The 72,089-nt window shown below is 36.6% G+C and overlaps 3 protein-coding genes and 1 pseudogene across 3 annotated transcripts; 1 reads left to right on the top strand and 3 right to left on the bottom strand.

Moving 5' to 3' along the window:
* Positions 1-17,614: 17,614 nt before the first annotated feature.
* On the bottom strand, positions 17,615-18,553 carry LOC133066864 (olfactory receptor 4K15-like; annotated as a pseudogene).
* Positions 18,554-31,406: 12,853 nt separating this feature from the next.
* LOC133067280 (olfactory receptor 4K15-like) lies at positions 31,407-32,318 on the bottom strand. The gene has a single exon (XM_061158431.1). The coding sequence runs from the start codon at positions 32,316-32,318 to the stop codon at positions 31,407-31,409; it is 912 nt and encodes a 303-aa protein (XP_061014414.1).
* Positions 32,319-40,543: 8,225 nt separating this feature from the next.
* LOC133066865 (olfactory receptor 4F21-like) lies at positions 40,544-41,476 on the bottom strand. Its single transcript, XM_061158261.1, has one exon. It carries the CDS (start codon positions 41,474-41,476, stop codon positions 40,544-40,546), a length of 933 nt encoding a protein of 310 aa, XP_061014244.1.
* Positions 41,477-67,586: 26,110 nt separating this feature from the next.
* On the top strand, positions 67,587-68,534 carry LOC133067281 (olfactory receptor 4F6-like). The gene has a single exon (XM_061158432.1). The coding sequence runs from the start codon at positions 67,596-67,598 to the stop codon at positions 68,532-68,534; it is 939 nt and encodes a 312-aa protein (XP_061014415.1). The 5' UTR covers positions 67,587-67,595.
* The last annotated feature ends 3,555 nt before the right edge of the window (positions 68,535-72,089 follow it).

Below are 72,089 nucleotides of genomic sequence, written 5' to 3' on the forward strand. Positions count from 1 at the left end.
TCTTCCCAACCCAGGGATCGAACCCAGGTCTCCTGCATTGTAGACAGACGCTTTACCATCTGAGCCACCAGTTTTTATGGTTATGCAAAATTAATATTCTGATACAAGTGCCTGTAGTAATGCATTTCGTAAACAGTTTTTCCAAGACTTGAACCTGCATTTTATACAGAGAAAATGCACGTGTAATATATATTTGGAAGTTCTTCATTTTTCAGGCTCCATTCAGGGCAGTACTCTAATACTACATTTCTCACACAAAACTTGCTTCTCAGAAGCAAAACTATTTCTAAGTAGCTGTGTGTGAACAGACTTAATTGAACCAGTCCTGAAACTGTGAGAAAGAATAGTTTATCAAGAGAAGAGGTTCATGTTACAAAAGAAACCCCAGATGCTGGTTGCACTTTTCTAGTGCTAATATTTATTTCCACACATTTTGAATCTCTCTGTGATAGGATATATTCATAAAATTATATATTTCCGAGCCTCAGTAACTCCAATTATTAGCATATAGTGACTGCTCTTTGACCCTCACTTGAAGCAAATTTCTCTTTTGAGAGTAGCTTAAATAATAAAATACTGAGAGCTATGTTTACTCCTGACTCTCCTTAGAACATATGCATTATAATATCACTTGTATTATCAAAGTGTTCACTTATATTATATAAATTTATCTCTGTAAAAATATATGTATATATGTTTTTCTATATTATGTAAGCCAAACAGCAAGGTCTTCTTTCCTTCCTTCCTTCGGTCAGTCAGTCAGTTCAGTCTCTTAGTCGTGTCTGACTCTTTGCAATCCCATGGACTGCAGAACGCCAGGCCTCCCTGTCCATCACCAACTCCCGGAGTTTACTCAAACACATGTCCGTTAAGTCAGTGATGCCATCCAACCATCTCATCCTCTGTCGTCCCCTTCTGCTCCTGCCTTCCATCGTTCCCAGCATCAGGGTCTTTTCAAATGAGTCAGCTCTTCGCATCAGGTGCCCGAAGTATTGGAGCTTCAGCTTCAGCATCAGTTTTTCCAAAGAATATTCAGTGTTTATTTCCTTTAGGACTTGATCTCCTTGCAGTCCAAGGGACTCTCAAGAGTCTTCTTCAATACCACTGTTCAAAAGCATCAATTCTTCGGTGCTCAGCTTTCTTTATGGTCCAATTCTCACATCCATACATGACTACTGGAAAAACCATAGCCTTGACTAAATGGACCTTTGTTGGCAAAGTAATGTCTCTGCTTTTTAATGTGCTGTCTATGGTCATAACTTTCCTTCCAAGAAGCAAGCATCTTTTAATTTCATGGCTGCAGTCACCATCTGCAGTGATTTTGGAGTCCCAAAAAATAAAGTCTGCCACTGTTTCCATTGTTTCCCCATCTATTTGCTATGAAGTGATGGGACCAGATGCCATGATCTCAGTTTTCTGAATGTTGAGTTTTAAGCCAACTTTTTCACTCTCCTCTTTCAATTTCACCAAGAGGCTCTTTAGTTCTTCTTCGCTTTCTGCCATAAGGGTGGTGTCATCTGCATATCTGAAGTTATTGATATTTCTGCTGGCAATCTTGATTCTAGCTTGTGCTTCATCCAGCCCAGCATTTCTCATGATGTACTCTGCATATAAGTTAAATAAGCAGGGTGACAATATACAGGCTTGAGGTACTCCTTTTCCTATTTGGAACCAGTCTGTTGTTCCATGTCCAGTTCTAACTATTGCTTCTAACTGTTCCTTCCTTCTCTCCTTCTTTATTTCTATTCTTTCCTCTTTAGTCTCTTTTCATATCTCTAATTCTTACTATCCTTGTTTTTAGACAATATAGATTATGAAGCTGAATATCTAGCCCTTATTAAGTATCAAGTCTATGTTCAGAACTTTAGAAGTATTTATTTGCTAGATATTCCTTCCATAGGGCTCAAAGCATTTTGTGTTTTCAATTGCAATGTGCAAATTGCCTCATCTTTTACAGCATTGATAATACAATATGTTGCCATTATGATGATAAGAAGTGGAATTGGAATATAATTTTAATTGTCTTTATTGCAAGATTAATAAATGATTTTCTTCTATTTTTGCAGCTAAATAGTTGCAATAAGGTAAATACCTTATTTTCTTTGACTATCCTGCTCTCCCTTTGTTGTATGTATATATATTTTTCCCATTGGGTTTTGCTCTTTTCAGGTTTACACTATTTTTTAAAATGAAAAATCAACATGTTTTATGTCCATGTGACTATTATCTCAGTACTGAATTTCAACTTCTTTATCTTTGAAATGAAGTGAAGTGAAGGGAAAGTGAAAGTCTCTCAGTCGTATCTGACTCTTTGTTACCGCATGGACTATACAATCCATGGAATTCTCTAGGCCAGAATACTGGAGTGGGTAGCCTTCCCCTTCTCCAGGGGATCTTCCCAACCCAGGGATCAAACTCAGATCTCCCACATTGCAGGTCAATTCTTTACCAGCGGTGCCACCAGGGAAGCCCCAAAATACTGGAGTGGGTAGCCTATCCCTTCTTCAGTGAATCTTCCTGAACCAGGAATTGAACCCGTGTCTACTGCATTGCAGGTGGATTCTTTACCAACTGAGCTATCAAATTTTGGTAATTTTACAGCATAATATCTGATCAGCTATATACACACACATCATCTATTTTAATAATCACATTTCTTGCTATTTTGTAGGAGAAAAACTCGATTTTTTCCAAGTATTAATTTAGAAAGTATTAGAACTGGAAAATAAACTGAGGTTTGTCTGACCCCAGTGCTTCCAGGATTGCTTCCCTACTAAAAATGGCTTGTGGTAGGAACCTTGATTTTGAGAAAACTAAGAAAGTAAAAAAAAATTTTTTTGAAATAGGACATTTTGTTCTATAAACAGGTGACTGAGAAAAGAAGGAAATGTAAATAACCAATAACAATAGGGAAAGAGATTTAAGTTTACATTAAAATCAATTCATTTTCATTTTTGTCTTTAAATTGTATGGTGCTTTGCTTTGTTAATATTTGACTGCATCAAATATTTACTCCATTCACTAACTTTGATCAATGACAGTACTGGAAATAGAGTTATTGAATGGTCCTACAGTCCACTCCTGGGCGTATACCCCAAGAAAACTCTAATTTGAAAAGATACATGCATCCTAGTGTTCATAGTTGCACTAGTTACAATAGCCAAGACATGGAAGCAACCCAAGTGTCCATCACCAGAGGATTGGATAAAGAAGATGTGATTATTGTATATACAATGGAATACTGCTACTCAGTCAGAAGAGAGAATGAAATATTGCCAATTGCAGTAACATTGGTGTACCTAGGGGTTATCCTATTAAGGGAATTAAAGTCAACAGGGAGACGCAAATATCATATGATTTAACTTATGTGTGAAATCTAAAAGGAATGTGGATATAAATGAACTTATTTACCAAAGAGAAACAGAGTCGCAGATATAAGACACAAATTTATGTTTACCAAAGGGGATGGGGAAGAGGAGGGAGAGAAATGAGGAGTTTGAGATTAACGTATACACACTACTATATATAAAACAGATAGCCAACAAGGACTTACTGTATGGTACAGGGAACTATATTTAATATCTTTAAAAAACTAATAAAAATATACATATGCATATATTTATATATGCACTGAATCACTTTGTTGTATACCTGAAGCTAACACAACATTGTAAATTAACTATATTTCAATTAAAAATGAAATTTGAGGCATAGTTTATGACTATTACTGTCACTACAAACATTCAGCACAAGTGCTATAAACATTGGTGGCAATGAGTTGAATCAATCAGAAAAGAGAGCCTGTCTACTTTACAAGGGAGGGGTCACCTTACTTCCCCAAATCACCCCATCTCTCTCAGATTGAATAGGTTTTAAGCAGAAAGATGGGTTACTGGTCAGTGGTTAAGAGGAAAGGGGTGCCCCCAAAAGACCTGGTTTTCTTCTTAAACAGTGAAAAAAAGTTAAAAAAAAAATACTGAAACAGCATAAGAATTTGCCAAGGTGACTTTGGTCCAGTTTAGCTTTGCTTCAACCCCCAGTTACTGTACTGCTATTTTAAAATTTCCACGATCTCTTAACAATTAGGGACGGTCAAGAGAAGAACAAGAGGTTTCAGTATAAAAATAAGTATTTTATAAAAAAGAGATTTTTTGCGGGGGAGGGGAAGGGTAAATGATTGTTTCCTTTTTCTCTATGTCCTAGAATTGCATCAGCAAAGCCCAGAATCCACCAAGAACATTAAAGCAGTTATTCAATCTAGAGAAATAATTAAGGCTATTCATGTTTGACACTTTAATATTATATTATATTAAATATATAAATTGCAAATTTAAAAATGTATAAAAAACTGAGAAATTAAGAAAAAAGCTTTTTTGAATGTTTATAAATACAATTCCTTTCTCCAGAATTTGGCATATATCCTTCCTAGATTTTTATTGAGAATTTATATTCAAAAACATATTCTTGAAAAAAGGATTTTAGATTTTTTCTGTGTCAAATTGTGTGTATTTTGTAATTTCATTTTGTATCTATCAATATGATTTGACAGTGTGTCTATATTAGTATATGGACTTCCCTGGAGTATATAGATCAGCCTCTTTTCTTTAAGCTATGCAATATTCTAAAGACGAATAAACCACAATTTTTTAATCTTTTTAAAAATGGTGGAACATATAAAATCCAAAAAGAATTAGAAGATGTCAGGATAAATGGAAGGGTCTTTAAGAACTGATCTCACCCAATGTGAGCATATGAGAACTTCTTAGATTGTAGAAAGGCAGTGTTGGTGAACACATCCACAAACCTGGAGATGATGCATCCCAAGGTGACAGGCACAGTAGCTGCTGCATTCAGAACCATCTCAATCTTTGCCTATGTATCTCTTCATCTGGACATTTATCTAGATTCTTTATTATATTTTTAAAATAATCTAGTAAGTTTAAATAAATAGATCCCTAAGTTCTGCGAGCCACTCTAGCAAGTTAATTGCAGTGAAGGAGGAGACCCTGGGAGCCTCTGATTTATAGACAAATCAGACAGAAGTTGTCTATAATCTGGGGACCTGCTACCTCAGATTGGCATCTGAAGAAAAAGAGTCTTGTGGGACTGAGCCCATTACCTATGAGCTGTAGCATTAGCTTCAAGTACACAGTGCTGAACTGAGTTAGATTGTGGGACACCCAGAATTGAGTTAAGTTGTTGCAGATAATTGCTTCGTATGGGACAAAACCTCCACATGTGATCAGAAGTGTCAGAGATGGAGTGTTTGATGTGAATAGCAAAGGGCATTCACAGGGAAGAAACAAGCAAGAGGCAGACGGAACTGAGTTTCTCCTTTCTAATGTTATATGGTGTTTTTTCTAAACCAGTTACTATAATCTAATTTTTCTTAGTCATTGAGTGTTGTTGGGTGGGTATGTAGTCCAGAATTATTCAATGAAATATAAACCAAAGTCAGTTTTGGGGATCTGTCTTTCCCAAACAAAAGGACAAATCTTCATGTGCAGATGGATTTTCCTGATCTTTTTTTTTTTGTTTATTTGCTGCTAATGTTATGCCAAAAGTGAGGCCTTATAGAGCCCATATACAAAGAATAATAGTGAAAAGTTTAGAAAGAAACTGGATCCAAGATGCGTGTTGAGTCACTTAATCAGAGCCCATAATGGTCTTCCATCTTTGCCTTCTAGTACATGGTCATGTCTGTATCTGTAGCTTTATCACTGGTCTCCAGAGAAATCCATCCAGAGCTCTATATGATATACACAAAGGGAAGTCCCACTTCCACCTTCAAGTTAACATGTCAAAACTGAACTTATATTATAATCTACCCCAATGCCTTGATAAGTATCATTACCATTCCCCCAGATGCCCAGAATAGACATCTATGTGGCATTCTTGTCCATACTTCAATTTTTATCTCTAGTTATACAATTTTTACTCTCAAATATGTCTTAATTCGCATCTCTTCTCTTTACTTCTGTTGTCATTTTTTGCTTCTAGTGTAAATATTTTCCCATGTTGACAATTTAAAAGACTATTGATGCTTTTCTCTTCTCCATTCTTCCCCAATTCCAGCTCATTGTGTAGTCTGTTTCCAGCTATGTGCATCAAAAGTCAAATATGATCACATGGTTTTGTATTTATATTCTTATTCAGTCAATCAAGAAAAAATTCCTGAAATCCCACAGCATATCACATAAGACTGTGAGAAGTAGTGAACAATATTTGTTTTCAGAGGAATTTGCATAAACATTTTAGAAAGTGAACATGTCAGAACGTTACTGAATACATTTCAAAATCAATTCCTGATTAAAAGAAAAGCTCCTGATAAAATAAGAAGCATTAATAAACATACAAATAAATAAAAATATAATTATTGATGTATGGCTGACATAGACTATTATCTTAGTTTCAGGTGTACAACATAGTTATGTGAAAAACACATTATGAAATAATCACCTTTATAATAAGTCCAGTTAACTTCTATCATTTTAGAAGTTGTTACAGTATTACTGACTATATTTCCTATATGTACGTAACATCCAATGAATTATTCATTTCATAGCTGGAAGTTTGTCCCTCTAATACCCTTCACTTATTTAATTCATTCTCCAACACCCAGTCTATCTGGCAACCATCAGTTTGTTCCCTTTTTTAAGAGTCTGTTTCTGTTTTGCCTTATGTTTGTTTTATTTTTTAGATTCCACACATAAATAAAATCATGTGGTGTTTGTCTTTCTCTGTCTGACTCAGCATAATACCTTCAAGTTGCTGCGATGGCAAGGTTTTCTTTTCTCTTTTTTCCCCTTTTAAAAAATTTTTAATTGGAGCATAATTGCTTTACAATATTGTTTTTTTCAGTACAACAATGTGAATCAGGCATAAATATACATATATCCCCTCCTTCTTGAGACTTCCTCCCACCATCCCCATCCCACCCCTCTTTGTCAACACAGAGCACCCACCTGAGCTCCCTGTTATGTATAGCAACTTCCAAGAGCTATTTTACACACAGTAGTTTTACAAATGTCAAACAAAGCTACTCTCTCAATTCTCCCTATACTTTCCTTCCTCCACTGTGTCCACAAGTCCATTCTCTATGTCTGCATCTCTATTCCTGCCCTGCAAATAGGTTCACGTATAAAATTTTTATGTATTATATATATCATATGCATTAATATATGTTATTTGTTTTTCTCTTTCTGAACTTACTTCACACTGTATGACAGATGCTAGGTCCATCCACATCTCTACAAATGACCCATGTTGTTCCTTTTTATGGGCTTCCTTCATACCTCAGCTGGTAAAGAATTCACCTGCAATGCAGGAGACCCCAGTTTGATTCCTGGGTCAGGAAGATCCCCTGGAGAAAGGATGGGCTACTCACTCCAGTATTCCCTGGTGGCTCAGATTGTAAAGAATCCACCTGAAATGTGGGAGACGTGGGTTTGATCCCTGGGTCAGGAAGATCCCCTGGAGAAGGGAACGACTACCTTGTTTTTATCTTTCTGAACTTACTTCACTCTTTATGACAGATGCTAGGTCCATCCACATCTCTACAGATGACCCATGTTGTTTGTGTTTATGACTGAGCAATATTCCATTGTATGTATGTACCACATCTTCTTTATCTATTCATCTGTCAGTGGATATTTAGATTGCTTCCATATACTGGCTATTGTAAATAGTGCTGCAATGAACACTGAGGTACATGTCTGTGAATTATAGTTTTCTCAGGGTATATGCCCAGGAGTGGGATTGCTGGGTCATACAGTAGTCCTATTTTTTGTTTTTAAAGGAAGCTCTATACTGTTCTCCATAGTGGTTGCATTGATATACATTCCCACTATCAGTGCAGAGAGGGTTCCTTTTCCTCTGCTGATACTCTAGCAATTGTTTGTAGAATTTTTGCTGATGGCCATTCTGAATGGTGTGAGTGGATATCTCTTGGCAGTAAGAAATTCCAAGTGGGCCTTAGGAAGCATTACTGTGAACAAAGCTAGTGGAGGTGATGAAATTCCAGCTGAGATATTTAAAATCATAACTTGATGCTGTGAAAATGCTGCACTCAATATGCCAGCAAATTTGGAAAACCCAGCAGTGGCCACAGGACTGGAAAAGGTCAGTTTTCATTCCAATCCCAAAGAAGGTCAGTACCAAAGAATGTACAAACTACTGTATAGTTGGACTCATTTCACATGCTAGTAAGATTATGCTCAAAATCCTTCAAGGTAGGCTTCAGCAGTTTATGTGAACCGAGAACATCCGGATATACAAGCTAGGTTTAGAAAAGGCAGAGGAATCAGAGATCAAGTTGCCAACATCCATTGGATCAGACAGAAAGGGAATGCCAGAAAAACATCCAGTTCTGCTTCATTGACTATAGTAAAGCCTTTGACTAGGAGGGTCACAACAATTTTTAAGAAATGGGAATACCAGACCACCTTGCTTGCCTCCTGAGAAACCTGTATGCAGGTCAAGAAGAAATTGTTAGAACCTTACATGGAACAACGGACTGGTTCAAAATTAGAAAAGGAGTATTTCAAGGCTGTATATTGTCACACAGTTTATTTAATTTATATGCAGAGTACATCATATGAAATGCTGAGTTAGATGGTCACAATCTGGAATCAAGATTGACAGGAGAAATATCAATAATCTCAGATATGCAGATGGTAACACTCTAAGGGCAGAAAGTAAAGAGGAACTAGAGAGCCTCTTGATGAGGGAGAAAGAGAAGAGTGAAAAAACTGGCTTAAAACTCAATATTCAAAAACCTAAGATCATGGCATCCAGTTCCATCACTTCCTGGCAAATAGATGGGGAAAAGTGGAAACAGTGAGTTTCTTTTCTTGAGCTCCAAAATCACTGTGGTTGATGACTGCAGCTGTGAACTTGAAAGACACTTGCTCCTTGGAAGAAAAGCTATGACAAACTTAGTATATTAAAGAGCAAAGACTTCACTTTGCTGACAAAGCTCGTATAGTTAAAGCTATGGTTTTTCCAGTAGTCATGTATGGATGTGAAAGTTGGACCGTAAAGAAGGCTGAGTGCCAAAGAATTGATGCTTTCAAGCTGTGGTGCTGGAGAAGACTCTTGAGAGTCCCTTGAACAGCAAGGAGATCAAACCAGTCAATCCTAAAGGAAATCAGTCCTGAATATTCATTGGAAGGACTGATGCTGAAGCTGAAGTTCCAATACTTCGGTCACCTGATGCGAAGAACTGACTCATTTGAAAAGACCCTGATGCTGGGAAAGAATGACAGCAAGAGGAAAAAGGGACGGCAGAGGATGAGATGGTTGGATCACATCACTGACTAAATGCACATGAGTTTGAATAAACTTAGGGAAATAATGAAGGATAGGGAAGTCTGGAATGCTGCAGTTTGTGGGGTTACAAAGAGTCATACATAACTTAGTGCCTGAACAACAAAAAGCAATGTGTTGTTTGATTCTGTTTGAAGAATTTTGTTGAGGATTTTTGCATTCATGTTCATCAGTGGTATTGACCTATAATTTTGTGTGTGTGTGACATCTTTGTCTGGTTTTGATATCAGTTGGTGGTGGCCTTGTAGGATGAATTTGCGAGTGTTCCTCCCTCTGCAATGTTTTGGAGGAGTTTTAGTAGGATAGGTGTTAGCTCTTTCTCTAAATTTTGATAGAATTCTCTTTTGAAGACATCTGGCCCTGCCTTTTGTATGTTGAAAGATTTTTAATCATAATGCTTGTGATTAATCTGTTCATATTTTCTACTTCTTCCAGGTTCAGTCTTGGAAGATTGTATTTTTCTAAGATTTTTGTTGGTTTCTTCCAGGTTGTCCATTTTGTTGGTATATAGTTGCTTACAGCTATCTCTTATGTCTTTTGTATTTCTGCATTGTCAGTCCTCATTTTTCATTTCTAGGTTTGTTGATTTCTCTTCTTGTTCTTTCTTGATGAGTCTGGCTAATGGTTTATCAATTTTGTTTATCTTCTCAAAGAACCAGCTTTTAGTTTTATTGATTTTTACTATTATTTTCTTCAATTCTTTTTCATTTATTTCTGCTCTGATATTTATGACTTCTTTACTTCTACTAATTTTGGATTTTTTAAATTCTTTTTTCTCTAATTGCTTTCAGTGTAAGATTTGTTGTTGTTCAATTGCTAAGTTGTGTCTGACTCTTTGCAGCATGCCAGGCTTCCCTGTCCTTCACACTCTCCCAGAGATTGCTCAAATTTATGTCCATTGAGTCAGCCATCTCATCCTCTGTCTCCTTATCCTCCTTTTGCCTTCAGCCTTTTCCAGCATCAGAGTCTTTTCCAAAGAATTGGCTCTTCACATCAAGTGGCCAAATAGTGGAGCTTCAGCTTCAACAGCAGTTCTTCCAATAAATATTCAGCATTGGTTTCCTTTAGGATTGAATGACATTCTTGCAGTCCAAGGGACTCTCAAGAGTGTTCTCCAGCACCACAATTCAAAAGCATCAGTTCTTCAGCACTAAGGCTTCCTAAGTGGCACTAGTTGTAAAGAATCCACTTGCCAACACAGAAGATCGCTGGGTCAGGAAGATCCCCTGGAGTAGGAAATGGCAACCTGCTTCAATATTCTTGTTTGGAAAATTCCATGGACAAAGGAGCCTACATAAGGTTAGATTTTACTTGTTTCTTGAGGTAGAACTGCTTCTGCTTCATCTCATAAATTATGGATCATTATGCTTTGATTTTCACGTGTCTCTGGGTGTTTTTTTATTTCCTCTTTTATTTCTTCAGTGATCTCTTGGTTATTTAGTGGCGTGTTGTTTAGCCTCCGTCCCTTTGTGTTTCTTATATAATTCTCCCTCAGGAAACAAGTGGAGCTTCAGCTTCAACAGCAGTTATTCCAATGAATATTCAGTGTTGATTTCCTTTAGGATTGATTTATATTCTTGCAGTCCTAGGGATTCTCAAGAGTCTTCTCCAGCACCACAATTCAAAAGCATCCTGTAATTGATAACTAAAACATAGCACTGTGATCAGAAAAGATGCTTGTTATGCTTTCAATGCTTGATATGCTTACCAAGGTTTGATTTGTTATCCAAGATGTGATCTGTCCTGGAGAATGTTCTCTGTGCACTTGAGAAGAAAGTTTATTCTGCTGCTTTTGGATGGAATGTCCTATAAATTTAAATGTATCCAGTCTAATGTTTCACTTAAGACTTGCATTTCCTTATTAATTTTCTGTCTGGTATAAGTGGGGTGTTAAAGTTCTCCATTATTTTTGTATTCCTATCATTTTCACCTTTTATGACTATTAGCATTTGCCTTATGTATTGAGGTGCTCCTATGTTGGGTGCATAAATATTTATAATTGTTACATTTTCTTTTTGAACTGATCCCTTGATCATTATGTAATGTTTTCCCTTATCCTTTGTAACAGTCTTTATTTTAAAGTCTATTTTCTCTAATATGAATATTGCTACTCCAGCTTTATTTTGATCTTCATTTGCATAGAATATCTTTTATCATTCCTTCACTTTCAGGCTTCACATGTCCATAGGTCTGAAGTGGATCTATTGAAGGCAGCATATATATGAGTGTCGTTTTGTATCCATTTATCTAGTCTTTGCCTTTTGGTTAGGGCATTTAATCCATTTACATTTAAGGCAATTATTGATATGTATGTTCCTATTACCCTTTTAAAAAATTGTTTTGAGTTTGTTTTTGTAGCTCTCTCTCTCTCTCTTTTTTCATCTTGTATTTCCCACCTAGAGAAGTTTCCATAGCATTTGTTGTAAAGCTAATTTGATGGTGCTGAATTCTCTTCACTTTTGCTTGTCTATAAAGCTTTTGTTTTCTCCATCAAATCTGCATGAGCTTCTTGCTGGGTAGAGTAATCGTTGTGGGTTTTTTTTCTTTCATCACTTTAAGTATATCCAGCCAACCCTTCTGGCCTGCACAGTTTCTGCTGAAAGTCAGTTGATAACCTTACAGGGATTCCCTTCTATGTTATTTGTTGTTTTTTCCTTGTTTCTTGTAATCATTTTTCTTTGAGTTTAATTTTTGTTAGCTTTATTAGTATGTGACTTGCCATGTTTCTCCTTGGGTTTATCCTTTATGGGACTCTCTATGCTTCCTGGATTTGTGTGACTATTTCCTTTCCCATATTAGGGAGGTTTTCAACTATCATATTCTAAAATATTTTCTCTGACTCTTTCTCTTTCCCCTCTTCTTCTGGTGCCCCTGTAATTCAATGTTTGTGTGTTTAACATTGTCCCAAATATCTCTGAGACTGTTCTATTTCTTTAAATTCTTTTTTCTTTACTCTACTCCTTGGCAGTTATTTCTACCATTCTATCCTCCAGCTCACTTATTTGTTCTTCTGCTTCAGTTATTCTGCTATTGATGCCTTCTAGTTTATTTTTCATTTCAGTTTTTGTGTTGTTTATGACTATTTATTTGTTCTTTATTTCTTCTAGTTCCTTATTAAGCTTTTCTTATATTATTTTCTCAATCTGTGCCTCCATTCTACTTCTGAGATTTTGAATCATTGTTATTGTCAATTCTTTTTCAGATAGGTTGCCTATTCTCTATTTATTTATTTGGTATTTTAGATTTTTACCTTGCTCCTTTGTCTGTAATATATTCTTTTGTCTTCTTATTTTTAAATTTCTTTTATGGGCAGGTCTATGTTCCTGTTTTGCTGGTTTTTTGGTCTGAGGCATCCAGCACAGGATCTTGCAGGCAGTCGGTTGGAGCCAGGTTTTGGTGCTGAGATGAGGACCTTGGAGAGAATTCATGGCTATTAATATTCCCTGTGGTTTGAGGTTCTCTGTTAGTCCAGTGGTTTGGACTCAGTGCTCCCACCATAGGAGCTAGGCCTCAGTCAGTGAACCAAGGGACCATGCAAATTGCATGCCATGGTGAAAAAAACAAAAGCAACAATCAAAGAAGCAGAATAACAAATTATAAAATAAAATTATAAAAAATAAAAATAAACATGAAATAACAACAAAGCAAAACAGAACCATGATGAAAAAAAAAAAAAAAAAAAAAAAGAAAGCCAGGAAAGCCTTGGTGGGAGATAGGAGGCTCAGCCCCTCTATCTTCCTGACTGGAAGAGTGCCCTGGGGAAACTTAGGTCCAAATCCCTCATGGCTAGAAAAGGCCATGAAGAGGGGGCTTAGGCTCAGGACCTTATGGCACAAGAGGGTCCCAGAGGACTGAGGTTTGGGCCCAGGATCCCAGCAGACTCACCAGAGCCCTCGAGAGCATGGGAAACACTGGCCGTGTTCCCATCCCTTAATCTCCTGAAGGTCTCTTTCTGTCCTGCTGATCTCCTCACTGTGAATGGGCCCCTCCAAGTTTTGGAACTCTTTCCCTCCCCCAGCCACCCCGTCAGTGGGTGCTGGTCCCATTCTGTCTTCTCTATTCATCTTTTTCTCTGTCCTCCTCACTTCTTACCCAGTCTTGTAGGGATTCATCCAGTTCCCTCAGGTGTTCCAGGCCCTCCACCAGTGCCTGGTAGGTGCCCGTGTTGTGAGGAGCCATGAGTTTCCATCTTCCTACTCCACCACCTGGACTCCATCCTTCATATCTTCTTTACCTGTTTACAAATGGGCATGTAAGTTGCTTCCATAACTTGGCCATAGTAAATATGCAGTGAACACAAGGATACTTGTATCTTTTCAAATTAGTGTTTTCAGTTATTTTCAGAGATATAACTAGAAGTGAAATTGCTATAACATATCGTAGTTCTATTTTTTAATTGTGGGGGAAAGATCCATACTGTTTTCCACACTGACTGCACCAACTTACATCCAAGCAACAATACACAAAGATTCCCTTTTCTCCAAATCTTCACTGACACTTGTTATTTGTTGTTGTTTTTATAAATAAGAGCTGTTCTGGCAGGTGTTAGATCTCTCATTGTGGTTTTGGTTTGCATTACCCTGATGATTATTGATGCTGAAAATTCTTTCATGGGTCTGTTGGACCCATCTGGGTGTCTTCATTGGAAAAATGTCTATTCAGATCCTCTGCCTTTGTAAATCCAACCTTTTATTTTCTGCTATCATGTTTTAAAAGCTCTTTGTATATTTTGAATTATAAGCCCTTATCAGATATATGATTTACAAATATTAATATTTTCACCCATTCAGTAGACTGAAAAACTATTAAATCTATATTTATCTTTACTCTCCAACAATCCTATGCTTATCAAGCTTGCCATCTACTGAGAAAAGTAAATGAAACAGGCATATTATGTGTTGAGCTATTATAATTAAGTACACTGCCATCGAGTGAGGAAACCATAGAAGTAACATTTATGTAACATTTGAACAAAAATATTATCTGTGAACAATAATAGTTTATATCTTTTTACTCATTTTATTTAGATCTCTTTTCTTATTCAACTGGACAAGACTTCCAATAAAATGCCAAACGTTGGTGTTGAGAGGAAGCATTTTCTCTCATTCCCAACTTTAGTGACGTGGGAGAAGGGTTTTCAATATTTCAACATTAACTATAAGTTATGCTGGAGATATCTTACATTAATCACTTATCAGAATGACTGATTTTAATTCTAAATCTACAACTGTAACTGCATTCTCTATGCTCTTATGTAGATGTTGTATTTTTTATTGTTGCTGTTTAATTGCTAACTCATGTCTGACTCTGCAACCCCATAGACTATATAACCTGTCAGGCTCCTCTGCCCATGGCATTTCCCAGGCAAAAATACTGGAGTGGGTTGCCATTTCCTTCTCCAGGGGATCTTCTTGACCCAGGAATCGAACCTGTGTCTCCTGCATTGGCAGGCAGATTCTTTGAATTTCTATTATGATTTTTTTTTGAAATATGGATTTTAGAATCAAATTGTATTAAATTAATAATGAATTACATGAAATTTGTGAGCTTTGAAAACTAGGTGGATAGCAGTATCTCATTTTGTAAGTTTATCAGAACCAATTATACAATTTAGCAAGGACTCAATCAGGGTGCAGTGCTGTTATTATGCTCCTTTCCAAGAGGGATGTGACAGGAAATTACACTCAGGCTTCAAATCACTTATAAATGAATGGTGGCTTCTAGAATTAAAGATTTATATCAGTGAGCACAGCTAAGACATTTTCATTTAAAAAATATTTCAAGAAGCCATTATAAGTCCCCAACTGTGTCTGTACACTGATCTAAGTGATGCTTTCATGATCATCTGGTATGACCCAATGTAAATTTATGCAATTATTCCTTGGTATAGTTTGTACTTCTTGTTTTTTTTTTATATTTTAGAAAATTAATAGCAATAATTGTATACCTTTTTATTTATTTATTTATATTTATTTATTATTTTTTAAAATTTATTATTAGTAGTGTTTTAACTTTTTGGCATAAAGATTGATATGTCACGATTAAGTTGATAGTTATTGGTTTAGGGATCTGACCCAAGAAATCAATTTTTTTTCTTCAGTTCATGGGAATAAAGTAACAATGAATATACTGTAAAGATTTTGTTAATATAATTTTATTTGCAAGTGACACATATCAACTATGGCTATGAAACATGCACTATTACACAGGCAGATTCATTTAAAAAGTTTGTAAGATGCAGACATAACTAGTATACCTCAGCTTACAGTAACACCAAACTGCATTCATTTTCCTTCCACATATATTTTACTGAGTATGATATATTTGTCTAGGAACATATATATTTTTGGGGAGGTTATTGAGTGAAACCTTCCCTAGAAGGCTTATTCCCTAGAAGGCTTTTCCCTTAGAATAACAGTTATTGGTTAGGTATACAGCCCAGAACCACATGGACTTTCTGAAAGCTGCACTGAATGAATCAGCAGTTGTATTCTGGGTTTTGTGTGTGTGTGTGTGTGTGTGTTTGTAGAAGGCCAAAGAGAAAGGCTTTTGTTTATTGTTTTGTTAACTTTGCATTATATAATATTTTAATTGTAACAAACCAAATAAATATGTCATGAAGAACAATGCACAAATGAAGATGGTATAATGGTAAATAGAACATTACTAATAAGCTTTCAAGTTATCTGATCTTCTTCTGGAGTCCATCCATCTCCTGGCTGGAGCATTGTCTCTGTTCTTCTCAACTTGGGGCATCTATTACTGACTACAAGGTATCTTTGCCAGGTGTTTTATATCTCAGTCATTGGGACAGGGAAAGGAATCCTGAGCTTATGTCTTTAAAATAATGGTTTGAAAGATGCACAGATCACTTCTCACATCTTATTTACAGAACTTGGTCATTCAGATACAACTGTCTATAGGGATTAGGAAATCTACTGTATAGCTGGGGAGTCATGTAGCCAGCTAAAATTTGAGAGATTTACTATTAGTAATAATAAGAATAGGCACTCGGCCACAGGGAAGAGTTAGCATACAATTGTTGAGATGTAGTTTATACACATGTTCAGCTTTACAATACAAATTATTATTCAGAGTGCTTAAATCAATTTACACCCACTCACAAGGCATAGCATTTCCTTGAATACACATTATGAACAATAATTGTTTTTGTTTGGTGTCTTTTTTAATAAACCCATTTCACAGATGTATAATACCATTTTATCATGATCATTTCCCTGATTAATTATGAGATAGTCTTCAGTGAAATAAATACCTATACACATTTTGCCCATTATCTCTCCTGTTGAGATGTTTATCTTTTTCATTCATGTGTAGGAGGTATTATGATTTCTGTATAAAGTTGTTTCTTTGATTGTTCCCTTTTACTTTCCTCTTATTACTAAATTTCTTTTGTTTTGAAGCAACATATCCTTATTATTTCCTGAATGTAAGTAAAAAAATAATGTTTCAAGCATTTTCAAATCCTTATGCTTGTGTGTTTAAGAAAAAAATTTTCAAGGAAACTGTACCTTTAAATCAATAGTTAAGACTTGAAACCTTGAATTACAGAGATTACACTGTTAAGTACCAGTATTGTGGTTTGATTCATTTAGATTTTGTTTTTCAAGTAGAAGCAGAGCAGTGAAATATATCTCTTAAGCTCTCTAGCTAATTTAGAGTTAGGGTAGATAAATTATGTATTTCTAGAAGTGAGAGTAATGATATTTAACTCAAAATGATTTATTAGGTAATACATAGATTAGGAAAAATACTCAGCATGAGATTTGGAATACAGGTAGTGTTTTTTAAATTAGGCATGCTTCAGTCATGTCCAACTCTTTGTGACCCTATGGACTGTAGCCTGCCAGGCTGCTCTGTCCATGGGATTCTCCAGGAAAGAATACTGGAGTGGGTTGACATGCCCTTCTCCAGGGAATCTTCCTGACCCAGGGATTGAACCCACACCTCTTGTCTCCTGCATTGGCAGGTGAGTTCTCTACCATTAGCACCATCCATAGAAATAAATTATTTTATAATTCTTATTATCATCACCAGGAATTTTTTTTTACAATACACAAGATGATTTAGACAAATTTTTATTTTCTCCAAGTGGTAAGAATATATGTATTAGCTCTTTGAACATATTTTCTTAATGGAATAAACACAAAAAATATATCTGAGACTACTTATAACTTACAGATATGAACATTTATAGTTTAGTTAACATGTCAAAATATGTCCAAAATAGGGAGTAAACAGTAGAATTACTGATTACCTGAAAGCTTTAAAAATTGCACTTTGTATTCTTATGCTGACTTACCAGTCGCTTTATTGCATTTTTAATTTCTTTATTTCTCAGTGTGTAAATGGCTGGATTCAAGAGAGGCGTGATTACTGTATAAAACACAGAAAGTACCTTGTCCACCCAAGTGATGCTAAGTGGCTAGAAATAGATGAAAATGCAGGGTCCAAAGAACAGCACCACCACTGTGATATGGGAAGTACAGGTAGAGAGTGCCTTTGATGCTCCATCCTTGGAATGAAGGCAAATAGTTACCAGGATGTAGGTGTAGGAGATCAGCAAGAGAATGAAGCAAGCTATAGCCAAGACACCACTGTCAGCATTTATCAACAGTCTCAGAGTATGTGTATCCATGCAGGCTAATTTGATCACTTTGGGAATATCACAGAAAAAGCTGTCCACTATTCTGGGTCCACAGAAAGGAAGATCTAAAATCATAGCTAGTTGACTTATGGCATGCACAAAGCCAATGATCCGTGATATCAGAGCTAGCCAGATGCACTTCTGTCTATCCATAATTCTGGAGTAATGGAGTGGCTTGCAGATGGCTATGCAACGGTCATAGGCCATTGTCACAAGCAGTACCATCTCACCTCCTGCAAGAAAATGTATAAAGAGGATCTGACTCATGCAGCCCCCAAAGGAGATGGTTTTATTATCTTTTAGGAAGTCTGTGGTCAGTTTAGGAGTGGTCACTGAGGAAAGGCAGAAGTCAACAAATGAGAGATTGGCTAAGAGAAAGTACATTGGGGAATGGAGATGAGAGTCAGTGATGATTAAGAGCACAACGAAAAGGTTTCCCAGGACGGTCATCAGGTAGAGTGCAGAAAATGGCAGTAAGAGGAATTTCTGGAGCTCCCTTGAACCACAGAATCCACGAAAAATGAACTCAGATACCACAGACTGGTTTGCTTCCTCCATTTAGTTCATTTCTAATATGACCAGAAGAGATGAACTAAGAGCTTATAGAATGGAAAGAAGAACTTATGTTTCAGTGCTTGAGAGCAGAATTTAAATGTGCAAAATTTAAATCCTAGGAAATGTGCTAAATTCCAAATTGAAAATAAAGATTTATTGAATCAATCTCAGCTCTCAGGAGCTAATAATGTGTAGAAAGGTAGGTTAAAAACTTCACCCATCAGAGAGAGTTTTCTGGTTATGCAAAATGAATATTCTCATAAAATTAACAGTAGTAATGTATTTTATAAACAATTTCTCCACTGCGTGAATCTCCCTTTTTGGCAGTAAAAGTGCAAAAGTCTATAATATATTTGTAGGTTCCTTATTTTTAACTCTGTCTAGGGCAATAATCTAAAGCTACATTTCTCACACAAAACTTGACTCTTAGAAGCAAATTTATTGCCAAAGTTGATATGTGTGAGCAAACTGAATTGAATCAAATTCTTTTACAAACTGTGAGAAAAAGTTGTTTATCAAATGACTTGAAGAAAGCCAGTCTCCTTCCAAAGGAGACCCCAGATGCTGATGGCACGTTTCTAATGCTGAGTATTTTCACTCATTTTGAATCTCTATATAAAATTATATATTTCATAGGCTGAGTAACTCCACTTATTAACATTATAGACTGGTTCTAGTCCCTCACTTGTAACAGATTTCTTTTTTGAGAGTAGCTTAAATGATAAAGAAATGAAAACTACATTTATTTCTGACTGTTCTCAGAAGAGAATATATAAATTTTAACTTCATTTGTCCTTAGACTGTTCACATATACTATATAAATTGAGCTCTGCTAAAATATATATCTTTTCTATATTCCGTAAGCCAAACAGCAAGTTCTTTTTTCATTATTTCCTTTCTTTCATTTGCCCTAATTCTTTATTTATATTTTTTCTTTAGTCTTCCTTCTTGTCTGATTTTCCTTATTACCCTATTCTTTTAGAAAATATAGTTTAGATTATCAAGTAGAATAACTAGCACTTATGAACTACCAAGTCCTTGATAAGCATTTTAAAAACATATATTTTGTTAGGTATTCCCACTATAGGACTCAAAACATTTTGCATTTCCAACTACAATGTACAAATCTCCTTTCTTAAAATATAGCCTTGTCAATACAATATGTTATATTTATGATGATGAGAGATGGTACTGGGATGTAATTTTAATTACTTTCATTACAAGGTTAATTATTTTTTCCATTTATTAGTATTATTTGCCATTTTTCTTTGAATATCTGCTCCCTTCTTCTTCTACTTTTTTCCTCCTGAGCTTTGCTCTTCATTCTATTCAGCCTTTTTTCCGCAGCAAATATGAGACTTTTTAAAATGGACATCCGCATCTTTTATGTCTTGTGACTATTGTCTTACTACTGAATTCTAACTTCATTATCCTTAAATTGTTGTAAAAATACACCATGAGATCTAATCAAGTATATCTATGTATGTACGTATTACCTATTTTAAGAATCACATTTCTTGTGATTTTGCAGAAGAGAAATTTGATTTTTCCCAAATCTTAAGTTCAAAAATACTAGAACAACAAAATACACGAAAGTTTGCCTGACTTTAAAACTTCCAGAATAGCTTCCCTGCTAAAAATGACTTCTGCTAAGCATCTTGATTTTGAGATGTCTATAAAAGTGAAAAAAAAATTTCTGAAAGAAGACATTTTGTTCTATAAAGAGGTGACTCAGACACAAACTATGTAAATAACTAATGAAATAGTAAAGAGGTACAGGTTTACATTAAAATCAATTCACTTTCATTGTTTGTCTTTAAATTGTATGGTGCTTTGCATATTAATATTTGACTGAAGCTTTTTTCCATTTACTTACTTTTGTCAATGTTAGAACTGAATAATAGAGTTACCGTATGATCCCGCTATTCCACTTTTGGGTCTATATTCAGAGAAAACTGTAATTTGAAAACATATATGTACCCTGATGTTCACAGCAGCACTTTCTACAATAGCCAAGACATGGAAGCAACATGGAATGGATAAAGAAGATGTGGTATATATATATATACACAATGGAATACTATTACTCAGCTATAAAAAAAGAATAAAATAATGCCATTTTCAGCAACATCAATGTACTTAGAGATTATCATATTCAGTGAAGTTAGTCAACAGAGAAAGACAAATATCATACAATATCATTATATGTGGAAAATTTTTAAAATGGTGATATAAATTAGCTTATTTACAGAGCAGAAACAAACTCTCAGATATTAAAAACAATCTTATGGTTACCAAATGGAGTGGAGGGGAGGGAGATAAATTATTAGTTTGGAATTAACATATGCCCACTACTATATATAATAGATAAACAACAAAAAACTACTTTGTAGCACAGAGAGCTATATTCAAGGTCTGATAATAACCCATAATGAAAAAGAATATATATAATTATATATATATATATTGTGTATATATATATATATATTTTTTGTAAAACCAAATCACTTGCTGTATACCTAATGTAAACAACATTGTAAATTAACCTATATTTCAATTAAAAATGAAATTCGAGCTGTATTTTATGACTATTACTGTCACTACAACCATTCAGCACAAGTGTTGTTATAAACAGTGGTGGAAATCACAGAGGGAAACAGCCAGTCCGTTTTACAAGGGAGAGGTCACCTTCCTTCCCCAGTCACCACATCTCTCTCAGTTGAATAGATTTCAAACAGAAAGATCGTTTCCTGGCCAGTGGCTGAGAGAGAGTGCCCTCCCTCAAAATCCAGTTTTCTTCCCAGTGTCCAAACAGGATTTTTAGATTCCTTTTTTATTTACTGCCTCACTTAAAATTGGTGGATATTAAAGTTGAAAGAAAAAAAAAAAAACCAGCATGACAATTTGCCAAGGTAACTTTGGTCCAATTTAGCTTTGCATTAACCCACAGTCATTGTACTTAAAATTTCCATGATTTTTTAAGGGTTAAAGAAGGTGAACAGGAGAATTAGAGGTATCAGTATAAAAAGAAATATTTTATAATAATAATGTTATTTTTGAGAAGAGGGTAAATGATCGTTTCTTCTTTTTTGGTGTTCTAGAATTGTGTCAGCAAAGCACAGAATCCCCTAGGACATTAAAGCAGTTGTCAAAGCTGTATAAATAAGGATCTTCATATTAGTCACTTTAATATAATATTATTTTAAAATACATAAATTGCAAGTTTAAAAATGTCTGAAAAGCCTGAACAATTACATAAAAAAGTTCCTTTGAATATCCATAAATACTATATTTTGTTCCCCCAGAATTTGGCATGTATCCTTCCTAAATTTTATTGATAATTCATATTTATAAACAAATCCTTAAAAACAATATTAATTTTTTTCTGTAAGTTTGAAACTATGTGTTTTGCCACTTTATTTCATATCTATCAGTATGATTTGATAATGTCTCTAGTAGTATATGTGTGTGTGTGTGTGTGTGTGTGTGTGTTAGTTGCTCAGTCGTGTCTGACTCTTTGCGACCCCATGGACTGTAGTCCAACAGGCTTCTCTGTCCATGGGGTTCTCCAGGTAAGAATACTGGAGTGGGTTGCCATTCCCTTCTCCAGGGGATCTTCCTGACTGAGTGATCAAATCCAGGCCTCTTACATTGCAGACAGGTTCTTTACCAACTGAGCCACCAGGGAAGCCCCTATTATATAGAGATCAACCTAATTTCTCTAAACTATGTAATATTCAAAAAATGAATAAAACACAATTTATTAACCCTCCTAAAAATGGTAGAACAAATAAAATCCAAAAGGAATTAGAGTTATCAGGATAAATGAGAGGGCCTGTGAGAACTGCTCTCACCCAACGTGGGCAGCTGAAAACTTCTTAGATTGTAGAAAGGCAGTGTTGGTGAACACATCTACTAACCTGGAGGGTGATACACCCTGACTCCAGAGGCACAGAAGCTGCTGGACTTGAGACCATCTCAGTCTTTGCCTGTGTATTTCTTCATCTGGATATTTATCTAGCTCCTTTATTATTTTTTTAAAGAAGCAAGTAAATGTAGGTAAATATTTCCTAAGATCTGTGAGCCACTCTAACAAACTAATTGAAGCTGAGGAGGAGATCCTGGGAACCTCTGATTTGTAGCCAAATCGGACAAAAATTGTCTATAATCTGGGGACCTATTACTGAGATTGGCGACTGAAATAAAAGATTCTAGTGGGACTGAGCCCTTAACCATGCTCTAACACTAGCTTCAAATGCATAGTGTTGTTAGAATTAAGTTAGGTTGTGGGATACCCACGTGGCAGTACTAGTGGTAAAGAACCTGCCTGCCAATGCAGGAGAAGCAAGTCTGATCCCTGGGTAGGAAAGATCCCCTGGAGCGGGGCATGGTAACTCACTTCAGCACTGTTGCCTGGAGAATCCCTTAGACGAGGCACCTGGTGGTTACAGTCCATAGGGTTGCAAAGAATCGAATATGCCTGAAGCAACTTAGGACATAGGACACCCAGAACTGAGTTAAGTTGTTTAGGTAATAGCTTGGTATGGGGAGAAACCTCTACATCTGGTGATCAGAAGTGTCAGAGGTAGAGTGTTTTATGTGAATAAGAAAGGACACTTATAGGAAAGAAACACACATGAGGTAGACTGAACTGAGTTTTCCCTTTCCAATGTTATATAATCTTATTTTTCCCTAAATCAGTTATTATAATCTCATTTTCCTTAGTTATGGAGTGTTGCAAGGGAGGCATGTAGTCCAGAATTATTCAATGAGATATAAACCAAAGTCAGTTTCTGAGGTCTGCCTTTCTCAAACCAAAGGACACATCTTCATGTGCAGATGGATTTTCCAGATCCTTTCCCCCTGCATTTGATGCTAATGTCATATCAAAGTTAAAAACTTTTAAAGTCTATATACAATGAGAGCAAATGGTTAGAAAGAACCTAGGATGCAAACGGTTTGTTGAATCACTTAACTAGCACCCATAATGGTCTCCCTTCTTGTGCCTTCTAGTACCAACTTGGTCACATCTGTATCTGCAGCTTTATCACTGGTCTTCAGAGAAATCTCTCCAGAGTTATAGGTGATATACATAAATGAATGTCCCACCTTCACCTTCAAGATAACATGTCAGACTGAATTTAGAATATAATAATCTACCTCAATGCCCTGATAAGTACCATTACCATTCCCCCAGATGCCCAAGATAGATACCTATGTGGTCGTCTTGTCCACACTTCACTTTCTATCTCTAGTTGTACAGTTTTTAGTCTCAAACATGTCTCAATTCACTTCCCTCCTCTTTACTTCTGTTGTCAATATTTTTTGCTTCTAGGCTACGTATTTTCCCATGTTAACAGTTTAAAAGACTATTAATGGATTTCTCTGCTCCATTCTTCCCCAATTCCAACTCATTCTGTAGTCTGATTCCAGCTATTTGTATTGAAAGTCAAATATGATCTACATGGTTTCCTATTAAATTTTTAATGTGTCTATGAAGAGAAAATTTCTTGAAATCCCACAGAATATCACATAATACTAAGAGAAGTAATGAACAATATTTGGATTTAGGGAAAGTTACATAAACATTTTAGAAAATGAATATACCAGAAAGTTCCTGAGTAAATTTTAAAACTGACTCCTCCTTTAAAAAAAACTCTTGGGAAAATAAGAAGTATTAAAAAAAATAAATGGGCTTCCCTGGTGGCTCAGACAGTAAAGAATCTGCCTGTAATGTAGGAGATCCAGGTTCAATCCCTGGGTCGGGAGGATCCCCTGGAGAAGAGAATGGCAACCTACTCCAGTATTCTTGCCTGGAAAATTTTGTGGACAGAAGAGCCTGGCGGGCTACAGTCTATGGGGTTGCAAAGAGTCGCAAATAGTTAGACTGAGTGACTAACACTTTCACTTTCAAATAAATAAGTAAACAAGCATAATTAGTGATAATCAGCTGATATAGAATATTATATTAGTTTGAGGTATACAACTTAGTTATCTGGCAATCAGATACATTATGCAATAATCACCCTTGAAATTCCTGTTATCGTCTATCACCATACAAAGTTGTTACAATATTATTGACTACATTCCCTATGTATACATTGTTGTTATTGTTGTTCAGTCATTCAGTCATGTCTGACTCTCTGTAACCCTGTGGGCTCATCAACTCCCACGAATTACTCCTTTCATAGCTGGAAGTTTTTTCCTCTAATCTCCTTTACTTATTACATTCATCCCCTTAGCACCCACTCTATCTGGCAACCACCAGTTTGTTCTAAGAGTCTGCTTTTATTTGTTTATTTTGCTTTTTAGATTCCATGTATAAGTAAAATAACATGGTATTTGTCTTTCTGTGTCTTGACATTTCACTTAGCATGATAGCATCAAGTTCTTGCAATGGCAAACTTTCTTTTTTTATGGCAGGATAGTGTTCCTACATATATAATCACATCTTTTTAAATTTATTTTATCAATGGACACTTAGGTTGCTTCCATAACTTGGCTATCATACGTAGTCCTGCAATGAACATAAGGATGCATGTATCTTTTCAAATTAGTGTTTTCAATTTTTTTTTTTTTCAGATAAATCCTAGGTATTTATTTCACTTTTGGAACTTGAAATTGCTAGGTCACATGGTAGTCTTTTTTTTTTTTTAATTTTTTGGGGAAGATCCAATGTTTTCCACAGTGGTTTCACCAGTTAGATCATACTAATATTGCATGAAGTTTCCCTTTTCTCTAATCCACACTGATGCTTGTTATTTGCTGTCTTTTTGATAATAGTCATTCGATGGGTGTAAGGTGGGTTTTGGTTTGCATTTTCCTGATGATTAGTGATGTTGAACATATTTTTGTGTTGTCCATCTGTATGTCTTCATTGGAAAAATGTCTATTCAGATTTGACCTTTTTCAACCCAATTGTATTTTGTTTTGTTTTGTGCTGTTGTGTTGTAGAGTGCTTTATTTGTTTTGAATTATAAGCCCTTATCAGATAGATTTACAAATATATTTGCCCATTCAGCAGGTTGTCTAAAACACTATTAAGTCTATATTCATCTTTACTTTCTAACAGTCCTGTGCTCATCAAACTTGCCATCTACTGAGATAAACAAATGAAACAGGCAATATTATGTGTTAAGCTGTTATAATTAAGTAAACTGCTGTAGAGTGAGGAAACTATAGAAATATCTGTAATTTTTAAACAAAAATATTGTCTGTGAAGAATAATAATTTATTTACATCTTTTTGCTCATTTTATTTAGTTTTCTTCTCTTATTCAGCTGGACAAGACTTCCAATAAAACACCATAAACATTAATGTTGACAAGAAGCATTTTTTGTCATTTCCAACCTTAGGGACGTGGTAGAGGGATTCCCAGTATTTCAGCATCAACTATAAATTATGCTGGAGATGTTTTGCATTAATCACTTATCAGAATAAGTAATTTTATTTCTAAATATACAGCTAGGAGTTTTATTATGAAAGTGTATTTGATTTAATGAAATGCTTTTTCTCTATTTATGGAGATATTTGTATGATTTTTCCTTTCTTAGCCTGGTGATTGATTTCCAATTGTTAAATCAACCTTGCACCTCAGGTATAAAATTAAAATTTGTTGTCATATATTATTCATGTCAAATTTATACCTGCTTCATAGATCAATTGGGAAATAGGGTTAGCATCTGGTCTGAAACCCCTACTCTGTTCTTTGTGAACCTCTTAGAAGAAGAGAAAATACAGAAAGAAATATAGAAATGACCTGATAAGTCCCCTTGAAAGCATGATAATTGGACCCCTTGATGATATTTCTATTGAAAAGATAATGGGGTGCTTCATCTATGGAATCCTTTTAGGCAAGATACACTTGACCTGTCTAGGTTGCTAGTGACAAATCAGCCTATAAATTTATTAGCTAGAATCGAGCTGAAAAATGTCAATGAGCTATGCAATTATCAAATTAAAAGTTGAAGGTGTTTCATGACCAAAATAAGCTCCCTTTGTAAATCATGTTATATATGTGTTATTGTTTGATTCTTCATTTGTTATATCTGCTTCAAGGTGCAGCTTACAATAGTATGAAAAACCCTGGGGACTTATGGTCTCGGAATTCTCCATGCATGACCTTTGACTATAGCTGCCAGCATCTTTTGAATTATTAATTTTGACAGTATTTTGGCAGTATCAAAATTAATAATTGTGATAGTACTTCAGACAATCTTATTTTGTTATTTTACAGGGAAATAAGTGTTCCTTCTCTTTCTCATCTCAGGAGAAGTTTATGTAAAAAATGTTTCCTTTTTCATTCTTAAATGCTTTGCAATGTTCATCAGGAAAGTCACTTAGGCTGTACGTTTCTGTGTGGATCACGTTTCTGTCAGGGATCAGCTGGCAAAGAGGAAACATGTTACTTGAACAGATTTTAATATAAAAAGTAAGCAGGTATAATATTGCCAACTAGATGTCTGAGAGAGTGAAAAAGAAAATTTTATTACCATGAAGGTAACAATTGTAGGCAGCAGCTACTGCTCTTGGGGTGGGGAACAAAGTTTACAGCCACTATGGAGAACAGTGTGGAGATTCCTTTAAAAACTGGAAATAGAACTGCCATATGACCCAGCAATCCCACTTCTGGGCATACACACCGAGGAAACCAGATCTGAAAGAGACGTGCACCCCAGTGTTCATCGCAGCACTGTTTATAATTGCCAGGACATGGAAGAAACCTAGATGCCCATCAGCAGACGAATGGATAAGAAAGCTGTGGTACATATACACTATGGAATATTACTCAGCCATTAAAAAGAATTCATTTGAATCAGTTCTAATGAGATGGATGAAACTGGAGCCCATTATACAGAGTGAAGTAAGCCAGAAAGATAAAGACCAATACAGTATACTAATGAATATATATGGAATTTAGAAAGATGGTAACGATAACCCTATATGCAAAACAGAAAAAGAGACACAGATGTACAGAACAGACTTTTGGACTCTGTGGGAGAAGGTGAGGGTGGGATGTTCTGAGAGAACAGCATTGAAGCAAGTATACTATCAAGGGTGAAACAGATCACCAGCCCAGGTTGGATGCATGAGACAAGTGCTCAGGGCTGGTGCACTGGGAAGACCCAGAGGGATGGGGTGGGGAGGGAGGCGGGAGGGGGGATTGGGATGGGGAATACATGTAAATCCATGGCTGATTCATGTCAATGTATGGCAAAAACCACTACAATATTGTAAAGTAATTAGCCTCCAATGAATACAAATAAATGGAAAAAAAAAATAAAATGATAGAAATTTAGTGATGTAGGAAGGGATTCCTATGGAGTGAAACTCCCTTTTTGGAGGGAGTGTACTTGCCTTCTACTTTTTCTCTGAACTCAGAAGTGTGGCATGATAGATTCTGAGACTCAGATATTTGAAGATAGGGTGCCGGCTTGCTGGTGAATGAGACTAGATCTGAACCTGTAGGAGAAGCTGCACCCTGGGTTCAGCTCATGCTATAGGAAGGAGCTATTGCTATAGCGACTATGGTAATGCTCGCAAGCAGAGGGAAAGCCCAGAATAGCAAACAGGAAGGAGTCCTTTTTTCCTTCTCTAACTTTGCTGTCTTTCTCTCCCATGCTCTGTCTTCAGAGGGTGAAATGGAGCCAGATGTGAAAATAGAAGTGTCATATGCAGAATCCCAGGAGCAGAAAGCAGAGTATAGAAGTAGAAAGCAGAGTTGGGAGGCAATAACAAATGAGAAGAAAAATGGTTTAATTGTGGGTTCAGTTTGCTTAATATTAATAGAGTCCCTGCAAGCATGGCTGTAGCTGCATTCCATATGTTCTTATGTAGGTATTATATTTTTTATTAGCATTCAGTTCAAAATTAGGGTTATGATTTGGGCAAGGGTTAGTGCAAAGAGTTAAGATTAAGGTATGGTATATCACTGTTTAGTTTTTAGGTATTGTTATAAGGATCTTACTCAGGAAATTATGACTTTCTGCTGTTTACAGGAATGAGGTAGAAGTTAACATTATGATGGTATGTCAGCTAATTTATTCAGCAAATTACATACATCATGGGGGGGGGGGTGAAATATGTACCATTGTACGTGCAATTTCATTTAAAAAGATCGTTTGATGTTGATTTAACTGGGCTTGCCCCATTTTAACCCTACTAAGCATAACACCAAACATGATTTAAAAAAAAAAAGTTTTTACTATCTATGTATGAGTACAATACATGTGTCCATATATGTATAGATTTTACAGGGGCTGCCATGTAAAACCTTCTCTAGAAACCTACAGTGAATGAATGAGTAGTTGTATTGTGTGTGTGTTTTGTTATAGTTTGTTGTAAAAGGCTGTAGAGATTTTCCTTTAGTTTTTCCCCTAACTTTGCATTATATGATATTAGAAGTGTAGTTATCAAAATAAGTAAGTTATGAAAAAAAATGCACAAATGAGCAGTGATACAATGCTGAATAGAACATTACCAATACCATTCAAGTTGTCCGGTCTTCTTCTGGAGTCCATCCATCTCCTGGCTGGAGCATTTGGCTCTGCTTCTCTCAACTTGTAGCTTCCATGCTGATGGCAAGGCATCTGCTCCAGGTGTTCTGTGTCTCAGCCACTGGGTCAGAGAAATGAATCCTGAGCTGATAGCTTTACAGCGATGGCTTAAAAGGTGCATAAATCACTTCTCATATTCTGAAGTCAGAGAAATTTCAAAATCTGCTGTGTAGATGGATGGTCATGTTGCCCAACTAAAACTTGGATGGTGTACTGTTAGTAATAGGAAGAATAGGCATATGGACATTGGGGAACGCTTAGCAGCCCATTACTGACAAATTGTTTATTCACATGTTCAGCTTTACAGGACAGTGACAGACTATTATTCAAAGTGATTAAATGAATTTACACTTACTAGCAGGACTAACATTTTCTTTTTTGTGAATACATATTCTTGACAATAATTGTTTTTACTAAACAAACAGGAAACTAACATGTGATACAGTAATATTAACTAAAGTACAGATTTTGTTTATATTTCACATAATTTTATGCTAGTATCCATTATTTGTTTGCACACCTTATTTAAGATTCCATCTTGTATTTAGTTGCATTGAGTAGCTCACCTGCATGCAACAAATTCTGATAAATTCTCTTTTCATTTTTATTCTAGTAAATATTTTCTAATTGTACTTGTTATGGTGTCTTAGCTATACCCATCATTAAAAGTGGACATTTAACTTCCAAATACATGGAGTTTTTAAAGATCTTTAATATTAATTTCTCATTTTGATATTAATCTCTCATTTAAATGCTTTCTTCTCTGCAATCATCCTCTGGGTTTCTTCAGTCTTTTAACTTAATTGAGGTTTTCAATGGCTAAGTCAAAGATCTTAGTAAATGTCACATTACACTTGAAAATATATGGGTTATTTTCAAATATCTTTCGATATTGATTTCTAACATAATTCCACAGTAATAAGAGAACAGACTCAGTATTATTTTAATACCTTTAGACTATGAAATTTTTGCACCTTGTTTTATCTTCCTGGATATGTTACTGTAGTTCCTGGTTTATAGTCTATGGGAAATTGAATAGAATTTTTATCCTGCTGTTGTGTGAAAACTGTACAAATCTTAATTATGATAAATTGTCTTATGTGCTTTTCAGGTCTACTATATCATTCTACTTTCTATTTATTCTGTGAATTTTTGAGAGTTTTATATTGAAACTCCAACTAAAAATCTTAATTTATCTACTTAAAAATAACTGTAACATATAGTAGAACTATATGTAACTTTGTCCTCTATTTTCCAAGTCTCCTATAAATGTGTTATCATACTTTTATAATTTAAAAAATAAAAGCTTCAGTGGAAGCTAAGAAAAAGATTGTTTTTACTGTTATCATTAGATATCTTGCCCATTTAATAGAGAAAGATGGTATTTCATAATGATCTTAATTTGCATTTCTCAGCTTACTAAGGACGTTGAGTGTGTAGTCAGTGAAATAAATATTTGTTAAAATTGTTTGCCTATTCTCTAAGCCCCATTGGCTTGTTTATCATTTTTATTCATGTATAGGAGGTTTTCATATTTTTTTATAAATTTATTTTTTGGGCATTTTCCTCATCATCTTACTAATCTTTGATTTGAAGCAATGGATTATTAGTTCTTTAATGTAAGGAAAAACAATAATCATAAAAGTCATTTATTAACATAAGAAATAATGTTTTGTAAACACTTCTCCATGTATAATTTAAGAGGAAAATTTTGAGGGAAACTTCTACCTTTAAATCAAGATTTAACACTTGAAGATTGAAACTTTAAGGATTATGCTGTGGAATGCAAGTGTAATGTATTATGGTTTGAATAATTTATTTATTTTTCTAACTGGAAGCAGACCACTCAAATATCTTTAGTATATTCTGTAGCTAAGTAAGAGTGGATAAATCATGTGTTTTTAGAAATGAGAATGATAAACTACTGAAAGTGATTTAGTAATATACAAAGTGCTTAGAATGGTTTGGGGAACTTAGGTGATATTTAGTAAATTCTGGAAATTATTATTATTTTAAAACTGTCATTATCAGTATTGTTATCACTGGGTAAGTTTTTATCCTATACAAATAATTATTTATGAAAAATTTTATTTCCTCCAAATGGTAAGAATTTTAGTGTTGCATTTTAATATATTTTCTTAGTGGGATAAATCACTGCATACATTTGGGAATATGTACAGCTTATGGATACAACATATTTCCAGTTCAGTTTATAGGTCAGAATATGTCCAAACTGGGGAGCACATGGTGGAATTGCTGATTAAGTGAAAGATCTAAAAATTACACCTTGAATCCATGTGCTAATGTATCAGTCTCTTTAAGGCATTCTTAATCTCTTTATTTCTCAGTGTATAAATGGCTGGATTCAAGAGAGGTGTGATTACTGTGTAAAACACAGCAAGAAACTTGTCCACCCAAGAGATGCTAGGTGGCCACAGATAGGTGAAGATGCAGGGTACAAAGAACAGCACCACCACTGTGATGTGGGAAGTGCAGGTGGAGAGTGCCTTCGATGCCCCGTCCTTGGAGCGAAGACAGACAGTCACCAGGATGTAGGTGTAAGAGATCAGCAAGAGAACGAAGCAAGTTGTAGCCAAGACTGCACTGTCAGCATTTATCAACAGTCTCAGAGTATGAGTATCCATGCAGGCTAGTTTGATCACCAGAGGAATATCACAGAAAAAACTGTCCACTATTCTGGGTCCACAGAAGGGAAGATCTAAAATTATAGCTAGTTGACTTGTGGCATGCACAAAGCCAGTGATCCATGATGTCAGTACTAGCCCGATGCACTTCTGTCTGTTCATGATGCTGGAGTAATGGAGTGGCTTGCAGATGGCTACATAACGGTCATAGGCCATTGTCACAAGCAGTACCATCTCACCCCCTCCAAAGAAATGTACGCAGAGGATCTGGCTCATGCAGCCCCCAAAGGAGATGGTTTTATTATCCTTTAGGAAGTCTGTGGTCAGTTTAGGAGTGGTCACTGAGGAAAGGCAGAAGTCAACAAATGAGAGATTGGCTAAGAGGAAGTACATTGGGGAATGGAGATGAGAGTCAGTGATGATTAAGAGCACGACGAAAAGGTTTCCCAGGACGGTCACCAGGTAGAGTGCAGAAAATGGCAGTAAGAGGAATTTCTGGAGCTCCCTTGAATCACAGAGTCCAAGAAAAATGAACTCAGATACCATGGACTGGTTTGCTTCCTCCATTTAGTTCATTTCTAATGTGACCAGAAGAAGAAATGAATAAGAACTTCTAGAAAGAAGAACTTAAGGTTTAGGTGTAAGAGAGCAGATAAATTCTTCTCAGGTGCAGTGTTGAAGTCTTAACATTATACTGAGCTCAAAATTGAAAATAACATTTTATGAATTTATGGATGGGCACAGTCCTCTGACTAAATAAAGAAGCTAATTAAATGTAGAAGAACAGGTCAAAAACTTTATCCATTAGAAGTACAGTTCTTAGGGGTTATTAAAAACAAATATTCTGATTAAAAGTTTAGTATTAATGTATTTTATGAAAAGTTTCTCCAGGGCTTGAATATACCTTTTCTTCAGGGAGAATGCATCATTCTAAAATCTATTTAGAGGCTTTTTATTTTTCAGAATCTACCTAGGGTAATAATCTAATGTTATATTTCTCATTATAGTATATGGTTTTTATAAACAAATCAATTTCTAAGTTGATATGTATAACAGATTGAATTAAACCAAGGTCTTCTACATACTCAGGGAGAAACTGTTCATCAAATGACTTCAGAAAAGATGTTTGTGTTTCAAAAGAAACCCTAGATGCTGACTACACACTTATAGTGCAAAATATTTTCATGCATTTTGATCTCTCCATGAGAGGAGATATCCATACTATTACATATTCCTTAGCCTAACTCCACTTATTAATGCACACTGCCTGGTCCTTTGCCTTCACTGGCAACAGAAATTTCTTATTTCAGAGTAGCCTAAAGGACAGGCAAATTTAAACTACTTTTACTCCTGCCTTCCCTTATGTGGGAAAATATATTAATAAATTCTAACTTCATTTGTACTTACACTATTCCTTTGTGTTATTTAAATTGACCTCTGTGAACTGTGGACACATATATTTCCTATTTTCTATAAGTCAGAAAGCAAAGTCTTTATTTCCTTTCTTCTCTCCCTCTCTGTATCCATCTGTCTCTCCCCACTTCCTTCCTTCCCTCCTTCTTTATTTCTATTTTTCCCTCTTTAATGTCTCTTCATTTCTCTCTATATATTGTCCTGTTATTATCTTCAGTCTAGCTACTAATGTTTTTAAGTTGACTCACTAACACTTACTATTTACCAAGTAAGCACTTTAAAAACCTGTCTGTTTTGTTAGTTATTCCTTCTATAGGACTTGAAACATTTTATATTTCAACTAGCTGTGTACAAAATTGCCTGTTTTTTTCACTTGTTGCCAATAGAATGTTTTCTCAATGATAATGAGAAATGACATCTAAATGTAGATTTCATTTCTTACTGTGAGATTAAGCACCCTCTTCTCCCCATCAACACACACCATTTTAAAGGACTATTCGCCTTTCCTTTTGTTTGAACTGCCTGCTACTCTTCTGGGCACAATTTTACTTTGGATTTTGCTGTTATTTTCTTTCCTCAGAAAAAGTATGACTATTTTTTAAAATGAAAATCAGCATAAGGATTATGAACTGTCACCATCTCAGTATTGAGTTTAAAATGATTTTACTTTGTTATTTTGGTAAGAACACAACTTAAGACCTATGTTATTTTGTTGGGAACACAACATGAGGTCTAATAAACTATGTATGTACATGCATGCTCAGTTGCTCGATCATGTCAGATTCTTTGTGACCCCCATGGAATGTAGTTACTAGGCTCCTCTGTCCAGAGGATTTTCCAGGCAAAAAAACTGAAGTGGGTTGCCATTTCCTACTCCATGGAATCTTCTGGACCCAGATATTGAAACCAGGTCTCTTGCATTTCCTGAATTGGCAGGCAGATTTTATACCGCTGTGCCACCTGGGAAGCCCCAATAAACTATGTACACACACATTATTTTAGCGATCGTGTTTCTTGCCCTTTTGCAGATGTGAAATTTGATTTTCCCACCTTAAGTTTGAAAGTACTAAAACTGGAAAATAAACAGGTTTGTCTGACTCCAAAGCTTCTAGGATAGCTTCCCTACCAAAAATGGTTTCTATAGGAATCTTGAATTTCAGAAGACTAAGGAAAGTAAAAAAGATTTCTGAAATAAGATATTTAGTTCTTTAAAGAACTGACTGAGACACCAGCAAATGTACATAGACAATAACAATAGGAAAAGAGGTAAAAGTTTGCATTAATATAAATTCAGTTCTGTTTGTCTTTAAATTGTAGAGTACTTTGCCCTATTGATATTTGACTGAGGCTTTTTTCCATTTACTACTTTGATCAGTGGTAGAGCAGGTAAAACATAAAAGGAATTAGAAAATGTTAATATAAGTTGGGGGCTTCCCTGGTAGCTCAGATGTTAAATAACCTGCCTGCAATGCGGGAGACCTGGGTTCAATTCCTGAGTTGGGAAGTTGGATAATCTGTGAGAACTGATCTCACTAACTTGGGCCTCTAGGAACTTTTAAGATTGTAGAAAGGCAGTGTTTTTTGTTAGTTTGTGAAAGTGTTGTTAGGAATCCCAGAGTCCCAGGGATTGATTGAGAGAGAAAGCCCGTAATCTTCCCTATAAGCATCTTTAGAACAGTAAGCTTCACAGATAGGTATGAAAAAATGCTAAAGGGGTGGGGGACATCAAGTCAAAATAGAGGAGAAATATTGAACCTGAAAGTTCAAAAATCAGATAGATTGGGATATACTTACCCTGTACAGATCACCTCTGAAACCAGATCCTTTTCCTGACTGAGAAGGCTTACTCTAGATTTTTCTTTTAGTTTGACATGAAATGCAAGTAATTTTCTGCCATTTCCCACAGTGTTGGTGAGAGTGCATCCTCAATGTGGCAAATGTACACTTGAAAGAGTAGCCTCTGAGTTTGAAAACTTTCCATATCTGTGTTTTAATAAAGCCATATATTTGAAAAGTCTCTCCCTGTCATGCTCCTTGGGGATCCTAAGTCTTCAACTTTCCCTGAGGAAAAGTTGGGCTTTGTGTGCATAATAAAATAATGCACCCTTGTAAAAGCTAAAGTTAGTTCAGTTAATTACACCTAAAATTGTAAAAGAAGGAAGTTTAACACATTCAAATATTCTGAATTTAGGAGGATATAATATTTTTCCTTTCGTTCTGCATCTACCATGTCTTGAAGAGAACTAACATGCCAGAATCAGCCAGTCCCAGCAGAAGTTAGATGACTTACGTGAATGGGCAGGTGACAGGCAGCTCACCCTCACCTCATCATTTTGCAACTATGCCCATGACTTAGGGGCCTACTTAAACTTCTGCTTCCTGGGACTTGAGAGAAATAGTAGGTCTCAAATGTTCTCAATGCTACCTTGAGCAAAGTTCTGAATGTTAATGGTTTGTGTGTTAACCATGTTATAAGCATTTCTGTATGTGATGAGAGTGTTACTGAATTTGCAAGCCCCTCTGCCTGACATACACTGAGGCCCATCAATACTAAACATTAGAATTTGGAACAGAGAAAGGTTTATTACAGATTCATGCAAAGAGATGGGTGGCTTATGCTCTAAGAACCCCAAAGTTACTAAAAGCTTTCAGCAAGCCCCTTTAAAAGCAAAAGGTGAGGGATGGGTGTGGTTAGTTGTCACAGACTTCTTGGTGTCAGATCCTTTGTCCTTGAGGTCAGGTCATGGTTAGGTAATGATGTTCCTGTAAATCTCTACCAGATGAATGTTATTCTCTGTCCTGACCAGAAAGGGCAAAGTCCTAAGGCACAACCTTCGCCCTCCAAAGTCCAGGTCCTGGCTAAGAGGAGGGAGAAATCAGTCAGCAGCTCCTTCTGGGCCAGGTTCCCACATCCTGCCCAGGTGTCATCCCTAAAGGAGCCAGGCACCCAACCCAGCTGGCCCTCAGTCTCCTCAGGCTGCACAAATGGGGAGACCAGGTCTCACAGACTGCAACTTACACAGATGGCCACTGCTGTTAGGTTGGAGAGACAGGGATGGGGATGAGGTTCACTGCTGCCTCAAGGCCTGGGTCAAGCTAGTGGTGGGTCTTAGTGAGGGCTCTGGAGCCCCATAGGATGTAGTCCCCAGTCTGTTCCTTGGGCCCTCCAGCTCACTGGCTGTCCCAAGGCTGGATAAGCTGGAGGGCCTTCCAGGAGAAGGCCTGAATCTGCCTCTTACCTCACTGTCCAGCTGATGATCACCACACCACTCGCCCTTGACTCCATCATTTCCCCAATGGTCCCTCATTGACAGTTAGCTGTGGGCAGGGCCCCCTGAAGTGCTGACCAATAGCTGAGCAGGACAACTAAAGTGGCTCATTGACAGTTGGTTGCTTGTGGGTGGGGCCACTGAGGCACCCAGCAATGTCTGAGCAAGACCTGTTGCCTAGCAACAGGGTGCAGAGTAAAAGGACACAGCAATGGCTGCCTGATAATGGCTGCGCTCATCCAACTCTGTTCCAAGAAGACTCTGGATGGATACTTTTTAATTTACTACTTTATTAAAGGTATAATACATAGATACAGCATTACTTATAAGAGTCAAGCTATTAATGATATATGTTCATGTATATCATTAAGCAGTTATTAAAGTCCCACTTCATCTGTCCCCTCCAAATCTCAACCACTCTTAGAGGTAACAAGTATCAGTCTTGTAGTGTATCCTTCTGTTCCTATTCCTATCAGTAGTGGCATACATATCAATGTATGCCATTGGAGATATTTTTCTTTCTTTATCTTTTTTTGTTGGAAGTTTTGATTTTATATTAAAAGTCAAAGTCTATTTTACTAAATCCCAATTTATTTCCTTTTCCTTATTGTCCCTGCCTCTCTCCTCCTTATTTACTGTCTCAATTTCTCCCTCTCAAAGTTTTGTCTTATCTCTTTCATTTCTAGATCTCAAAACATTTAAATGAATTTATTTGGCTTACCACCCATTTTGTGCCCTGAGGTCTAGAATCCATAACCCAGTTTCTGAGAACACATACAGTCAACACTAATCCAGTTGCTTGGGTACTACCACACACTTTTTCGGTATCATCTCACTAAACTATGATGACTTATAGAGCTGTTTACAAAGGAGAAAACAGGCAAAAGAGGCTAAGTGACATTCCTAAGTCTTATAGTTATTAAGTGAAAGACCAATGAGAGTTTTGTAGTTACACGTATATACTTGGGTAACCATTGCACCATGATACATTACAGTCTCATTTCACATCATAGTCTCCTGTGGCCCTTTTACTCAATCACACACAAAACCCCTGTCCTGTGATACTATTGGTTTCTTTCCTGTCTCTGTATTTTCCTTTTACCAAAATATCTTAAAAATGGAATTGTGCAATTTGTTGTCTTTTGCACTTGGCTTTTCTTACTCTGTAATTGAGATTCATCCATTTTGATGCATATATTAGTCATTTATTTTCATTGATAAATAGTATTGCATTGTTTGGATATCCCCAGTTTAGGATATTAGAGTTGTGTCCAGTTTTTCATGATTAAGAGTAAAGCTGTGTGAACATTCTTTCATAGATTCATGTATTTAACTATTTTATTTCACTTCAATAAATAACAAATAGTGGGATTTTGGGGTCATCTGGTTAATTGTTCATTTAATAATGCAACTCTTCATAAGAATCCTACTTAAAAAGGTGAAATGGCCAGTATCCAGATGAAACATAATACATAACTGTATTTATCATTACAACCTGTTTAAAAGTTTTTTCTAATTTAGTCTTTGTTCACTCTCATAGTATGTAAAAAAGTAGTTTTCTGCCTTCAATATTGCCAGCAGATGGCAAAATTTGAAAAGTGAGACTGGAATTAGAAAATATTTGAAGTCATTCTCTTGTGAGGTCAAAAGGATGTATTGGATGTTTTCATAGATCATGGTCTACTCACTCCTGGACACTTCAGATGAAAGAGATCCTGAGTGCTGTGGATTACACCAAAGCCCATGCCTGCTTTATTTTCTCAACACTTTCCTTGAAAGGTGTTATGTGATTTACAAATGACAGAACATTAATAATACTATAAAATTAATTCATGTTAGTAGCCACATAAAGATTACTTCCACACTTTCAAAGAATACTGTATCAATTCATTTTTTAAAGGACAGGATATTTCAGGTTGGAGAAATAAAGCTTCCAAGAGTTTATATTTTTGTCTTCAAATATGCAAGACAGAACTCTCCTTAAAGAGGTGTAAAATATGTGGGGAGCAAAAGAAAAATCAGGCAAAGAGAACCTGACTGTGTTTCACGTGCCAAGAGCTCCCTTTCAAATTGCATGATCTAGTCTTCATAATAACCCCATTAAAATGGATCTTATGTCGAAAGTTTATGTCTCAGCATGTCTTGCAAGAAGTCACAGGGTTGAGAAACCACATGACTGGGGTGTGCATCTAAGCTCCTCTGATTCCTCCTTCAGTGGTGCCATTGTGGTATTGTCAATTCTAAAAGCTTAATTCTGTTTCCATGGCAAAAAACTGGTTTTCATAACTTCTGAGGCTTCCCCCTGTATAGTTCATTCAAGTTCTTCCTGAAATAACTATTAGCAAACAATACCATTGGCAATCAATTCCCAGTTTGGAAGTTTCTGATAATTAACATTATATATCTCTGTCCAGGATCATCTCCTGTTATAGAATTGTGGACCATGAACTGGGATCAGGCCTTTCTGAATCTCATTACTTAGCTCCTGGACTATAGAGAAGGCATCCCTTTTGGTGCAGGAAGGACCTTTGCTCTAGAGAGTAAAAAAGTTCCAGGAAGTAGCTGAAAAGAACACCTTAATGTTTCTGGAAACTTGAAAAAACTTCCAGAAAATCCCAGTCAGTATATATAGAAAGTTGATATTGAAATACTAAGAAAGCTGGTTTAAATGTGAGGGAGGAAGAAAAGCAAGGAGGAGGTTAAGAGATTGTTGTAGAGCATAAAATATATAACATTTGGAAACATTATTTGGGATCAGATTCTTCATGGATAAAACTGATTTAAAATTCTATTTAGGACCTGAAATACAGTCAGCTTGCAGGAATATAAACAATATATTGTCTCTTTTGAGAAATATTTATGGGACAGTGTTACCCTCAGTGTGAATTACACTTATGGTGGAGAATAGCTTCCAGAGCTCAGTGAGTGGGTAGAGCAACGGGATTTTAAGTTTCTATGGTTCTCTAAATTGAAAGTATCATCTGATAGCTTACATTTTTTATCAAATTCAGAGCCAAAATTTCAAAGTGAATTTAATGGTAGTTTGGGGTCTATTGGAATAAAAACTTTAATTAGCACCTATCTAAGTAACAAAGCATTAACAGGAGGCTGCTTTTAAGTTTGTTTTTATTGTAGATAGTTCTTTACTGTCAGTACCAGAAAGCCTATTTCACATCTTTTCTCTGGTTACCCAGATACACAATATTTGCTATAGGATATTCTGGGGATGCCACAAATTAATACATCCTCTAATCATGAACAAATACTCCAAATACATTGTCCTTCAACTGGGAGAATTCTAACTCATAGAACCTATAGGGTCTCCTGGAGGACCACAATAAGCTTGCACATTTATGTTAACATATAAGCATCCTTCTGATTTCAGTATCATTTCTTCATTCCTTCACTGGTGCTTCCAAAAATCAGATCCCAAATAAACTACTGTGATTAAATTTTATCTTTGAGTCTTCTGAGGGGAAGCAGTCTAAGTAAGTAGAGCTAGTAAGTCCTACACAAAATATATAAGCATTCAATGTGATGGTTCCCGACATTTCCCAAATCAAGCTAATTCACTTACAAGTTTTACAAGAAGATGAAGAGATTTTATTATGTTTGTTATTGTCAAAATAGTCACATTTTCAATCCAAAATGTTATTTAGTAGATATTCATGGTATTTTAAAACTAATAAAATAATCACCTTATGCGGTAGATTGATATTTTCCATGGTAGCAAATGTAATGAATAAATACTACACAGATGTAGTAGAATTTTGTTCAGTGAGGTAGATGATACATCCAGTTTTGTCTATTTTAGGTCTTAGGTACCTAAGTAGAAGTGGCGCTAGTGGTAAAGAACCTGCCTGCCAGTGCAGACGTAAGAGATGTGGGTTCAATCCCTGGGTCGAGAAGATCCCCTGGAGGAGGGCATGGCAACCCTCTCCAATATTCTTGCCTGGAGAATCCTCATGGACAGAGGAGCCTGGAGGGCTACAGTCCATAATGTTGCAAAGTCAGACACGACTGAAGCGACTTAGATTGACTCGCTTGCCTGAGTAGAGATGTCCAAAAGACAGATGGATTATAGTCTTCAAGCTCCAAAGTCAGATCTGATCAGCGAAATCTGACATAATGTCTTTTGATCAATCTTTTTATGGCTACCTTTATCTCTTTATTCCTTAATGTATATATAATGGGATTTAAGACAGGGGTGAGAGCAAAGTCAGCAATGAAGAGGTATTTATCAACTGATGATGTGGGGAAAGGCCAGACATAGAGAAATATGCACGGAGTGAAGAAAAGAACCACCACAGTGATGTGAGCTGACAAAGTGACAGACGCCTTGGACAAGTCTCCTGAAGAACGTTTCCAGACAGTGACCAAAATGAAGATGTAGGAAACGATTAGCAGGAAGAAGGTACCCATGCTCATGAAGCCACTGTTGGCAGCAACAATAAACTCAAATTTGGCTCCATCTGTGCATGCAAGTTTTATGATCCTGGGAAAGTCACAATAAAAGCTGTCTACTTTGTTAGGACCACAAAAGGGCAAGTTTATAATGAAAGCAAACTGAGACATAGCATGAATCATCCCAATTACCCAGCCAGTGATTACAAGTGAAATGCATATTTTAGGGTTCATGATTTTCAAGTAGTATAGAGGCTTGCAGATTGCTGTGTACCTGTCAAATGCCATGGCTATGAGTAACACCATCTCTACTCCTCCCATTATGTGGATGAAGCATATTTGTGCCATACAACCTTGGAAAGAAATTATCTTGTATTCATTTAAAAGGTCTGTAATCATCTTGGGGACTGTGGTAGAAGCAACCCCCACATCAATGAAGGACAAGTTTGCTAATAAGAAGTACATAGGAGAATGTAAGTGAGAATCAAAAATTACTAAAAACAAAATGAAGAGATTTCCCAGGATGATCCCTAAATAAATCAAGGAGAATATCAACGTGAGAAAAACTTTCATTTCATAAGAACCAGACAGTCCAAGCAACACAAACTCAGAAACCACAGAATCATTTGTTCCATCCATTGACTTAGGCAGAAGAGCTGATTATCAAATCACCTGAGGATAGAAAATGAAAAGTCATAAATAGTAGTACAAAAGTAGACTTCCTATTCATCCTACTCATTTGTATTTTGATAAATCATTTAACTATGAAAAAAAAGAATATGGAAACATTATAAGAAGAATGATTAAATTAAAATTTATGAAAATTTGAATGAAAGTAAGTGTGGTTACTTCTCTTCTTATTCCATTTTCAGAGGTATAAATTTTTTTTTGCTTCTCAAGTTTTGGACATTTTCCATGATCATCTACCTAGGTGTGCTCTCATGTGAATAAATTTAGTCATTTCTGTGACTTTTATATCAATGTTCTCACACAAAATTGCCAAGTACCCTTCAGTTCAGTTCAGTTCAGTTCAGTCGCTCAGTCGTGTCTGACTCTTTGCGACGCCATGAATTGCAGCACGCCAGGCCTCCCTGTCCATCACGAACTCCCAGAGTTTACTCAAACTCAAGTCCATTGAGTTGGTGATGCCATCCAGCCTTCTCATCCTCTGTCATCCCCTTCTCCTCCTGCCCCCAATCCCTCCCAGCATCAGGGTCTTTTCCAATGAGTCAACTCTTCGCATGAGGTGGCCAAAGTATTGGAGTTTCAGCTTCAGCATCAGTCCTTCCAATGAACACCCAGGACTGATCTTCTTTAGGATGGACTGGTTGGATCTCCTTGCAGTCCAAGGGACTCTCAAGAGTCTTTTCCAACACCACAGTTCAAAAGCATCAATTTTTTGGTGCTCTGCTTTCTTCACAGTCCAGCTCTCACATCCATACACAACCACTGGAAAAACCATAGCCTTGACTACATGGACCTTTGCCTTAGCTTAATCTATTTCACTGGTTAAATAGAAATCTTCAGATTGAAAGTGTTTAATGTGTGTTATCTTGCTTCACCTGTGTGTGTGTGTGTGTGTTTTGTTTTTGTTTTTTTCTTTTTGGTACAATTATCAAGGAAGTAAGGTGCCCAGATAGTGATTTTTCATAATATTTGATTCATGAAACATTATCATAGTGCATATAGATCTCTATATTCAATAAAAATATTGACTACAAAATACGTATTAGTAGAAAATGTTAAACAAATTAACAGATGACATTTATCAATATATCCTCTATACAGAGCTTTGTACTAAGCTCATTATCTCACTTACACCTCATAGAATTCCATATAGAAATGCAGTTTTATTGGACTAATTTTATTAATGAAGAAACTAAGTCTGCAATGGACCAAGTGTCATAGCCAAGACTTTTATCCAGAGCTATAGGATACGGAAATCCATGCTTCTAACCATAGAAGTACACACTTCAAGGCCAACACCTTCCCTAGATCTTCCCCATCATTCATTGTCATTATCACTGCTCAGTTGCTAAGTCATGTCTGACTCTTTGTAGCCTGCCAGGCTCCTCTGTTCATGGAATTTTCCAGGTAAGAATACTGGAATGGTTTCCATTTCTTTCTCCAGGGGATCTTCCTGACCTAGGGATGGAATTCACGTCTTATGTGTCTCCTGCATTGGCGGGTGAATTCTTTACTACTGAGCAACCTGGGATGCCCCAAGGATCCCTCAATTAAACGTAATTAAAATTTTTGTTTCCTTCTACCTACTAGTGTAGTTCACAACTTAAAAAAAATCAGATCAAATTGCTAATCTAGTGTCCCTTTCTAGTTTTCCTTTTTTCCCCATAACTCTTTGGCTCTTTTGTTCATCAGTAAGTCAAAATAATTCAGTTTCCAAGATTCCTTATCTATAGAAAAACCCCTGAAATATGAATGCATTGTCTAATAATCAATTTTCAATCACCATTTTCCTTGATCTCCTTGCAGGATGTGATGCTGTTTATCACAAACTTTTTTATGTAACTCCCTCTGCTGTTGGCTTCTTGGCTTTTGTAAAGCTAACCCTCTTGCCATTTATTGCCAACAGAAATTCAATTTGCTTAAGTAGTGGACTGAAGTCTAAATTTTAGAAGAGAATAACCCTATCCCAAATTGCCAGCATGATATATGATTTTTCTAAACCAGTTACTGTATTTTCTAAACCAGTTACTTGGCCATAAATTAGACTATGGTGGCACATGTGACCTACAGCTAACTGTTCAATGAGATATAAACAAATGGGTGTTTGGAGGGCTTTCCTTCCCCAATGAAATGGAAAATGTTCATGTAGAAAAAGTCCTTTTTATGGTCCATTTTTTCCCCTCTGCATTTAATTCAAAGGACATAATTAAAGGTGTAGCATCTGCAAAGTTCTAAAGCCTGTAAAATACAAATAATACAGTAAAAATTTAGGAAGAGTCTGGCAACCAAAGGGCATATTGAATCACTTAAAGCCAGCAACAGTCTCCCTTCAGATTTATTTTTGTAATGTGATAGAAATAAATTCCAACTTGTTTGATCCTCTATAAATCAGGTTTTCTGTTAATTTGTTGAATGCAATCACGCTGTGTCCATGACAGCCCTCCCATAATTATTCCCTTAATTTTCTGATTTCTCTATGCCTCTCACTAACTCAGTGATCATTCTCTGCTCATAATTTTTGGTGTGACTCAAAGTTTTGTAATAAGCATTTTTTAAATTCAATATCACTTTACTCATTTTAACAAGCACCTGTATTTTGAATTCTGCATCTGTAGCTTCAATCGTGGACTCCAGAGTAATTTATCCAAAACTGTATACACAAATGAAAGCCACACCTCCATCTTTGAGTTAACATGTCAAAACTGAATTAATAGTGTTTTCGTCTACTCCAACACCTTAATAATTTTGTTACTGTTCTTCCAGGTGCCTAATTGAAATGTCTGTGTGGCACTCTCCTCTGTCCTTTTATTTCCATCTCCATTTGCACAATTTTTATTCTCAAGTATTATTAAATTAAGTTCCTTTCTTATTTCTGTTGTCATTTTTCCTTTTGTTTCTAGTCTACATATTTTCCCATCTTGATATTTGAAAAGCTACTGAATGATCTCTCTGATTTGTTTTCCCCAAAACTATCTCAAGTCTATTTTCAGAGCTCATTTATCTAGAGATCAAGTATTAGCACATGGATTTTCTACTTAAAGCCTTTGGTGAGACTATCAAGAAAAAAATTCTTGATCCCACAACATAACACCTAAGGCCCTAAGAGATGAGAAAAATTTTATTGGAGAGTATTTTTATTGAAATTTTAGGAAATGAATGTACTACTCACTGAATAAATTTCAAAATTGATTTACATAAAAACTCAGTAAATTAGGAAGAATTAAGAATTATTTTGAAAAAACTGCTTTTAATATAATTTTTAAACCAACAGTCAGCATAAACATAAAACATTAAAATCAGGAACACAAAGAGGGAAGGCTGCATACCATGTTTCATGTACCCTAGATGAGATTAAATCAAATAATACTATTGAAAGAAAGGTATCAAAATTGCACTTATTTGCAAGTCACACAATTATCCATCTCAAAAACCTAAGGCAATTGAATATAAACTATTAAATGTGGTAAAATATTTGAATAAAAGTGATGCTAATAACTTGATAAAATATGATAACAGGAGACATCATTTATGAGGGAAACAAATAAACAATTTATGCATTTTATTGAGAAATCATTCTGGAATATTTGAAGGCTTGACTTAAGTGGAAGCTAAAAATCATGCTAACTTATTAAAAGACTTAAAATTATAAAAATATCAATTGTCACTAAATTATTCTGAGCAATAACTGCAGTGCTCATTAAAAGTTCAGTGGAAATCTGGAACATGACAAAGTGCACCAAACTCCATTTAAAAAGCCCAAGGAAATGTTGAAGAGGGAACAGAATGGGAGTTAGAAGAGAAAAAAGAATGCTATCTGGAAAAGATATTGGAACATATTATAAATCTCTACTAATAAACGATGATCAGTTTGAGTAAAGTTGAACAGATAAATTAACAAAACATAGTTAAGAATGAGATACACATTAGGGAATTTAGTATATAAGGAAGAGGGCATTACAATTATGCAGGAGAATAAAAGTTTACTCAATAAATTCAGAGTATTCAATGGTTGTTAAACATGTAGCTCAACATTGGAAATGTAAAAGTGTATTTTACTGTATATCTTACAGAAAAGTAAGTTGTGAATGAAGAACTTAAATGTAAGGCTTAAATGCAGTGGTAAAAGGATTACATTTTAATAAAATATGTCATAGTTAATTTTTAAACTTGAGGGTGAAGAGATTTTTATATGTTTCCTACAAATTCAGAAAGCAGACTCCAATTTTGTATTTTTTTCCCTCAACAGAATAAATAAACTTGTTGCTATGGGATTCAGAAAGCAGTATGTCTTATTCTCAGCTGTTGGGAATGTGATGTGGTATAAGCAATCCAGAGGGAAACTGAATAATAGGGTAAAAAAAATATTTGTACTGTGACTCAGTAATCCTATGTCTTTGAATGAATTGAAATAAATGAACAAATGGGCTTCCCAGGTGATGCTAGTGGTAAAGAACCTGCCTGCCAATGCAGGAGGGTATAAGAGACCTGGGTTCAATCCCTTGGGCAGGAAGATGCCCTGGAGGAGGGCATGGCAGCCCACTCCAGTATTGTTACCTGGAGAATCCCATGGTCAGAGGAACCTAGCAGCTATAGTCCAAGGGTCGCAAGAGTCGACAAGACTAAAGCGACTTAGCATGCACTCATGCAAACATACAGATAGCTGAAATGTATATTTTACTTCACAGCATTTCTTACAATACAGACTTTTTTAGGATAAAGGATTAAGTGGATACATTTACACAATAGAGGTTTTTTAAAAAGATTAGTGTACACTAAGTTAGGTGTACATTAACTAACATATAAAGATATATTGATAAGTCAAGAAAGCATTTATAGAGAAAACAAATCTTTTTATTTTGTGCTCATTCAGTCATTTCCTACTCCTTGAGGCCTCATGGATTGTGGCCTGCCAGGCTCCTCTGTCTATGGAATTTTCAGGCAAAAATACTGGAGTGGGTAGCCATTTCCTTCTCCAGGGGATCTTCCCAAGCCAGGGATCGAACCCACGTCTCTTGCATCTCCTGCATTTGCAGGTGGATCCTTTACCATTGTGCCACCTGGGAAGCCCCTTGTTATTTGGGGGGATATGCAGATGACATTTTGCATTAGTAAATATTTAGAATCTGCCCCCTAAATTCTAAAGGTGGTGGGATTTTAAATCAATTTAGGCTTGTTTCCTTATCCCCAACTTGTTTGGTATATTTTTAGAGATAATTTTTTTTTCTAATATAAAAACCAATGTATCAAAATTAATTGAGGGGATAGGAATATTTATATTGGAGCCATTTCCAACACACAGTATAATGTGGATTTAGGAGCAAAACTGTCTGTATCCCCAGATCCTCCATTTACCAGCTATTCTAGGGTGAGATACTGAACTTTCTAGTGTGTTCATTTTTTCCTGTTACAGATAGATACTGAAAGTCACTAACTCTTATTTTTGAGGACTATATGAGTTGGAACAAAGAAAAATCAGACAATGCTATGACATGTGTTGTTTAGTCGCTAAGTCTCATCTGATACTTTTGCAACCCTATGGACTGTAGCTCGCCAGGCTTCTCTGACCATGGGATTCTCCAGGCAAGGATATTAGAGTGGGTTGCCATTTCCTTTTCCATCTATGACATGTAGTCAGTGCTAAATAAGTTTTATTTGTTATAGTGTACTTGTGGGTGTGTGCTAAGTCGCTTCAGTTGTGTCCGACTCTTTGTGACCCTATGGACTGTAGCCCACCAGGCTCCTTCGTCCATGGGATTCTACAGGCATGAATACTGGAGTGGGTTGCCATGCCCTCCTCCAGGGGGTCTTCTTGGCCCAGGAATCGAACCCGTGCCTCTTTTGTCTCCTGCATTGGCAAGTGGGTTCTTTACCTCTAGTGCCACCTGGGAAGCCCATTATAGTGTATAACAAGTGTTAAGATAATTTAGATAATTTTCAGGAAACCATGAGAGTGATGATTGAATTCCTCTGGTAAAAATAAAGGTAGTATCCTTTTTTATATTGTGTCAGTAGAAATAGAATAGCCATTTTATTTTTCTGATCCTAATGTTCAGAGAGAAAAAGGATGAAAAATCAAGATATTTCACACACCACTCCAATAAAAAACCTTAGCATTTTGAACAATATTTTACATTCATCTTATAATGTATTTTTAACTATGAGAATAATACCAAAAGGATACAAACAAAATGAGTAAAAATCACTCAAATAAAATGAGTCAACAGAAAAAAGGAGGACAGAGGCAGAAATCGATTGTGGAGAGTAAAGAAAAAGATATATAATTATGAAATCAGATTTTGGAGTTACAAAAAGTAGGTCCACTGACCTGCCCAAGCTCACATTTCACCCTCAGCAGATTCAAGGGATTGAGAAACACTGAGAGGTTATCTCCTTTTCAGATTCATCATCATTGCTTAAGATAAATAGCTATAAGTGACTCTTACCATCAGTACTGAACCTGTTAGCAGGACTGAGAATTAATGACCAATTTCTGCTTCATGTATTACTACCCTTACCCTTCAGTGGCAAAGGGGTTTCTTTTTTGTGACTGTCTTATACAATAGACATGTGAAAGCTCCTTCTACTCCTGATTGTCCTTGATGGGAGAAAATGCAAACTCAAAGTTCATTTGGTCATAAACTATTCATTTGTATTATTTTTAATGATTTCTGTGGAAAATATTTCTTTCTCTATGCTAGAGAGTTAAGTACTTCCTTCCTTCCTACCTACTTTTTTTCCTTCCTTCTTTCCCTCCCTCCTTCCTTCATCCTGCCTCCTTAACCCTCTTTATTTTCCTTCTTCATTCCCTTTCCCTCCTTCTTTTTTTTCTTCATCTCTCTTACTACCTTCATCTCTCTCTTTTTTCCTTTACTTTTTTCAAGCTTGGAACTGGATGATTAAGATGTTAACTAACTAGTACTTACTATGTACTACTCACTATGCTTAATACCAGTATTATTCTTGTCAATAAGCATGGTACTTACTGCAATTTTATAGATGAGAAAGCCTGATTTTTCCATTTCGTAATCTAGAAAGTAACAACTGGAATATAAATGGAGGTCTGTCTAACTCCAATGTAACTTGTTTATTAGAAATGGTTTCCAATTTCTAAAGACTAAGAAAAAAACGATTTCTGAAATAAGACATTTTGCTCTATGAATAAGTAACCCAGACACAGACATATGTAAAGGCCAATAATAGTAACAAAAGATGTTCACATTTATAGTAAAATCATTTTGACTTCATCATTTATCTTCACTGGACTGTACTTAGGCCCCTATTAATGGTAAGGACTGAGGTTTTCCTGTATTTATCACACTGATCAAATGGTTGAACAGGGAAAATGCAAAAACAACCAGAAGACATCAGGATAAGTTGGAGAGTCTGTGAAAACAGATGTTTCTCAACCAGGGTAGCTGGGAACTGCTAAGATTGTACAAAGCAGAGCTGTTTTTTAGTATGTGTTAACCGCTGTTGGTAATCCAGAAGTCCCAGGGATTAGTTAGGAGAAAATGCAAAATTCCCCTAAGCACATTAACTGCATCACACATTTAAAACTCTAAATTCTGTAAGGAGGTATGAAAACATACTAAAGAAAAAACAAAGAATTTAGTCTTAAAATAAGGGAGAGGCATTGGTGAAAGTTAAAAAATCAATTAACTGGCATATACTTACTCTGTAGAGATCGCATCAGAAACCAGATTCTTGTCTCTGTCTGAGAAGATTTTCTCTATATTCTCCCATGAGCCTGAAATGAACACCAGTTAATTTTCTGTCATGACCAGTGCTGGTGGGAGGGCACCCTTCTCAGTATGGCAAGTTTCCACCATAAAGTGTAGCCTCTGGGCTTAGAAACTTCCAATGTCCGTTTAAATAGAGCCAAGTATTTGGAAAGACTTTTCCTACATGCTCCTCGGGGATCTTTTGCTTCCTGCCTTCTCTGAATTGAGTGCATCATGTAGTAATGCACTCTTTTTCAAGTTGCACCAGTTAAAATATAGCTAAAAGCTTATTATATGTAAACAAGGAAGTTTAAAATATGTCTATTCTGTTTTTTCTTTTGCTCTGTATCTACCACGTCGTGAAGTAAAATAAGATATAAGCTCCAGCTCCAGCAGAAGTTAGATGAGTTATGTACGAGAGCAGGTGACAGGGAGCTCATCACTGAAATGTTGCAACTATGCTCATGACTTAAGGACTGCTATGGCCCTCTATTTCTTGGTCCTTCGAGGAATAAGTCTCAACAGTCTCAGTGCTTCCTTGACACTGAAAATGTCCATTACTGTCCCTTTGTTTCTTCTCCCTCTTTACTGTCTGACTTTCCCCCTCTCCAAGTTTTACCTCCTTAATTTCTAGAGCTTGTGAAATATAAACACACTTATTTCGCTTTGCCAGACATTTTGTGCCTTGACCATCTCAGTCTGAGAACATTAAGACTCAACACTTATTCACTTGCTTGTGTATTAAACACAGGCATCATCTAATTAGAAAGACACTTAGATACATGAACAGAGGAGAATACAGGCAAAAAGAGGATAAATGATTTTCCCTAGTCTTAGACAGCTTAATAATGAAAGACCAATGAGTGCTAGTACTGGGGCTAGGATGCTGGTTTAGAGCAGAGTCTGGAGTATATGATTTGTCTGGAACTTGAAAAAGCTTTGTAATATAATACAGTATTTCTGAAAAGCTAGTAATGCTTTATTTATTTTCTTGAGTGTTAATTGCTTGACCACTTTCAATTATGAAAATTCACATTGTACATTTATGATTTCCTGGCCTCCTACTTTTTCAGCTTATCGTTGTCTACTGTTTCTGCCACTGTCTGTCTCAGAAGTAATGAGCCCATTCTAGCATGAATAGCAATCTGAAATGAGCCAGTTTGAGACTGTGTAAGAACTATAGGTTCATAAAGCAAAAGGAAGTGATGACCTTGTAATTAGTCACCATAAAATTCTGAAATTACAGCAAAACCATGCTATAGGAGACTTCTGATTTCTCTCTGACAGATAAAGAGCTTGTAATTTGTCACTTATATTTTTACAATATGAAAAATACTGGACACTGAAAATCAATGACTTTTTTGTTTCTATAACTGATAGAAAAAAGGTTCTAAGACAAATTGGCCCTTGATGCCTGAAGAGAGAGACATATTCAGGGAAACATAGCTGAGGACAACCTAACTAGAGGAGAAGCCACAGGGACCATAAACTGATAGGGATACTTGAAAGATGATTTTCATGATTTGTTATAGGTTGAGTCTGGACTGGCATGAGAAACTCATGAGGACCACATTACTAGGGTGGGGCACATTTTTGTGAGCTTTGCCTCCAGGAACCCCACCAGGTTCTCAGTGTAAAGATTTGAGAAAGCCCTTTCCCCAATGGTTATAACCAGGGAAGGGAAAAATTAAACACTGTGAAAAGTACCCAGAGCCTTCTCCATATGAAGGGTAGGTAAAAGGACTTTGTCAGAACACAATTTAAAAAATTTTCCAAGCTGGGTAAGGAAATCATTTCCATGCAAACCCTCTGCAGTTTTCCTGTATCAGCTAAGAAAACAAACTTCAACATAGTCAAGAAAAAGTCATCGAAAAAGCAAGAGAGTTCCAGAAAAACATCTATTTCTGCTTTATTGACTATGCCAAAGCCTTTGACTGTGTGGATCACAATAAACTGTGGAAAATTCTGAAAGAGATGGGAATATCAGACCACCTGACCTGCCTCTTGAGAAACCTGTATGCAGGTCAGGAAGCAACAGTTAGACCTGAACGTGGAAGAGCAGGCTGGTTCCAAATAGGAAAAGGAGTACGTCAAGGCTGTATATTGTCACCCTGCTTATTTAACTTATATGCAGAGTACATCATGAGAAACGCTGGGCTGGAAGAAGCACAAGCTGGAATCAAGACGGCTGGGAGAAATATCAGTAACCTCAGATATGCAGATGAAACCACCCTTATGGCAGAAAGTGAAGAAGAACTAAAGAGCCTCTTCATGAAAGTGAAAGAGGAGAATGAAAAAGTTGGCTTAAAGCTCAACATTCAGAAAACTAAGATCATGGCATCCAGTCCCAACATTTCATGACAAATAGATGGAGAAACAGTGGAAACAGTGTCAGACTTTATTTTTTTGGTCTCCAAAATCACTGCAGATGGTGACTGCAGCCATGAAATTAAAAGATGCTTACTCCTTGGAAGGAAAGTTATGACCAACCTAGACAGCATATTAAAAAGCAGAAACATTACTTTGCCAACAAAGGTCCATCTGGTCAAAGTTTTTCCAGTAGTCATGTATGGATGTGAGAGTTGGATTATGAAGAAGGCTGAGCACTGAAGAATTGATGCTTTTGAACTGTGGTGTTGGAGAAGACTCTTGAGAGTCCCTTGGATGCAAGGAGATCCAACCAGTCCATCCTAAAGGAGATCAGTCCTGGGTGTTCACTGGAAGGACTGATGCTGAAGCTGAAACTCCAATACTTTGGCCACCTGATGCAAAGAGCCGACTCATTGGAAAAGGCCCTGATGCTGGGAAAGATTGAAGGCAGGAAGAGAATGGGACGACAGAGGATGAGATGGTTGGATGTCACCTCCAACTCAATGGACATGGGTTTGGGTAAACTCTGGGAGTTGGTGATGGACAGGGAGGTCTGGCATGCTGCGGTTCATGGGGTTGCAAAGAGTTGGACATGACTGAGTGACTGAACTGAACTGAGGTTTCAAAAAAATAGATTGGGAATGTTGTTTCCAGGGAAGGAAGCAGAGGTAGACAGAAGAGTTAAACACATTGGAGAAACACTTATAAAACTGTATCTCTAAATCACAGAACCCCTATAAAATAGATATCTAATCTTAGAAAATTATAGAGTGCTTCTGTTCCTCCACAAATTACCATCATAACAATAGGGATCCAGTAGTAATAGTAGATTACAGCTGAAAGGACTAAATGTCACAGATTCTTTCTGAGGAGGAATACTTAGGGAAACTCAAAGTCAAGAGAGGAAGGTAAAACAAGGACACTAGAGATATTTGGTCTCAATGAGTTCAAGGGATAAATGATATGCTTGATTATCCCCAAACTGAAATGCAAAGAGAAAGAAAAAGAAAGCAGAAGAGAACAGCTAAAATTGTGGCGCAATGAGAAGAGACATAGTCAAAGCTATGGTTTTTCCAGTAGTCATGTATGGATGTGAGAGTTGGACCATAAAGAAAGCTGAGTGCTGAAGAATTGATGCTTTTGAAGTGTGGTGTTGGAGAAGACTCTTGAGAGTCCCTTGGAGTGCAAGGAGATCAAACTAGTCAGTCCTAAAGGAAATCAATCCTGAATATTCATTAGAGGAACTGATGCTGAAACTGAAGCTCCAACACTTTGGCCACCTGATGCAAAGAGCTGACTCATTAGAAAAGACCCTGATGCTGGGGATAATTGAAGACAGGAGATGAAGGGGATGGCAGAGGATGAAATGGTTGGATGGCATCACCAACTCAATGGACATGAATATGAGTAAGCTCCAGGAGATGGTGAAGGACAGGAAAGCCTGGTGTGCTGCAGTCCTTGGGGTCACAAAGAATCAGACATGACTGACTGAACAACAACAAAAGAGACATAATGTGTGTATAGGTGGTATACCAGAGGGAGAAGAAAAAGAATAGAGCAGAAGAAATGTTTGAAATAATGTTGATGGAGAACTATCAAATAGTAATGAAATCTCTACTAGATTTCTCCTCAATCCTGGGAGGTCAGAGAAGACCAACATTAATAAATATAAAACAAAATAAAACCCTCACATCTAGGCATAGCAAATGCAACCTGCAGAAATCAAAAGAGAAAGAGAAAAATTTGAAAGGAACCAAAGGTTGGGGAAACATCTTGCCTATGGAGGAACAGGGTAAGAATTATACTGGCCTTTTTGTTAGAGAGCATGCAAGCAAAATGAATGGAGAGAAATATTTAATGGATTAAAAGCAAAGAAAATCAACCTAGAATTCTCAATCCAGTGAAATTATCTTTCAAGGGTGAAGGAGATATAATACCTCCACAGACAAACAAAAACTGGAGGACTGCATTGCTGGCAATGTTATGCTGCAATAAATGCTAAATAAGTTCTTCAGGTAGAAAGCAAGAAAAGTATGTAGGTCAGAAACTTGGATCTACAGAAGGAAATGAAGAACTCTGAAGAAGGAATACATGATAAAAAAAGAATGTTTTTCTTTATTCCTAATTAATTTAAAAGATAACTCTTGTGTTTATAACTGTAATAATGTGTTGGTTATTGTACCATAAATAAATGAATGACTGATAACAATGTCAAAGAGGGGCAGAGGGAGGATTGGGAACATTGTTTTAAGGAATGTGTACTACCTGAGAAGCAGAAGTGTTGTTTGAAAGTGAATTTAGATTAGTCAAAAATATATATTGTTAACTCTAAGGAAACTACTAAAATTTTTTAAAAGCATAATTGACATAGTGAGAGAGATAAAATGAAATCAATAATAAAAGCAAAATACTCTTTTACAATTTTTAATCAAGTAAAATGCAATTTAAAATTTTAAGTTATTTAGGTTATAATAATGATAATAGTAGTTATTAGAAACTTTAGATTGTGGCTAAGACATTGCTCAAAGGAAATATTATAGCTTTTAAACTTTTAGCTAAATAAAAATGAACACAATATTATAACTGTTGTTTCAACTTTAGAGTTAATGTGATGAATATTATGGTAAACCCAAATAAAGTGGCATAAAATAATATATAGGAAAGCAAATATTAACAATTAAAATCCAGATTTATAGTAGAATAAAATAACTCCAAGATAATCTGAGGCAAAGATGGTAATTAAAATATTAGCTAATATTTTTAAATAAAGAAAACACAATGTATTAATTGAAAGTGAAAAAGTTATCACAATCACAGAATAAATTTTTACAGAATTTTATATGCATTTTTAAAAATAAATTTAAATTCAAAATAAAGATGATAGATTTCAAGAAAAATATATACCACCAAAATTGGCTCTAGAAATTTTTTTTTAATTATAAGCAGACCAATCACCCTAGGAAAAAAACATTAAAAACCAATTTTCAAACAAACTCCTAAGTCAAGCATTCCTGGAATGTGGGAAGACTATCCATCCAGGTCAAAGAGTGGATCCTTGATTGGGGGACAGATAAGTGTTTGCAAATCTCATAAGAAGATATAGTATAACTCTGTTTGTCTTCTTTGATATTTCATATTCTTGTCTTTCAGATTTTACAACTGGATTACAAGCAACTTTTCACTGATGCTTTCTAATTCTATTACTATATGGCTACTTAGAATGATGCTTGCTTGGGCTTTAATCTTTCCTCCTTGGACTTTCCATTTGGCCTCCATAGAGAATATTATTTGAAAGTCAGGTATGAGACTTTAACATTTAAAAATATTTTATTCTTGTTAACAAGCAGAAGGTAATAATCATTCATGACTGCAAGAATGAACTCATGCTGCCCAATCCCTAGAGTAGTCATGTCTGCTTGTACACACTACTTTAACATTTCTCACTTTAAAAGTCATGTTACAATCCAATACATAACTAATTCAATCGGTCCAAAAATTTGTTTAATGTCATGGAATAGAATAATTGGTTTATTGATTAGTTTTTCTGTTTCTTCTTTGTTTCTTATTTTTTGGGTGGATTATAAAACAGTTCCAATTAAATTTTACAATTAAAAATATTTAAATCAGTGATTATGAAATGTGTTTTGCAGCTCAACAATAGAGGATGAATAAATTATTTTACTTTCCAAGTACTGATCTACCATTAATGTACATTCCAAATTAAACTTCAAAAGGAAAAGTCACATTCAGTTCAGTTCAGTCGCTCAGTCGTGTCCGACTCTTTGCGACCCCATGAATCGCCGCAGACCAGGTCTCCCTGTCTATCACCAACTCCTGGAGTCCACCCAAACCCATGTCCATTGAATCAGTGATGACATCCAACCATCTTATCCTCTGTCGTCCCTTTCTCCTCCTGCCCTCAATCTTTCCCAGCATCAGGGTCTTTTCAAATGAGTCAGCTTTTCGCACCAGGTGGCCAAAGTATTGGAGTTTCAGCTTCAACATCAGTCCTACCAGTGAACACCCAGGACTGATCTCCTTGATGGATTGGTTGGATCTCCTTGCAGTCCGTGGGACTCTCGAGTCTTCTCCAACACCACAGTTCAAAAGCATCAATTCTTCTACGCTCAGCTTTCTTTATAGTCCAACTCTCACATCCATACATGACCACTGGAAAAACCATAGCCTTGACTAGACAGACCTTTTAAACCCTTTTGAAATTTAGAAATCATTTAACATAATTTTATCCTATGGCGATTATGCGTGTATGCTCAGTTGCTTCACTTGTGTCCAACTCTTTGCGACCCTATGGACTGTAGCCCACCAAGTTCCTCAGTGCATGGGATTCTCCAGGCAAGAATACTGGAATGGGTTGCCCTGCCCTTCTCCAGAGGCTCTTGCTGACCCAGGTATTGAACTGGCGCTTCCTGTGTTGCTGATGGATTCTTTACTGACTGAGTCACCAGGACTGCCCTATGGCAATTTTGTCAGGTCGTTATTTATTTCTGCTTTATCCTTCTAGTGACAGAAAGCTCACTCCTTAACTATAATAATTTTTTGAAAGCTTATATATGTATAATTTGTTCTCCTCATCAAAATTTAATTAATGTTTTAGACTTCTATCATATTTAGGGACTAATTTCTATTATTACACATTGGATATCACTTTGGATAAGCATGATTTAAAAAATAACACAACTTTGTGTCCTTTTTCTTCCTCTGAGCCTTTTAAACAATTATCTCACAAAATTTCTCAGCTACTTTTTAGCTCTCTGGATTAGGCTTTATGAAGATAATGGCATAATATTTAGTATTGGGAAATAATTAATTGCAATTTCATTAACAACAATTAGTTTTTCATATTTATTTCAGTTGAACCTATGTGTTTAAAAGGAATTCTTTTTGTAGCTTTGAATACCTATGATTAAGATGTGTGAGACTGAAATTTGTAATGCTAGATTTCTTTTCTGAGAAGAATTTCAGAAGAATTTCTATTTAGTGTGTCTGGCATTGGTGCAGAATCTCAGGATTAGATTATGAGTTCTTTTCTTTCTTGCTACCAAACTTATGTGAATCACGTGTTTTAAGTTCTAATTCTTAATCTAGTAAGTCAGGAGAATATTTCTCTTTTACTTCATAGCCTTGTGACATAAATCTGACATATTTTTCATATTGATTACAAAATTTAAAACTGCACAAGCCTGCAAACCTTTGTTAATATGCTATCACCATGATATACAGGGAAGCATAGTGGTTAATTGCATGGCCTTTGAAGTCAGACAGATCTGGATTTGAGTCTTGGCTCCACAATAAGCAGGGTAATATTGATAAAGTTACTTACTTCACCTGAGGCTTAACTTCATTCAAAGGAGAATGCATGCACAGAGTTTCTCAATTAAGCTCTTTCAATGTAAATATCCTTCACAATAGAACTTAAAATTATGCTTAGTTAATATGTTCGTAGCTATTCTCTGTTCACTGATATTAGTTTCAAGGGTAATTGATAAGACATTCTATTATCTGGAAATATTGATTCTAAAGGATTCCTCAGGTATGCTTGGTTGTACAAACATTTTTTGTTTTCCTTCAACTTAATTTAACTCTGTAGCAAACTTCTAATATTCCATCTTTCTTCAGGCCATGGGGATTTTAAGGCAGAATTCCCGTGTTGAATGGACTGAGGACTATTGGGTCACCAAAGTATCAAGTGGTCACTGAGAGCTGATGTTTGTGATGAAGCAGCTATAACTTACTCTGGTTGTTGGTGGTTTAGTCACTAAGTCATATCCAACTCCTGAGATCGCATGGACTGTAGCCTGCTAAGCTCCTGTGTCCATGGGATTTCCCAGGCAAGAATATTGAAGCGGGTTGTCATTTCCTTCTCCAGGGGATCTTTCCAATCTAGGGACTGAACCCAGCTCTTCTGTACTGCAGGCAGATTCTTTACCAACTGAGCCACCGGGAAAGCCCCATAACCTACTCTAGATGTCCCAATAAGAACCACAGAGGCATCAAAATTGAAAAAAAATTTTAAATGATACTGGCATATCTGAGGTTATTGCTTTCTACTAACCCTTTTTCTTCTTCATATTTTTTTGTTTTGATCTGGTAAGTAAACAGGCAAGATAAAGTTGGTAGTCTGCTAAAATTCAGAATTTTAAATTTTCTCTATTTTTCAATTCAATAAACATTTACTGAATACCTCTTGGGTGATAACATTTACCAGGGAAAACTGAAACTTGTTTCAAGCTATATGGGTTGTTCTATACATCTGAATTATACTCTTGAGTTATGGGAAGAATTTTTGTGTCTGGGTTGTAGCATATTCCAAGAGAGACTTGAACAACTTGTACAGTTTATTATTATATGCACTGCTTTGAACTGGGCCATGAAGTTTTTTGAAAGCTCATTAAGACTAGAGCTGTTTTTTTTTTTTTTTTTCCCTTCCATATCACATACTTTTAGGCCAGATGAATTCTGCTGGTTGTTTCTATTTTTTCAAGTGTATTTCATAAAGTACTGGGTTTTCTACCCAGGCTTGATATTATACTGTTCTCGAAACCCTAAGAAAATCTATGTGTGACCCCTGAGATATTACAGGTATTGTGTGTGTGGGTGAACAGTGTAGGAGTGGGAAAGGAGTGAAATGGGCAGTATTCTACCAGCCACATCAGGTTTAGTGAATACTCCTCTGGAAATAAAAATGTATTATGGGCATGAACCTCATTTGATAGAAATATACATTTTACGTAAGTTAGCTATACTTCAGTACCTTAGAAACTTCATTATTTAGGCACAGAAAAAGTTGTTTGAGGTTCACAAATCAGCAGATTCAAAATTATTAGAAAAATGTTCATACTTTCCCAGAGGGTTGACTTATAGAAGGCAACAAAACTTCTCTGGTCATAGAATCTTGTCGGACACAAGTCAAGGAGAGTGTGATTCAGCTCAGTAGGGGAATGAAAACAGAAATGAAGGAGGTTTTCAGTGATTCTGCTTCCTCATTGCCAGGATCACATTGTGTTCCTTCATATTGTATTTTATTACTTATTTCCTCACAGAATAAATTGAAGAAGTAAACAGAAGCTTTCATTTCTCTGATCAAAAACATAAATTCAACATGTAAATACATTGTAGAATTTTCATAGAGATCTTTTTGCTTTGCACAGGCATTAGAAATGTTTATAAACATGTACTCCATGTGTGTAACGTTTCTTCAGTGGCATGGAAAATATGTTTGGATATTTTTGGGTAGATCACAGACTTTTTAGTGATAGGGATTTATTCAGAAGGAATCTCTTACTAAGACTTCTACAGATATTTTTCAGATAAATATTTTTAAGATTATCTACAATAACTTCATAGTTTTTGGATAAATGAGTCAGTAAACCAATATTAAAAAAATATTTCCTGAAGACTGTTTCAATTGTCATGACTATCAATTAATGTAAGCATACCAAAGTTAGTTTTAGAAATTTGGGGAGGAGTTGAGAGTAGAGAAATACCAAATTGTTTATATCGAACCTCTGTTAAAAAGATGAAGGAGTAATAACAAAGGGAAGACACATCCAAGAAATTAAAGAAAGACAAAAAGTTGTGTACATTTTCATAAATGTTTTGATCTTTTTAAAATTGAAGTATAATTGATTTACAATGCTGTGTTAGTTTCTGTTATACAGCAAAATGATTCTGATCATTTTGAAATAATCAAGATTAGTAGAAAAAAGTGATGAATAGTGTAAAACTGCAGGATAGCAACAATTTTCTGTTTACTTTTTGAACATTTCAATTTTTATTGGGGAAAGGCAATTTTCTCATGTAGCAATGGCCACCTTTGTATACAATTTACAAGAGAAGTATGCATTGAGATAATTGTGGGTATCAGTAGGAGGATGTGGTAGATAACCCCACCATTCAGGTTAGAGATAGTTTTAAGAAATAAAGGAAAGCACTTGGTATGATAATGACTGAAGAGTATTACCAGGTCATTACTTGTATATGGTCGACAACATTCATTGCTTCTGAATCAGGAGTTTCTGGCTCCTGCTTCATTTAGTGAGAATCAAAAATTGATTAGAAGCAATCAATGTAGCGCTAAGCTGCAGTGAGGAGTGCTTTAGGATGTGAGGTCTAGAAGTTCCCTGAGTTGATAGGATTCAGAGATGGGTGGATAAATAGAAATTAAAGTTGTGTGGAGGACTCTAAAACCTATTGTAATGTGCTTCCTAAGGAAAAAAAACAGGACATAGACAGCTAGATAAATATTTAGCTAATAAACAATAAAGTAAAACTCACCTGGACAGTGCAGTACCTAGAGGGAATGTCATCACCATGTTCAGGACCCAGCCCCACTGTCTGTGTATCCCACCTTCTAAAAGAAATTGATTTTGACAACAGGCCCTGAGGACAGTTTCTTTAGTACAGCATGTTTCAACAGGGCTGTACACTTATTGGGTCTCTCTCTTTTCTGACTTGCTGCTACTTGTTGGTCTGTGGGATATGATGCTATTTGAATTCCCTGTTATCAATTCTTTTTTGTTAAAATTAATTTAAACAAGATACCCATGTATGCTTCAAAAGCCAATTTGGATTTATATTATCCTTTGAATGAATCGCCCTTAAACTTGTTGGATTCAATTTCTTGGCTTATGATAAAGTGACAGGCAAGTCGTGAGGAAGTAATTTACACTGATGGTTGCTTAAAACAATGTTTTGATTAACAAAAACAAAATCCTCCTATGGACAGGGTCAAAAATATGATAAAATATTAAACCAAAAAACTATTATCATCAAATTATACATCCGTTTATCCATCTATCCATGCATTCATAAACATTTATTGAACACTTACTATGGACCAGGAGTTGTTAATATATTATCTGTCCTTAGGGAACTCATATGTGTGATAGATGTCATACAAGATAGCCCAGGTGGCACTAGAGGTAAAAAAACCCATCTGGCAATGCAGAAGATTAAGAGACATAGATTCGATCCCTGGGTCAGGAATCTTATGGAGGAGGGCATGACAACCCAGTCCAGTGTTGTCTGGAAAATCCCATGGGCATAGGATCCTGGTGGGCTATCGTCCATATGGTCTCAGAGTCAGACATGACAGAAGCAACCTAGCATACACCACCCATCCTAAACATTACGCTTGCACAACACGTTGCTGTTGTTCAGTTGCTAAGTCATGTCCAACTCTTTGCAACCCCATGAACTGCAGGATGCCAGGCTTCCTTCACCATCTCCTAGAGTTTGTTCAAACTCATGTCCATTGAGTGGATGATGCCATCCAACCATCTCATCCTCTGTTTTCCCTTTCTCCTCCTGACCTCAGTCTTTCCCAGCATCAGGATCTTTTCCAGTGAGTCAGCTCTTCATATCAGGTGGCCAAAGTATTGTATATTCAGCTTCAGTATCAGTCATTGCAATGGATATTCAGGGTTGATTATTGCCTGGTTTGATCTCCTTGCAGTCAAAGGGACTCTCAAGAGCCTTCTCCAACACTGCAGTTTGAAAGCATCATTTCCCTGGCACTTAGCCTTCTTTATAGCTCAGTTCTCACATCTGTACATGACTAGTGGAAAAAAACATAGATTTGACTATATGGAGCTTTGTAAGCAAAGTAATGTCTCTGCTTTTTAACATGCTGTCTAAGTTTATCATAGCTTTTCTTCCAAGGGGCAAGGGTCTTTTAGTTTCATCACTGCAGTCACCTTCTACAGTGATTTTGGAGCTGAGGAAAATAAAAACTGTCATTGTTTCCTTATCTATTTGCCGTGAAGTGATGGAACTGGATGGCATGATCTTTGTTTTTTGAATGTTGAGTTTTAAACCAGCTTTTTCACTCTCCTCTTTCACATTCATCAAGAGGCTCTTTAGTTCCTCTTCACTTTCTGCCATTAGGGTGGTGTCATCTGCATACCTGAGGCTGTTGAGATTTCTCCTAAATCTTGATTCCAACTGTAATTCATCCAGCCCAGCATTTAACATGATGTACTCTGCATAAAGAAAGCTAAGCATTGAAGAATTGATGCTTTTGAACTGTGGTGTTGGAGAAGACTCTTGAGAGTCCCTTGGACTGCAAGGAGATCCAACCTGTCCATATTAAAAGAAATCAATCCTGAATATTCATTGGAAGGACTGATGCTGAAGCTGAAACTCCCATCCTTTGGCCTCCTGATGCAAAGAACTGACTCATTGGAAAAGACCCTGATGCCTCCAGGCAGGAGGAGAAGGAGACAACAGCGGTTGAGATGGTTGGATGGCATCACCAACTCGATGGACTTGAGTTTGAGAAAGCTCTGGGAGTTGGTGATAGACAGGGAAGCCTGTCATGCTGCAGTCTATGGGATCACAGAAAGTTGGACACGACTGACTGACTGAACTGAACTGACTCTGCATATAAGTTAAATAAGCAGGGTGACAATATACAGCCTTGACGTACTCCTTTCCCAATTTTGAATCAGTCCATTGTTTCATGTCTGGTTCTAACTGTTGCTTCTTGATCTGCATACAGGTTTCTCAGGAGGCAGGTAAGGTGGTCTGGTATTCCCAACTCTTTAAGAATTTTTCAGTTCATTGTAATCCACACAGTCAAAGGCTTTAGCGTAGTCAGTGAAACAGAAGTAATGTTTTTCTGGAATTCCTTTGCTTTCTCTATGATCCATTGGATGTTGGCAATTTGATCTCCAGCTCCTCTGCCCTTTCTAAATCCAGTTTGTACATCTGGAAATTCTCAGTTCACATACTGTTAAATCCTAACTTGAAGGATGTTGAGCATTACCTTGGGAGCCTGTGAAATGAGCACAACTGTATGGTAGTTTGAACATTCTTTGGCATTGCTCTTCTTTGGGATTGGGTTGAAAATTGACCTTTTCCAGTCCTGTGGGCACCGCTTTGTTTTCCAATTTTGCCGGCATATTGAGTGTAACCCTTTAACAGCATCATCTTTTAGTATTTTAAATAGCTCATCCAGACCTGCTTGTGAGTGTTTTGACAAGTGGCCTGCCGTGGGGTCTCTATTGATCTACTGGCAGCAGCAGTCCTGGGAGACATGGATTGTTGGCATAAGTCCTCTTGGAAGAGGTTGCCATTAGCCCTATGGTCAAGCCTCTAACCCTATCATAGAGACTTCAGACTCCAGGACTGGGCTACCGTAGGCCAAACAACTAACAGGGAGGGAGCACCCATCAGCAAAAAATTGAATTAAAGATTTACTTAGCATGGCCCTGCTCACCAGAGCAAGGCCCAATTTTCCCCACAGCACAGCATGACATGACTGCATAAAAGAAAAAGGTCAGTTTCAGCTGGAAGAAAGAGGGAGTTTTGTATGGACTGTACTTATAGGTGAGAAGCAGTCCACAGAACTAAGAGCATGCACTTGTCAATTCAGCCTTAAGCAAGCAAGAGGACTAACATTAACAAAATGGGCTTATCCAACTAGTTCCAGAAAGTTGGAGTGTACTCTGTAGGGGTAAGGGAGAATGAGCTACGAAACTGGAGATAGAGTATGTGTGTGTGTGTGTTAAACACTTCAGTCGTGTTCTGACTCTTTGTGACCCTATGGACTGTAGGCTCTTGTGTCCTTGGGATTTTCCAGGCAAGAATACTGGAGTGGGTTGCCATTTCCTGCTCCAGGAGATCTCCTGGCCCAGGGATTGAACCCACATCTCTTATGTCTCCTGCATTGGCAGGTGGGTTCTTTACCTCTTGCGCCTCCTGGGAAGACAGAGGATAGATCAGCTATATGAAGGAGTCTGAACTTTTGTAAAGGAGTAAAGTTATTGATGGACATGAGTTTCAGTAAACTCCTGGAGTTGGTGATGGACAGGGAAACCTGGCGTGCTGCGATTCATGGGGTCACAAAGAGTCAGACACGACTGAGCGACTGAACTGAACTGAACTGAAAAGTTATTGAAAGAGTTTAAGCAGACTATAAGCAATCAGATAACTCTTAGATTGCTTTCTATCTTTTCTTTTACTCTCAATAGCTTACCTATTTTTTCCTGTTTATTCACCTTTAAAAAAACCCATCTCAATTCTTAATCAATCAAGAAATGCATCAATACACATGCACACACATGCCTCCAGAAATGATGGTGTTTAAAACATAAAAATGCAAAGGTTACACCTCAAGATGGACCCCTTGCTTAGAATTTTTGTTATACTGATAGTTTTGATTCAGAAAAGAGTTGATCATCTCTTTGTAAAGTTTCATCTCATTTTTTTCAATATTTGTGTTATATTTTTTCATTTAATATGCTCAGCATCTTGAATTTTTATTTCTATTTTACAAAATTTATTATTTTTATTACAAATGTTAATTCTTTGTAAAAGTTATCTAAAATGCAGATGTAAGGATTTTAGGAAGTTCAAGTCATATATACTCATTCACAGTTTAGTAATATTTCTTAAAGATTAAACATTTGTTCTTTAAGGTATTTTTACACGCATACAAATAGAATCATGCTATTGATTTTATTCTACAAGATTTTTCACTTTAGGCCTCTGTAATATAGAATTGTATCACTGCTTTTACTATACTATATCAGTATCAGTAACCTCAGTGATTATCCCACTTCTTCTGTTCATTTCTACTCTGATTTACCCAGTTATTGTCTATAAAATTCTAAATCTAGTGCCCTTTTGTCAGGGTCTCCTGGTATCACCCCTGTCATATTTTACTCTGGCTACAATACTGCTGCATCTCCATGGCCCTCAGGAAGCTCATTTCTGCCTGGCCTGGCTGCCCTCAAATCTGTTACTGGCTATAGTGTTTCCATGGTGTGCTCCTACTTGCCTATGTGGTGCAGGCTGTGCCCAAACTGGAAACTGGGCATGATGCACAGTGGCATAAGGAGAAGTGATTACCTCGGAAAGAATATGTGTTAGTGGTGAAGACCTGGAAGAAAGCTTGATGGAGGTAGTACAAGTGGGGGACACATGGTATTCAATTCAGGTGTAGAATAAGCATTAATAGTGTTTGGTTATAAAAAGGAAAGGTAGTTTAGAAAAACTTACAAGGTAAAAAATAATATATTAGTTAGAACCCTGTAAAACTGATATTTTACTTTTTTAATCTAGTGAAACACCAATTTCATATGATTCAAACTGATGGTTATACACACACACACACACACACACACACGCACACGCTGAGATCAACATTCTTTTGCGTATCCTTTATGTCTATTTTCCAGGCTTAAGTTTTTGAAATTGTGTTTTCTATAATTTTATTTTGTATGCTGCTTTTTAAAATTTAAGGTTCATTATAAAATTTTTCATGATATTTTTCTACTTATTAGGTTGAGTGGTTTTCCCATTTGGATGCACTATTGTATTGAAATTTAATTTATTATTGTTTTGAATTTAGGTTGTATACAATTTTTATTTTTCTCATAGTTGTGTAACATTTGCCACAATAGCTAAGTATTTTATCTCATCTGTTGTTATTACCTTAAGGAAAATTTCTTGTAATGGGAGTCTTAATTATAAGGCAAGTTTTAAATATTTGATATAGATTTCGAAATTGTGTTCAGGAGAAGGTGTATGAATTTGTACTCTTGAATTACATAGTATGAAAGAGTCTGTGTCCTCAGAACCTCAGAAATCTTTTTAACTCTGACAGTTTTCTGCAAAGATAATAACAACTCCATAGTATCTTGGTTTGTCATTATATTTAATGACTATTTCCCCACATTTATTTTTTTAACTTATATAGATACTTTAGATTTTGAATCTTAACTGTAATTTTTTTTCTGCATGATTTGCACATGTGGGCATATGCTTAGAAAGAGATTTCTTTCACATAAAGGGTTATCTAAAAATAAGCCTCCATTTTCAAGTATGTTTCTGTTTCTTTTATTTTTTTTTTAATTATCAATTTTAGTTGTGGTTGTAAGGTAAGATATTCAGTTTATTTTTGACAAGTTTGGTAAGCTGTATCAACACCCATTTATGGGCAAATTAATTATTTCTATGCTGATTTGATAATGGCCCTTAGACTTCTAATCTGTCTCTCTCCCTTCCCTCTAATGCCTTCTACTACATTCTTTTTTTAAAAATTGATTTTTACTGGAATGTAGTTGCTTTACAATGTTGTGTTAGTTTCTACTGTATGGCAAAATGAATCAGTCATATATATATATGTATATAATATATATGTATATATAATCTCCTCTCCCATTTGGACTTCCTTCCAATTCAGATCATCACATTGTATTAAGTAGAATTCTCTGTACTATAAAGTATGTTCTCATTCATTATCTCTTTTATACATAGTACCATATATATGTGTCAATCCAAATCTCCCAATTCCTCCCACCTCTCTATTTCCCCCTTGATATCCACATATTTCTTCTCTATGTCTATGTCCCTATTTCTGCTTTTCAAGTAAAATCATCTATAAGGGTCTTCTAATGCATTACTATATGGTACTTGTTTTTCTCTGACTTACTTCATACCATGTGGCAGACTCTAGGTCCATCCACATCTCTGCAAATGACCCATGTTCCTTCCTTTTTATGACTGACTCACATTCCACTGTATATATGTACCATGTCTTCTTTATCCATCCCTCTGTTGGTGGGCATTTAGGTTGCTTCCATATTCTGGCTATTGTAAATAGTACTCTGTGAATATCAGGGTGTATGTATTTTTCTGAATTATGGTTTTCTTTGGGTATAAGTCCATTAGTGGGATTGCTGGGTCATACTGTAGTTATATTTTTGATTTTTTAAGGATCTCCATACTGTTTTCCATAGTGTCTATATCAGTTTACACTCCCACCAACAGTGCATGAGGGTTCCCTTTTCTCCACATTCTCTCCAGCATTTCTTGTTTGTAGATTTTTTGATGATGGCCATTCCAATTGGTGTAAGCTGATACCTCATTGTAGTTTCGCTTTTCATATCTCTGATAAATAGTGATGTTCATGAGTTTCTTGGCAATTTGTTTGTCTTCATTGGAGAAATGTCTAGATCTTCAGCCAATTTTTTGTTTTTTATTTTTTATTTTATTTATTTATTTTTTTTATTGAGCTGCATGAGTACTCTTGCCTGGAAAATCCCATGGATGGAGAAGCCTGGTGGGCTGCAGTCCATGGGGTGGCTAGGAGTTGGACACAACTGAGTGACTTCACTTTCACTTTTCACTTTCATGCATTGGAGAAGGAAATGGCAACCCACTCCAGTATTCTTGCCTGGAGAATCCCAGGGACGGGGGAGCCTGGTGGGCTGCCGTCTATGGGGTCACACAGAGTCGGACACGACTGAAGTGACTTAGCAGCAGTAGTAGCAGCAGCAGAGCTGCATGAGCTGCTTGTGTATTTTGGCCTCAGTGGGTTTCTATCACTTCTAAAATATGGATCAAATTCTTAACACATCTATGGAATTTTACCTTGATCAGATCTGTACTGGTTGTCTTTTATTTATTGCACACTGTTCTGTTTCTTCATGCTTCACAATAGTTTCCATACCTTTCCTCTGGAAAGATCACTTTCCTCTGGATAGATCACTTTTCCTATTTTTCCTCATTTACTTAACTCCATTCTTCACATAGCTCTTACCATGAACATCTTCCAGGTCAGGGTAGATGACATGACTATGAGCTCTTATAGTCCTCTAAGCACTTTGTTTTGTTTTTTCAAATATCATAGCACCTTTTTATTCATCTGGTTATGTAAGTAGTTACTTAATGCCTAGCTTCACAACTAGGTTAATGACAGACTGCATTTTACCCCAGAATGTGGCACAGTGCCAAGAACATGTAAGGTCTTCATGGTAGCTTCTCGATGAGTATTTGATGATGAATAAACTCTTGTATGAATTTTAAAAAGACATTTGGTGATCCAGAATGAAGAGTTTCTTTAATATCAGAATTTGAAGCACAGTGATGTCTACTTCTTTCAGTATCTCTGGCGTGTTCCTTTGTAACTAACTTTATTTGTTCCTTTCAGGTAAAAGTCATTCACAAAGTCAATGAGTAAAGCAAATTACTCTTCAGTATCTGAATTTGTGTTCCTGGGGCTTTCCACCTCTAGACCAGTGCAGCATCTCCTCCTTGCCTTCTCTACAGTGTTTTATGTAATAATTGTTCTGGGGAATCTCCTTATTGTGATTACAGTGACCTTTGACCCTTATCTACACTCCCCCATGTACTTCCTTTTAGCCAACCTCTCATTTATTGATTTGTGTTTTTCTACCTTAACGGTGCCTAAGATGATCTCTGACCTGTACTCTGGGCACAAAACCATTTCCTTCCAGGGGTGTGTCACCCAGATATTTGTCCTTCACACCCTGGGTGGATCTGAGATGGCACTGCTCACTGCCATGGGCTTTGACCGATACGTGGCCATATGTAAGCCCCTGCACTACCTGACCATCGTGAGCCCACGGGTGTGCCTTTTGCTTCTGTGTGGTGCTTGGGCTATTGGCCTCATTCACTCAGTGGTCCAGTTAGCTTTTGTGATCCATTTGCCTTTCTGTGGTCCTAATGAAATCGATAGCTTTTACTGTGACCTTCCTTGGTTTATCAAACTTTCCTGCATAGATTCCTACAGAATGGAATTCATGGTCACTGCCAACAGTGGGTTCATATCCGTGGGCACTTTCTTCTTGTTGATCATCTCCTATATTTTCATCCTGGTCACTGTATGGAAATGCTCTTCAGGTGGCTTGCACAAGGCCCTCTCTACTCTGTCAGCACACATCTCTGTGGTGGTTTTGTTCTTTGGACCATGCATCTTTGTTTACATGTGGCCATTTCCCACGGTGCCAGTGGATAAGTTTCTTGCCATTTTAGACTTTTTGGTTACACCCATCCTGAATCCTGCCATTTACACACTGAGGAACAAAGACATGAAGATGGCAATGAGGAGACTGAGTAGTCAGCTCCTGAGTTGGAGGAAGGTCTCCTAAGTAACTCATGAGAGCACAAATTACTTTAAACAACTTCATGTAATACAAATGTTTAAATAAATATATAAAAATTGGGGCTTTTTTATTTTTTTTTAAGGCAGTCACCATTTTATAGTATTCTGACTAGACCATGGATTATGAGGTTACATTGAATTCTCTGGGTAACAAGTTGTTTGTCGGCCAAATTAAAACCCTGGGAAATGTTTGGTGGAAGATTTAGAAAAAGCATCAGTTGCAGACTTTGAATCTTCTGAGTGTACAGCCTTACACATTAGAATACCTGAATTCAGTTAGTTGATTAAATTTGAGCAATTCATTAACATAACTAATATTATCAAACTTTGTGGGAACTATGAAACATCTAATTGTCCTTTGATTTTAACCTAGGATAAGAAAAATTTATATTTTTTCTGAAAGACGAAAAATATGTAAGTGAGGATTTAAAACCTGTGGCAATAAAATGGTGTAAAAAAAGTAGCAGACAGAAGTGATAAGGTAGTATAATAAGGGGAGATTGACAGGTGTCAGGAGGAAAAGCATCAGAGAGAGACTCAGAAATATTATGTTTCATGAATTTGAAACTATGCTCCAATTGTTTGCCTCAATTTCAATGGACTCAACTCATCTCTATTTGACCTAGGGCAGGGAAATTTTTGTATACATTGCTGTTTCATGCTGTTTGAAATTGTGACTTAATCCATCAATGAATATTCCTCAAACATCAGAACATATTGACTTGATCATATCCTGGCTGGTATTATTATTATCCAACAACTGCTCTATCCAAATTGTTTGCTGACTATTTTTCCCTGGTAACTTATCTTTTATACTCCTTTTTACCATGATACAAAACATGGTATCAAATATGTGTTAGTGTGTATAATCTGTATAAATTACAAAACTGATTTATTTTATAGTTTGCTTTGTTAACTAGAAGACTGAGCCAAATTCCCTGCAAAACTGTGTTTGAGTGTTTGTGATCCCAGATTCTTTTAGGATTATCAGTTGTATATTTTATATTAGTTTTGATATATGTTATATCAGTTTTGATATATGTATATATCAGTTGTATATTTTATATTTTTCTTGTTTGTTGCTTTTATTTGTATTTTTCATGTATTCTTGTTAGGTACATTAATTGAAAAGAACAGTGTAAAGCCAGATTTCTATTTGAACAATTTATCTTACTTTTGAAACTAGCAAGAGAAGGGAAAAGACTAAAGTTCTAAGCACAAAAGTTATAAAGGGCAAAACTGAGTCACCTGAACTCTTCAGAGTGAGGAGACAAAGATCTTTTAGACTCATAGTCCAAACTTGGAAAGGATATATTCAAGGAACAAGAACAAACTTGAGTGTACCAAGTCTTATAAAAACTGCATTCAGATTCAAATAGGCTCAGTACTTGATAGGATTGAAGTGATTATACCTTAACCTTTTATGCCTCATAGAGGAGAGAGTAGATAGGTTGTGGAGGAATATTATGTCAGAACTACATGATCTTTTAGGTACAATGTGTAAAATACAAAAAATAATTGTTTTTAATAATAATTATGGGATATGCAAGAAGAAGGGATATATGACTGAAAATTAAGAGGAAAATAGTTAATAGAAACAGACCACAGATGCTCAATTGTTGAAATTAGCAGAGTGTAAAATAACTCATAAAATCAAAAGCAACATTAGGAAGTTGAAAAACTGAATGTTAAATTACAAAGAGAAACAGTATCTAACAAAGAATCAAGTTATATTTTAGAAGTGAAAAAGAAATGTGCCTCACAAGATGGTGGAGGAGTAGGTGGACGTGGAATACATGTCTCTCCACAGATACATCAGGAATACACCTTCAGACACAGAAGTGCATGCAGAACACCAACTGAGAGTGGACAGGAGTATCTGACCAAAGGAAAAGAATATGTAGACCCACACAAAACTCGGTAGGATGAAGGAACTAGGGGGAAAAGCAGGAGTGTTAGTAGGACTGGACCTGCCCTCCCTCAGTGGGTGGGGGAAATGAAGCAGGGGTCTGATCCCCACATCGGGGCAATTGTCTGAGTCAGAGGAGAAACATTTAAGGCTGAGAGAGAAACAGCCGATCTCTGACAGCCTAAATTGAATGAGAATCAGACAGTCCTTGCCACAGCCATACATACCCCAGATAGGGATGCAGGTCCCCTGGAAGGCGTGGTGGATGGGAGCTGGAGTTTAGGGATTGTGTAGCAATCCCAGGGCGAGGGCTGCTGTTGACTGAGGAGAGATGGATCGAGGGGGTGTGAGGGAGGAGACTGTGGTGGGAAATGCCTGTGGAGGAAAGCCAGGCAGCCATGGAAGCAAGGCAATACTGCTGAGTCATGCATTAGGGGGTGGAGCCATCACCATAGCCTCTCTCTCCCCATACACCAGTATCAGCAGCTGAACAATAGAGAGGCTGGCCCATCAAATCCCTGACCACTGAACTAAAGAGCAGGATCCCACCCAGGGTGTACCTTTAAGTGCCTGACATGCTGATCTACAGAGTAGGACCCCAGCCAGGGGGCCCCCTCTATGTGTCTGACCTTCCAAACAACAGAGAAGGACCCCAGGCAAGGGAACCCTCTAAGTGCCTGAATGGGGTTGGGCGGGGGGGGGAAGCTATGGAGAAAGACTGGCCAAAGAGGCCTTCTGATCCCCAGCTACAAGGGGCTCAAAAAAAGACTCTGATAGGGCCATAGCTTCTGCGGCAGAGGCTGTCCATGTCCCTGCACACTAGGTGCCACCAGGGTCCCTACAAGCCAAGCAACTGTACCACCTTCACGCTCAACTCCCCCTGGGGCAGAGCTGCGACAGGCAAAAAGAGCCTTGTGTCTACGTGTGCAGGGCTGCATCAGTAGTGTCCAACTCTGCGAGCCTGTAGACTGTGGCCTGCCAGGAGAGCCTTGTGTCTATGTGTGCAGGGCTGTGTCAGTAGTGTCCAACTCTGCGAGCCTGTAGACTGTGGCCTGCCAGGCTTCTCTGTCAGGGAAGGGGGTTCTCCAGGCAAGAATAGTGGCATGTATTGACCAGTACTGGTTGCCATACCCTTTTAGAGCACTGTATTTCCTGCTGCCCTAGCCACAAACTCCCCTGAGTACCTGGTGCTGCTCGATCCCCTGCGACCCAAGAAGCTGCACCACCTCCACATCTGGCCCTCACAGGGGCAAACCCAAGTCCTCCAGGGTAGCTCAGGAGCAAACCCCAGTGGACGACCCACATGCAGAAGTGGAACTAAAACCACAGTTGAAACCCAGGGATAGTGTAGCTAAGGAAGAAGACCCAAAACCTTCCCACCAGCTGTACAAGCTGCAGATTAAATCCACATGATCAACTAGGCAGACTCTGACTATGGAATATATAAAAGGTCATTGAATCTCCCACAAAAGAAAAAGCACTAGTTCTGATACCTGTGGACACTGGAGGCAAGAACACAGAGAAATATGACCTGATTAGAATCTGAGCTAACCCCATAGCATGTCCAGAGATTAGCATAGTGTTGGAGGGCATCCTAGGAAGGTAAGATGGACTGTGACTTCCCAGCAAGGG

Source organism: Dama dama, chromosome 12 (genome assembly GCF_033118175.1).
Source record: "Dama dama isolate Ldn47 chromosome 12, ASM3311817v1, whole genome shotgun sequence".
NCBI classification, from domain to species: Eukaryota; Metazoa; Chordata; class Mammalia; order Artiodactyla; family Cervidae; genus Dama; species Dama dama.

Bases quoted from the DNA above. Each gene is read 5' to 3' on its own strand.
- LOC133066865 (XM_061158261.1), bottom strand. From the start codon at position 41,476: ATGGATGGAACAAATGATTCTGTGGTTTCTGAGTTTGTGTTGCTTGGA.
- LOC133067281 (XM_061158432.1), top strand. From the start codon at position 67,596: ATGAGTAAAGCAAATTACTCTTCAGTATCTGAATTTGTGTTCCTGGGG.
- LOC133067280 (XM_061158431.1), bottom strand. From the start codon at position 32,318: ATGGAGGAAGCAAACCAGTCCATGGTATCTGAGTTCATTTTTCTTGGA.